Source organism: Vombatus ursinus, unplaced genomic scaffold (assembly GCF_900497805.2).
Source record: "Vombatus ursinus unplaced genomic scaffold, bare-nosed wombat genome assembly UNPS02014880.1, whole genome shotgun sequence".
Taxonomy (NCBI): Eukaryota; Metazoa; Chordata; class Mammalia; order Diprotodontia; family Vombatidae; genus Vombatus; species Vombatus ursinus.
The window spans coordinates 1,208,174-1,280,262 of record NW_020954658.1 but is presented as its reverse complement, the minus strand read 5'-3'; the positions used below and the strand labels follow the sequence as shown (position 1 = coordinate 1,280,262).

Genomic DNA, 72,089 nt, shown 5'->3' with positions numbered 1-72,089 from the left:
AGAGATTTTGGAACTCAAAGTTTTAAAAATGAAAGTTAAATATTGTTTTTACATGTAACTGGGGAAAAATAAAATAATAAAATAAAAAACTATTAAGAAGTGATAAGCAGCATGCTCTCTGAGAAACTTAGAAAGACTAACATGAACTAATGTAAAGTGAAATGAGCAGAACCAGGAGAACACTGTACACAGTAACAGCAATATCATATGATTATCTACTATGAACAGCTGTGCTATTCTCAGCAATACAATGATCCAAGACAGTTCTATAGGCCTTAAGATGAAAAGATGCTGTCCATCTCCAGAGAAAGAACTGGTGGAGCCTGAATGCAGATCAAAGATACTTTTTCTTTACTTTCTTCCTTTCTCTTTCTTTCTTTTTTTGGTTTGTGTTTCCTTTCTCAGAATGATTTACATGGAAATGTGTTTTTTATGACTATACATATATAACCTATGTCAAATTGCTTGCCTTCTCATTGAAGGGAGGAATTGAGGTGGAGGGGGGAGAGTTTAGGACTCAAAAATTTGAAAAAAATGTTAATTTTTTAATGCAATGGAAAAATAAAATATGAAATAAGATTAAAAAAGAAAAGAATGAATAGTCAGGAACTCCTGATTCTTATTGATTCATTCTAAGCAATATCCTTTGCGTCTCTCTCCTCTTTAGGCAGAGCCATCACCCCAATTCAAGCCCCTGTCACCTATTATTTGGACTATTATAAGTACAATCTACCTATTTTTAAGATCTACTCTCTCATTCACCCTTTCCACTATTGCTAAAATAATATTCCTTGCTCAAAAACTTTCAGTGATTCTCTATTGACTGTAGAATAAAGCACAAACTTCTTAAACTTTTGTTTTAGCCCTCCATAGCCTGAATCCCAAGTGTACCCTTCTAGATTTATTTCATGTTAATTGCATCAACATTGTTTGTGAGCATCAAATGATGTAATATATCTAAAGTCCATTGAAAGTTTTAAAGCACTGTAAGTTTTTTATCCTCCATATTATTTACATTTCAGCTAACCTGTATTTGAAGCTATTTTCCAAATTCCTACTTTGTCACATAATTCTTTTTATGCTAAAAACTTGTAGAATAAAATATTATCATTTTTTGTGTCTGTAAGGGAACCTTTGGGACCACCCAGCCAAGAGTTTCTTTAGAACTTTCTTCATATCTTTGTTCCGTAGGCTGTAGATTAGGGGGTTGAAGAATGGAGTTGCCATGGTGTAGAACAAGGTTACAAACTTCTGCATTCCAGACTGGTTCCCAGATCCTGGGCTCACATACATCACCATGACTGAGCCATAGAATAGAGACACCATGGTGAAATGGGAGGCACATGTAGAGAAAGCCTTATTTTTTCCACAGCCTGATGGCACACGCAGTACAGCTCTGAGGACATAGGAATAGGAACCCAGTATATAAAGGAAGGTGATGAAGATGATGAGACAGCTGATAGTACCACAGGCTAAAGTAGTCCTGGGGACTGGGGCACAGGACAGAGCCAACAATGGTCCCAGGTCACACAAAAAGTGGTCAATGATGTTTGGGCCACAGAAAGGTACCTGTGAGATTAGGATCACAGGGGTCAGTAACCAGAGGAAGCCACCCACCCAGCAGAAAAATGACAAGTTAATACAGAGGCTGTGGGTCATGATGGTGGAATAGTGTAGAGTCTGGCAGATGGCAAGGTACCGATCAAATGCCATCACAGAGAGAAACAAGCATTCAGAAGCACATGTTGAGAAGAAGAAATAGAACTGAAGCAAGCATCCAGTAAAAGAGATGGTTTTGGTTTCAGAGAGCATGTTGGCCAACATTTTGGGCACATCAGAGTTAACATAGCAGATTTCTAAGAAGGAGAAATTGGCCAAGAGAGTGTACATGGGAGTATGGAGCTGCTGACTTGACCACACAGCACAGATGATGGATGTATTCCCCATGATGGTGAGGATGTAAATGACAGAGAACAACATAAGGAGAATGATTTGAATCTCTTTTTGACAAGTGAAACTCAAGAGGATAAATTCACTTACCGATCCAGAGTTATTAGTGACCCTTGAGATCTTCATGTCTCTCTACGTGTGAAAGCAAAAGAAAAAGTAAATATCTGAAGACTGCTTTGGCCTTTCACCCTCTCTCATTTTTCCACCTTTCCTCTGCTTCTACTCTAGAATCTGCTTTCTCCCTTCTGTCCGTGGTCTGTTATTCATGATACTGAAGTTGTGCTGTTTGACAAAAATAACAAGAAGAAACTATACACTTTAATGTAGCTTCTACAATTTTTGCATTTTTAGGAATTTTTTCAGTGAATTTTTGTGCCTCTTTTCCCATTTAGCCAATTCTGCTTTTTATGGACTTTTTCTCCCCATTGGCTTTTTGTTCCTCTTTTACCATTTTACCTAGTTTGTTTTTTAAGGTGTTATTTTCTTCAGTATTTTTTATGTCTCCTTTACCAAGCTGTAGACTCATTTTTCATTATTTTCTTGCATCACTTTCATTTCTCTTCCCAATTTTTCCTCTTCCTTTCTTACTTGACTTTCAAAATCCTTTTTGAGCTCTTCCATGGTCTGAGACCAATTCATATTTTTCCTGGAGGCTTTAGATATAGGAGCTCTGACTTTGTTATCTCCTTTTGAGTGTGTGTTTTGATCTTCCTTGTGACCACAGTAACTTTCTATGGTCAGAATTTTTTTATGTTGTTTGCTCATTTTCTCAGCCTATTTCTTGACTTATAACACTCTGTTAAAGTAGAGCTCTGCTTCCAGAATTGAGGGGGCACTGTTCCAAACTTCAGGGGTTTTGTGCAGCTGTTTTCAGAGATACTTCTAGGGACCTGTCAGTGTTCAGTTCTTCCAGGTAGGATGATCTAAGGAGAGGTGTGTTTGTTGCTTTCCTGGCCTGTGCCATGGTGTGTGAGTGACCTTAAGCACTCTTTTCTGCCTGGAACTGTTACAAGGGTCCCCACTCTCCTGTGACCACAAGCTCTAGTGAGTTAGTGCTCCTCCTCACCCTGGGACTGCCACCCAGGACAGTGACCCTGATCAGGGTATGGGCAAAGCAACAGAGTCCTGACTCAGTGCTAGCAAAGAGACCCCTATAGTCTCCTTCTGACTAGTTGTTTGACCCCCTTACCATTGGTGGGCTGAGAATGCCAGAGGCAGCTGTTGCCAGTGCTGATTCAGTGGCTCCCAAGGCATACTTCTGGTTTGTTGGGCTGGGTCTGTGCTGGGAAGGTCTGTGCTGTACTGTGCTTCACTCTCACTCAGCTGAGGCAGACCTTTACTGCTGACCTAAGTTGTCTTTGGATGGAAAATTATTTCACCTCATCCTTTTGTGGTCTACCACTCCAGGAATTGCATTATGGCATTATTTAAAAGTGTTCAGAGGAATTTTGGGGAGAGCTCAGGGCAGTCACTGCTTTTTCTCCACCATCTTGGCTCAGCCCTCTCAAAACATCTTCTTCTCTTATAAAAGGCAACATAGTGTCCCAAGAGAGGAAAACCAAACATTTCATATCCATTTTTGGCAATTTCTTGAGATTTCTAATACTGGCACTGCCGTTATCAAGATTCTGATGTTTAAAGATAATGGAAGCATTTTCCACTTAGGAGGTTTTGAGAAGGTACTTTAAGTGCCCATCTTATCTGTTCTTTATCTTTCTGGTTCTTCTAAGTATAGTCACAACCTCCCAATGTCTTGATAGCTCATATTTATATAGCATTTTAAGGTTTATTATATGGTACATAAATTGTCTTATTTGATTGTCACAGTAACTCTGAAAAGTAAGAGTTACTAATACTCATATTTTATTGATAAAGAAAACCAGGCTCAGAGAGGTTAAATGATTTGCTTAGGGTCATAAACCCAATACTATCTTTATACCATGTTTCCTCTAATTTATGCAAAATAAATAAATGAGCATCAGTGCCACCCAAGGAGCAAATGAATAAGAGATACAAAGGAGATATAGGAAGATAAAGATTCAAAGAAAAAACAACAACAGAAAAGGAAGCCTCTCAATTTCTTGTTCATGGTTAGTCTGATTGCTGTTAATTCTGGACTGTGTCACTTCAGGATGCTGAAGAATCAGTCACAGCATTCACAGGAAAGAACTACTAGAGTTGACTCCCCTAATATCTTAGCTCTATCATACTCCTGTTTTTATCTCCCATTTATCTTCTGGTCAGTACTCTGAAGAATCCCCCTCTTGATTTTTCCCTGGGCATTCTAGATTTTATTAGCTCAGTTTCTCCTCTATTTTTCATCACTGTTTCATTGCCATATTTCTGATTCTTTTCAGAACAATTTAATTTGAATCACACGGAATGAGAACAATTACCTATAAACTTACAAAAGATTAATCTCTCTTCATGCTTGACTGCTTGTCACACAGAGTTCATGGATGACTGGCATCTCATCATCTTTCTAGAAGATAAGAAAACAAGCAAACAAAACAAAGAAATATGTCTTCAGATAATTTTGCCAAATTTTATGTCTTTAAGGATACATTTCTCTTAAGGATACCCTATAGAGAAGAATGGTGTAGAGAAAATGGTAAACTCATTTTTAGTAGTTTCACTAATGATGGCTATAAGAATCTATGTAATCTGAAATAATGATATAATATGGAAATAACTAAGAAAACTTGTGCTACTTTATCATAACAAAGCAAATATTGAGATAACAGTAGAAAAATGTTTTGTCCACACATACATACTCACATACCCTGAAATAGAACATACTGTTTGGCCCCTTTGGCAAAATGCTAATTTTTGACCCTTAATAAAAAGGATGGTTTGGTCTTTTTACTGAAGAAGAAGAGTATCTATCTGGTTAATGATATGTCTCCTACATTATTTATTCGATTTCCAGTCACAGCTCACTGTCTCCAGGGGCTTTCTATCTGAAGCAATGGGGAAAATCATTGTGCATCATGCAGTGGCTGAGGGGAATTTGCTTTTTTTATGGCAATCATTTACTTATTCTTTCAATAAAATTTATTGTGTCTACAATATTAGATGATAAAATACTAAAGTTCTTCTTTTTCTCATCTCACTTTGTTTATTTCAGTCACCAATCATTTATTGAACACATACCTTAGGCACAACCCTATGTTAGATACTGAGTGTACAAAGGCAATAAATAAATAAATTATTTAAAACAAAACAAATAATTCCACAATGGAAGAACTACATTTAACTTATTACCACAGTAATCACCAGCCTCTTTATGTCATGAACTTCTGACAGACATGGGTTGTCTCTTAAAATAAAGACATGATTTCCATATGGTACAGAAGCAGTGTCTTAAAAAGTTATAATGATCTCAAATCCTGGGATCATTCTTACCATTTTGTGTTGTCCAAGGCAGTGGTTATAGGCATGGTTATCTTGAATTCAGAGTTTCTGATCTCCTTACTAACCATAAATTCAAGGTTGCCACAACATTGCTTTATAAAAATGGTGACTAGAATGGGTAACTGCATTATATCATGTCTCAATTCTTGTACTCTTTTCTTCCCAACTCTTTTTCCACCTTTTAACTCTAGCTCTGAGAAAAGCAACTGAATTAACACTATCATTTTTGGAAATTTTGCACCTATTGTGCTGATTAGTACAATAGTTATCATTATCTTTGTGACTTCTTTGTTCTAAAACTCTCTGTCCATTGCTTCCCTATATGTACAGTCTTCTATTAAATGTAAGCTTCCTGAGGTCAGGGGTTATCTTATTTGCTTGTACTTATATCCCCACTGCTTAGTGCAATTGCTGGAATTTAGTAGGTGCTTAATGAAAACATTCATTCATTCATTCATTCATTGCTTTTGACTTTTGCCACAGGCCAATCAGCAAGAGACATACCATTTGTCTTAATTTTAAGGAATTGATCATCTAAAGCTGGTGTTCTTAACTATTTTATCTTTTTGGCATGGATCCCTTTCTTGTCTAGTGAAATCTATGAATTTTTTAAAAAAAACATTATTCTGAGAAATTGACAATTTAATGAAATGCTAAGTTTATGTTGGTGGTTAATGAAGTGGTAATTTTTTTCCCACTAAAGTTCAGAGACCCATTGAAATCTGTCCAGAAACCCCTTGCAGAAGGTCCATGGACCTCATCTTAAGAATCTCTATTCTTCTTTTTTTATTCTTTTTTTAAAAGTTTTTTTTTTTATTTTTAACAAGTGTTTTTAAAACTTTGGATTACAAATTTTCTGCCTCACTCCCTCCCCACCCACCCTCACTGAAAAGGCAAGCATCTTGATACAGGTTATAGATGTATATTCATGCAAAACACTTCCATAGCAGTCCTGTTGTGAAAAACTAAGTATATTTCCCTTCATCCCATTCTATCCCCCATTTATTCTATTCTCTGTTTTGACCCTGTCCCTCCTCAGAAGTGTTTGCTTCTGATTATCCCCTCCCTCAATCTGCCCTCCCCTCTATCAACCCCGTGCTCTCTTGTCCCCTTCCACCCCATCTTCCTGCAGAGTAAGATAGATTTCCATACCCCATTGTGTATGTTATTCCCCCCTTAAGCGAAATTCCATGAGAATAAGATTCACTCATTCCCTCTCACCTTCCCCCATCTCCCCTCCAGTGTAAAAGTACCTTCTTGTCTGTTTCATGTGAGATATTTTACCTCATTCCACTTCTCCCTTTCTCCTTCTCCCAGTATAATCCTCTCCCACTCCTTGAGTCTATTTTCCAGATATCCCTTCATCCTCAATTCATCCCGTTTCCTCTATCTATCTATACAAACATATGATTATTTCCCTCCCACTACCCCAATACTGACAAAGGACTCATGAGTTACAAATATCATCCTTCCCTGCAGGAATGTAAATAGTTCAACCCCAATAAGTCTGTTATGATTTCTCTTTCCTGTTTACCTCTTCCATGTTTCACTTGAGTCTTGTATTTGAAGGTCAAATTTTCTATTCAGCTCTGGTCTTTTCCACAGGAATGCTTGAAAGTCCTCTATTTCATTGAATGACCATTTCTTACCCTGAAGGATTATACTCAGTTTTGCTGGGTAGGTGATTCTAGGTTGTAGAATCACCTTTGCCCTCTGGAATATCATACTCCATGCCCTCCAGAATATCATACTCCATGCCCTCTGGACCTTAATGTAGAAGCTGCTAAATCTTGTGTTATCCTGATTGTGTTTCTATAATACTTGAATTGTTTCCTTCTGGCTGCTTGCAATATTTTCTCCTTGACCTGGGAATTCTGGAATTTGGCTACAACATTCCTAAGAGTTTTCCTTTGGGGATCTCTTTCAGGAGGTGATGGGTGGATTCTCTTAATTTCTATTTTGCTCTTTGGTTCTAAAATATCAGGGCAGTTTTCCCTGATAATTTCTTGAAAGATGATGTCTAGGCTCTTTTTTTGATCATGGCTTTCAGATAGTCCAATAATTTTTAAGTTCTCTCTCCTGGATCTATTTTCCAGGTCAGTTGTTTTTCCAAAGAGATATTTCACATTCTCTTCTGTTTTTTTCATTCCTTTTGATTAGTGTTACAGTGACTTGATTTCTCGAATTGTCCCTCTCTTCCAATTTCTCCATTCTAATTTTTAAGGAAGTATTTTCTTCAGTAAGCTTTTGGACTTCCTTTTCCATCTGGCTAAGTTTGCTTTTAAGGGCATTCTTCTCCTCATTGGCTTTTTGGACCTCTTTTGCCATTTGGGTTAGGCTATTTTTTAAGGTGTTATTTTCTTCAGTATTTTTTTGGGCCTCCTTTAGCATCACTCTCAGTTTTTCCTCTACTTCTCTTACTTGCTTCTCAAAATCCTTTTTGAGTTCTTCTATGGCCTGGGACCAATTAATATTTTTCTTGGAGGGTTTGGATGTAGAAGCTTTGGCTTCGTTGTCTTCTTCTGGTTGTATGTTTTGATCTTCTTTGTCACCAAAGTAAGATAACATAGTCTGACTATTTTTGTGCTGCTTGCTCATGATCCTGGCCAATTATTTGAGTTATAAGCTTTTTGTTAAGGTAGGAATCTGTTTCCAATGTGGAGAACATACTGTCCCAAGGTTCAGGGGTTTTGTGCAGCTGTGTTCAGAAATACTTCTAGGGACCTGTAAATTTTCAGTTCTTCCAAGGTGGTATGATCAAGGGCAAGGTGTTTACTCCTTTCCTGGCCTGTGCTCTGGTCTATGAGCACTCTTTTCTGTCTTGGAACTGTGAGGAGGGTTTCCTCTCCACAGCCACTACAAGTTCCACCAGACCAGGGCTCCTCCTCGCCCTAGGTCCACCACCCAGAACTGTGACCGAGATCCAAGCATGGGCAAAGCAAGAGAATCCTGCACCAGTAGAGTTTCCTGCAATCCCCTTCTGATCATCCACTCAATTCCCCCTCTGTCTGTGGGCAGGAGCTCAGGAGGGCTGCTGCCCTGAGGGCACGCTCGGGACTTGTGGCTGATGCCTAGCTCCTTCTCTCACCGCAGTCAGACTTTTTCCACTGACCTTCTAAGTTGTCTTCAGCGTTCCTGGGTTGAGAAGTCTGGAAACTGCTACAGCTGCCTGTGATTCAGTCCTCTGAGGCCTGCTCCAGGGTCGCTGTGGCCTGCGCACCCACGTCAAACTGGGCTCCTCTCCCAGCCTGGCACGATATACCTTTCTGATCAACCATTCAGGCTGTCTTGGACTGGAAATTTGTTTCATTCTGTCTTTTTGTGGGTTCTGCTGCTTTAGAATTTGTTTAGAGCCAATTTTTATAGGTATTTGGAGGGGTTTGGGGGAGAGCTTAAGCAAGTCACTGCTTTTACTCCGCCATCTTGGCTCCCCTCATTAAGAATCTCTATTCTAAAGAAAGTCTGAGCTGACCAAATGGACAAAACAAACTGAAATGGAGATAAACCCTGGAAGATGCCATTACATACCTCTTTAGAAACTGTCCTATTCTTCATAAATATGATTTAACATTTATGTAAAGAAGGAAAATTATTAATAAATAAATCTGTCAGAAATTCAGTTCTATAACAAAAGAACTCTATTGAAGTTGGAAAAACATTGTGAGAAAGAAGGGTATTAGTGTTACATTAAAATTCTATGCCATAAAATGTCTAGATTAGTGAAATTCTATCATGCAGTTAAACATAAACCTGGGAAAGGCATGCAAAAATATTTCTTATTTTTCAGTCTTCATCAAGTCAACAACAAGCATTGTTGTGTGCCAGGCACTGTTTTAAGTGCTGAGGATGCAAAGAAAAGCCAAAAGAGTCATGCTTTCAAGGAGCTCATGGTTTAATGTTGGATACATCATACAAATGACTATGTGCAAACAAGCTATATACAAGAAAAATTGGAAATGATCAAAGAATGAAAGCACTAGCATTCACTTCTTGCAAAGGTGAGATTTTAGTTGAACCTAGGAAGCTAGGAAAGTCAGAGGGTAAATACCAGGTTAGAGACTATACCACAGTAACATGAACTGTCTCTGTTCCATCTTTGCTTTTGCCTTTGCTCTTCTTTAACTAGTTTACTGCATCTAACTAGCCACTCAACAGACTATGCTTTCCTTCCTATGAAGCCATTCACTCTAGCGCATCTGGCTACTTGTTATCTGCCCTCTAGGTTATTCACTACTCTCTCCCTCTCTCTCTCTTTCTCTCTCTCTCTCCCTCCCTCTCTCTCTGTCTCTGTCTCTCTGTGTCTCTCTCTCTGTCTCTCTCTCTCTGTTTCTGTGTCTCTATCTCTGTGTCTGTCTCTGTGTCTCTATCTCTGTCTCTTTGTATCTCTCTTTATCTGTCTCTGTCTTTCTCTCTGTCTCTGTCTCTGTCTCTATCTCTCTATCTCTCTCATGGCTAGGTGTCCCCTTCCCCCATTTCCAACTCTTCCTCAGGTCTCAGTAATGGGATAAATATTACCACACTGCCATTGTTCCTAGAAAGAGAGGATCAGTTCACTTCCATAGGATCAATTCACCATTCTTTTAATCCCCCAGACACTCCATTCCCTGGCTACTACTCTCAGGTTTATATTGTCTTTATTAGAATGCAAACACTTTAAGGGGAGGGTATGTCTCACTTCTGCAGCACTTTGCAAAGTACTTGCCACTTAGTAAGTACGCACTTTTAATAAATGCTTTTCCATCCACTCCTTTATTCTAACTTCTTTCTATTTATGCTTCTATGTCACTTTCTTTCCCTGAAGAGACAGGGGTCACATGGTCTCCCTGGATGCTGTTGACTAAGCCTAGACTGCATTGCTACAAATAATGAAGACGACTTAATGCTGCTGCACATGACAAGAGTCTCCTAGTCCAAAGTGAGGGTATACAGAGATCAGTCTCCAGGTGTGAGTGTTCTGGTTCTTGTGCTCTCCTTAGGAAGTAATAGAAAACTCATAATAATGACTCACACTTACAAAGTGCTTTAGAGTTTGGGAATGTGTTCCCCACAACAACCTACCCTGTGAGTAAGACAGTGCAGGAATGAGAGGAGAAAACCAAGTTTTAGAGAAGTAAAGAGTTTTTCCCAGGGTCACACTGCTAGTAGATGCTAGAGCCAGGATTTGAGCCAATATCTTATAACTCCAAGGTTAAGACTCTTTCTCCTGCAAAAGATGCCGCAGTTATCAAAATGTGACATGGACTTCTTTAGCTTTATGATTTTTTTTTCCCGAGAAGATGACTGTGAAGAAACAAGTGATCAGGAAAGATGGGAGGAGAATCTTGGGGAGTCTATCCTAGAACATGCATATCACAAAGTTGAACCTTATTTCTCATTCTTGTGTTTGTTTGTTTTTTTGCTTTTCTATGAAGGATAGTAGGAAAAGGAGCTTTTTAGATGGGTATCAAGAAGAGAAATGTGCCTTTTCCTTGGATAGTTTCTTTGTGCCAGTTTTGTGATTCAAATGTAGGCAGTAATAGTAAACTTCACAAATGATGAAAACATCACTCCAAGGGGCAATGAGTATGAAAGGAGCTCCCTAAAATTGCAATGGCCTAATTTATAATCCATTAGGAGCTACAAAAAGTGAATCTCAAAGGAATTTATCTTTCCTTTTAGACATTATATTCACACATAAGCAGTGAAACCTCAGATGTAAGCACGGGTACATGTTTATTTCTTCACTTCACAGTTATTTGAAGTTTGAGTCTTTTCCCCCTTGAGCTCTGAAGTCTGTGCTTGCTCAATTCACTAGAGTACTTTTGAGTTTTACTGATTCTCAATGAAATTTAAGTCTTGCTATTCCCTGAAGCATAGCTCATTTGCAGAGATGGTTTCTCATCTATTCTGCTACCTCCTCAATCTTGAGGGAAATAATTAAAAACAACAAAAGAAATAGTTGCAATCATTATTATAATTAGAAGCTATGGCTTCTAAGGAAGAGCTGATCTTTGACCCACCCAAGTTAAGGACCCAAATGAGTTTATAGGACAAGGAAAATCTGATTCATGGAGAAGAGAAGTGGAAAAAAAATAAAATTTTCTGCAGAAATAGTTCCAAATACAAAACATGAAATTCAATTAAAAATGAAAAAGAATTTTTCAACATTGAATTGAGAAGTAGTAAAAGGGAGACATGAAAACAGAATGCTTCCCTTTCCTCAAGGCTCAAGTCAGATGCTACTTCCTCTATGTTTTCCCTTAGCTTGCCACTTTTTAACTCTACCTCCTCAAATTACCTTGTATTTCACTCATTTGTACATTTTGTGCCTCCCCTTCCCCAACCCATTAAATGTAAGCACCCAGAGGGCTGGGGCCATTTTCAGTTTTTCTCCTTATAGCTACAGCAGCTAGCACATTATTTTATACAGGCTGTCCCAAAAGTCTTAGTGCAGTTTTAAGCTAATTCTGAATATTTATTAAATTATTAAGGCTTAAACCTGAAGTAAAATTTTTGGAACATTCAATATATTGTAGGCACTTGATAAATACTTGCTGAATTGAATCTGTCATTTTCTTTTAACAAATGTATATGATAGGATATATCCATATCCATACATGTATATATATACACACATATGTATATGTGTGTATGTATATGTATATATACATACATATATATGTGTATATATATATTACATATATATATGAGGTCAGAGGATATGAACAAAAAATTCAGAAAGGAAGAGTTGCAAACTCTTAATAGCTACATGCAAGATTGCTCAGTCTGGATCACTAATACTAAAAATTCAATCCAAAATAACCCTGACTTCTTACCCCATACCTAGAAAATTGACAAAGACAAAACAAAAGATAGAAACAGTCAATGGTGGGAGGTTCATGGAAAGATAGGCACACATATATGTTAATTTTGGAGCTACGAATTAATTGAACTTGGAACTATGTCTTTTAAAAAATTGACTAAATTTTTCATGCCCTTTGACTCAGTGATCTCACTATTAAATATATATTATGCAAAGAACAACACGATGAAAAATAGGACTCATTCACCAAATTATTTACAGCAACATTTTTACGGTAGCAAAGAATTAGAAACAAAGTAGATGTCCATTGATTCAAGAATGGCCACTACAAAGACATAAGAAAATGTTATTGTGATATGAGAAGTAACACTTAAATAGAATTTAGACCTTCTTACACTTCATGTATGACTTATATGAATCAGTGTAGAGTCATTTCCCACTAGCAGTACTGCTTAGATTCAATTCTACCATATCTTTCCCCTCCCTACCTCCCCTCTTTCACCTTTCTTTTGTATGTTGTATTCTCCTACTATATGGCTAACTCCTTTTTTTCTTTTTAAATAGTATTTTGTTTTTCCCCACAATTGCATATAAAAATTTTTTAGCATTCATTTTTACAAGATTTTGAGTTTCAAGTTCTTCTCCCTCTTTCTCCTCCTGTCTTCCTAAAATGGCAGGCAGTTTGATATAGTTTGTACATATACAATCATATAAAACGTATTTCCATATTCATCACAGTTGTGGAAAAAGAAACAGAACAAAAGAAAAAAAACATGAGGAAGAATAGAGTAAGTGAAAAAAGTGTGCTTCAATCTGCATTCAGAGTCCATCAGTTCTTTATCTGGATGTGGATAGCATTTTCCTTCATGAGTCCTTTGTACTTGTCTTGGATCATTGTATGTCTGAGAAAAGCTGAGTCGTTCATAGTTGATCATCACGTGATGTTGCTGATACTGTGTACAGTGTTTTCCTGCTTCTGCTCATTTACTTTGCATCAGTTTTTACAAGCCTTTCCAGGTTTTTCTGAAATGTGCGTGTTCCTCATATCTTATTGCACAATAGTATTCCATTATATTCATTACCACAGCTTGCTCAGCCATTCCCCAATTGATTGGCATCCACTCAGTTTCCAATAGTTTGCCACCATGAATAGGGTTGCTACAAAATTTTTGTACATGTAGGTCCTTTTCTCTTTTTTATGATCTCTTTGGGATTCAGACCTGGCATTATTGCATCAAAAGGTATACACAGTTTGATTGCCCATTGGGCATAGTTTCAAATTGCACTTCAGAATGGTTGGATCAGTTTTCAACTCCACCAATGGTGCATTAGTGTCCCTATTCTCTATTCTTCCACATCTTTCCAACACTTATCATGTTCCTGTTTTGTCATATTAGTCAATCTATTGGGAGTGAGGTGGTATTTCAGAGTTGTTTTAATTTACATCTCTCTAATTTAAAGTGATTTAGAGCACTTCTTCTTATGCCTATATATAGCTTTGATTTCTTCATCTGAAAACTGCCTGTCCATATCTTTTAACCATTTATCAATTAGGGAATGCTTTGTAATCCCCTAAGTTTGACTCAGTTCTCTATATATTTGAGAAATGAAGCCTTTATCAGAGACACTTGCTGTAAAGACTGTTTCTCAGCTTTCTGCTTTCCTTCTAATCTTGGTTGCACTGGTTTTGTTTGTACAAAAGATCTTCTAATTTGATTGCTTAGTTGTCTATGGTACCTTTTAGCAAGATATAGTTTCCTTCTTTATCTCTCTTTTTTCCCACTTATCTCTTTTAATAAGTTCTATTTTTGTTTTTACTTTGCCTAAGATCAGGATTGCTAGCCATGCTTTTTTTTTTTTACTTTAGCTGAAGCATAATAGATTCTGCTCCATCCCCTTACCTTTACTCTGTGTGTGTTTCTCTGTTTCAAGTGTGTTTCTTGTAAGCAACATGTTATAGGATTCTGGTTTTTGATCCACTTTGCTGTTCTCTTCCATTTTATGGGAAAGTCCATCCCATTCACATTCACAGTTATGATTACTACTTGTGTATTTCCCTCCATCCTATTCTTCCTCCTGTTTGTCCTCTTTCTCATTTCACCCTTCCCCACATCACTAGTGTTTTACTTCTCTCTACTACCTCCCCTGATCTGCCCTCCCTTCTGTCAGTCCCCACCCCTCTTTACTTAATTTCCTGCCCTTCTACTTTCCTCTTGAATAAGATAGATCTCTAAATTCAACTGATTGTGTATATTATTCCCTCTTTGAGCCAATACTGATGAGAATAAAGTTCAAGCAATCCCCATTGCGATCCACCACTCCCCCCCCCCCATGTTCCCCTCCACTGTAATAGGTCTTTCTCACCTTTTCATGTGAGATAATTTACTCCACTCTACCTCTCCCTTCCTACTGGACCTTTTTTCTCATCAATTAATTTTTTATGTCATTCCTTCAAATTGGCCTTATACCCATGCCCTCTGTCTTTGCATATTCCTTCTATCTATACTGTTACTGAAAAAATTTTTTAAGAGTTACAAGTATCATCTTCTAGTGTAGGGATGTAAACAGTTTAATTCTATTGAGTATCTTATGTTTTCTTCCCCTCATTTAACCTGTTTATGCTTCTCTTGGGTCTTGATATTGAAGGTCAAATTTTTGGTTTAGTTGTGATTTTCTCCTTATGAAGACTTGAAATCCTTTTATTTTGTTGAATGACCATCCCCCCCTCCAACCCCACCTTGATGTATTATACTTGATTTTGCCAGTTATGTCATTCTTGGTTGTAGTCCTGGATCCTTTGCCTTCCAGAATAATATGTTCCATGACCTCTGATCAATCCTTTAATGTTGCAGCTACCAAGTCCTGTGTGATCCTGATTATGACTCCCCAATATTTGAATTGTTTCTTTCTGGCCACCTGTAATATTTTTTCCTTGACCTGATAGTTCTAAAATTTGGTTATGATGTTCCTTGGAATTTTTGTTTTGGGATCTTTTTCCTGAGGTGATAGTGGATTTTTTTTTTTTTCAACCAAAGATGAGGTTTATGAGAACATCCTCCATATTGGCTAGACTCTTAAGGAATCTGAGCAGTGGCTAGATTTTAAGAATCTGAGCACCTTAATGAAGACAAGATGGACCTTATATACAGAAAGATTGTGGGAGAAATCTAGGAGTAGCCAAGTTGTCTGTGGGGACTGTGAGCTAATAGAATGCCAGGGATCTGGACCTCATGGCCAAGGGAGAATGGAGTTTAGCTAGGATTAAGGGTGAGAAGTGACTGGGGGCCATAAGGAGGTAGGACAATGGAGGGTTAGGCTAGGTTAAGGGTAACAGAGAATTGGGAGATTGGATGTAGCCACAATGAAAGGCCAGTTGATGGGATTATAGCCTCAGGCTAGGCCAGAGATTTGGTCATGTGGGAAAGTCCAGGGTTTTTCCTTTTTTAGGGGTCCAGATCCCATCCTCATCATTCCTCCCTCAAACAAATGGGACCCAAATTCTTTTGGGGTAAGAGGTGAAGGTCTTGGCTTCTGAAACTGCTGGCAAGGGGCATAGAGCTGTCCCTGCCTTAAGGGGGTCCCAAGGAGGGGATTGACTGGAACCAAGCACAGGCTGCATCCAGGTGTGAGAGATGATCTCTGAGCATCTCTCAGGAATGAAGCCTCCTCAGGGAGTTAATCACTTCTTGTTCTATTGAAACACTTGCAGCTGGTTGACCTAGTAAAGAAACATGCTTTTCAACACATCTTGCACTTTATCAGATCTCCTCCTCCCTTTCCAAAACTATTTGCTCTAAAAAGAAAAAGAAAACCTCCAGCCTTTCCCTGTCTCCAAGCAAGTTGTGAAAGTGTCTTTTGTTCTTTGTTGCTGGGGTAGATTGTACCCTCAGAACTTGCATTAATGAGCCCTGAGGAGGGGGCTGGGGAGAGGATTGTGGCTAGGACCCATATAAGCTGTTGATCTGAACACACCTCCCCTCTCTTAGTTCGGCACCATTTTTTTTTTGGTGTTCTGAGGGAGCCCTTTCTCAAGAAAGCCAATAAAAGAATTTTTCTTTTTGCTAATATCTCTGAGTCTCTGATTCATTGATAAGGGTTTCTGTACCTCACACACAGGGAATAATGGGGGGGCACATTGGCTGGTACCCACTGTTTGCTACCAACTGTAGGTGAATGGCCTGTAGTCTGGAATACATATATCTGACAGAAAAGACTCTGCAGTCTTTCCTGCAGATATGACAGGATAAAAAATCCTTAACTCTGTTTGGATTCAGATAATTCAGTTTTCCAACCATGCAGTATCAAATCCACCTCATAGCCAGACTGAGGAATAACCAGGTTCCTTTTCAAAGGAACATAATGGGGAAACTGAGGCAGGAAGATCCCATCTTAGATTGAGCCTATAATTGTCCTCTCAGCTTTTCCGGATGCTGACTTTCCACTAGTATCACATTCTCTCTGCATAGCTTGTGGCATTTTTCACAGATGGTGGATTATTAATTATCGATGGATTATGATCCATCAGACAACTCAAAATAAAATCCTATGAGCTTTTACCTCAAACAGCAAGTTTCACTAATCACAGCTTAGGAAAAACTTTTCCAGGTTTTACATCTCAAATTTAAATTTGTTCAGATATAAAAAACCAATCATTAGAGATTATTTCTATATACTTGCAAATTCTTAGCAAGACAAAACCCAAACATGCTTTTTGGCAAGTTTACACATTAAAACAATAACCAACAATAGCTAAATTATTTTAGCAGTAACCAAATTATGAAAAGTTGCTTGACATAACTGACACAAAAAGTTCACTAATTTGAAACTTGAAACAAACCCATTACCAATCAGGTGACTTCAATTTTGTTAAATGCATTTCCAGATTACTTTACACAGAGAATCAGCATCTCATTAACAGTTAAGACTAAGACTTTAAAAGAAGTGTGCTTACCCGAGTTCAGAGGCTAGCTTCTTTACCTTAAGCAGGATGTGCTGAACCTAGGTGATGCTTCCAGGCAAAGGTTGCCCCAGGGCCCAAAGCCATTGCCAGTGGGGCCCATGCTGTAGAGGGTGAATTCAGAGGGGGGGGGGGGGGGGAGGGTGAAACTCTCTTCTCCTATGAGAAGATACTCTCTTGAGTCAAGGGAAGGGAGTGAGAGAAGGAAGTGACCAGGGTTGTAAGGAAGTGTTTCAAAACTCCTTAATGATCAATCACAAAACTTCCAGAATCTGCTAAGATGTTTTTAGCTGTTCTAACTTTTCCCTGTAACCTACATGAAGGAGGATTCAGGGGTGTAGAGGGAAGGAAGGAAGTTAAGCCTCAGGGAACCAAAAAGCACCTATAGTTTTCCCAATTCCCTAGCGCCTAGAGAATTGATAGAATTGGGCATACACTTCCAGATAGGGCGTCCGTCCTTGTCCTCTATGCTATGGAAGGTATACCCAGGTCCATGGCCTCAAACTAACCAGTGGACTGAGAACCTGAGAGCATCAGGCTGAGTGTGAGACAGCCTTGTAACTGTCTGCCTGAAAAGCACCTCCAAGACTTCCTAGGTGCTTGGAGAGCAACCCCAACTGCAGGGCAAGAAAGAAGGGGGAGGAGGCTTACCTACCTTCCAGTCTTGGCTGGAGAAGAACTTGAGGTTAGGCAGTTTCCCCACATGGGGCACCAAAATGTTGAGGTTCAGGGGTTTAAAGGTGCTGGGACCTCAAAATATCGAGAGCAAAAGATGCGGGTCCTGCCCAAAAGAATTTGACCCAAGCCTTCTTTCAACCAAATATAAGGTTTATTAAAACATCCTCCATATTGGCCAGACTCTTAAGGAATCTGAGCAGTGGCTAGATTTTAAGAATCTGAGCCCAGTGGATTCTTTCAACGTCTATTTTGCCCTCTGGTTCCAGAACATCAGGGCAGTTTTCCTTGATAATTTTTTGAAATATGCTAAGTCTTCCTTTTGATTATGGCTTTCTGATAATCCAATGATTCCGATATTTTCTCTCCTGGATCTATTTTCCAGGTCAGTTGTTTTCCTCATGAGAGATTTTACATTTTCTTCCATTTTTTTAATCTTTTGAATTTGATTGATTCATGGTGTCTCATAGATTTATTGGCTTCCACCTGCCCAGTTCTAACTTTTAAGGTGTTGTTTTCCTCAACTAGCTTTTGTACTTTCTTTTCCATTTGGTTGATTATACTCTTCAAAGAGTTATTTTCTCCAGGAGGTTTTTGAATCTCCTTTTCCATTTGACTAATTCTACTTTTTAAGCAGTTTTCCAAGTTATTGAGTCTTTTTTTATCATTCTTTTGTATCACTTTCATTTCTTTTCCCAATTTTTCTTCTACTTCTCTTATATGATTTTAAAGCTCCTTTTTGAGCTGTCTTATGAGTTCTTTCTGGGCTTAAGATCACTTGCCATTTTTCCTTGGGGTTTTGCCCATAGGTGTTTTGACATTGTTGTCCTCTTCTGAGTTTGTGTCTTGGTCTTCCCTGTCACCATAATAACTTTCTATGGTCAGATTTTTTTTGTCTTTTTTTTTTGCCCCTCTTTTTTTTGGGGGGGGGCACTTTTAAAAGTTTTTTTCTTTAAACTTGATCTCTGGTCCCAGGGTGGAAGGGGCTCTGTCTCAGGCTTCTTGTGGCAGTGGTTGCAGGCACTTGGTGCGGCATTGATGTTGCCTGAGGCCCATGGGGGAGCCTCATGTCTGGTGCTATATTAAGTGGGTACAATGGGGGTGGGTGGCTGGTATTGCTGGAGGCTGTAGGGGTCTGGCAGCTTACCTGGCTGATCTGGGGTCCTAATTGTGGTATCTAGCAGGTTCTGAGGCCAGGTGTTTTTTTTTTTTTTTACTTTCCCTGGGGCTACATTGAAGAAGATAGAGGTCTGGCATCTGGAGGATACCTGTTTGTCCTGGGCTATGCTGAAGGGAGGCCTGGCCACTGGAGGATATCTCTCACCCATGGCTATGCCAAAGCACATGGTGGTTCTCAGAGCTGGCGTCTGCTGGTTACCCTGACTGTGCTAAGGCATGTGGGGTGTCCCGGTATTGGTGTTTGCCTGCTCTATCATACTGTGGCTCAGGATCTTTCACTGGTTTGCTGAGGTGGGGCTTGTTGCTGACTTACTGGGACCCTTCCTGTCCTAGACTGTGCTCTCCTTTTACCCAAGTGAGATGTACCTTTTTTGCCGATCCTCCAAGTCTCCTAGGCTAAAAGACCTCTCCACTCCATCTTTCCATTGGCCCCACTATTCCAGGATTTGTTCTGGGGGGTGCTATTTTATGGTTGTTTAGGGGTAAATATGGGGAGCGCTGCAGCAATTTACTGCTTACTCTGCCATCTTGGCTCTTGGAAGTCCATATGGTATGCATCTTGAGGACAGAGCCTGTATTTCCTTTTTCTTATGTGTGTCACTAGTGCTTAGCATTGTGCATGGCACATAGTGGGTGCTCAATAAATATTTATTGTTGCATTATATTAAAAAGTAAGTAGAACTAAGAAAACAAAACACAAACCACCACAATTAAAATGGAAAGAACAATAACATGAAATCAAATACTGGATAATTTTAATAAGCAAGGTTGGTTCCAGAGAAGATTTGAGAAAAACTACCTTTGAGGAGGATTCTGGGAAGATGGCAGAGTAGGTCAGAAACTTTTGGCTCTCCAAATTTACTCCACAAAAAAAAAGACTGAAAAACCCCATTGCTTTGGAGAGAACATAGAGCAGCAGAAATAAACAAGTCAGGGTAAAGCAGTTGTCCTCCTAAGACAACTTGAGAAGACCCAAGGAAAGACCTGACCTTCAGGGGTGGAGGTTAGGCCTGAGTGAAGTTTGAATCCCTCCAGGCTGACTCTACAGAATCAACTGACAACTTTCATCTCATGGACAGTATGGAAGAACAAAAGGTCAAGGATTTCAAAGAAACTAGGGAAAAAAGATATAAGAGAAGCAGACTCAACAGTATCAGACCTTGAACTATATTATAAGGTGAGAGAGCATTGTTGAGGTGTAAAATAGATAATTTTTATTATTTTAAATTAAACTTTTTTTTGCATAAATAAAACCAATGTAGTCAAGAATAGAAGGAATGCAGAAAATTGGGGAAAAACTTTCATAGACAATACCTCAGATAAGATATGATTGGGTTGGAATATTGTGGTGGTATATGAAATGATGACCTGGTTGATTTAGAAAAACATGGAAAGACTTGGACTTACAAAGGAAGAGGCTATCTACCTTTAGAGAAAGAGATGATAAGTGGAAATAAGCACAGTATAGTCATACATACATGTATATTAGTGTTTATGTGTACGTTAATATATATGTGTGTATATATGTATGTGTGTATATATAGATATATAGATATAGATAAATATGTGTATGTTTATAGATATCTATGTAGATATATCCATATCAATGTATTTATAGATATCTATGTGTATATATATATATATAAAATATATATATCTGCATTTAATTGTAGCCTTCTTTAGGGTGGGGGTGGAAGGGGAAAAATAAAGTAAAAAGTATACAGCAGAGAGCAAAAGAAAACCTAAAAGGAAGTGAAGAAAAGCTGGGTAACTTGGAAAAATGTATAGTATTTATTATATAGATTTTCTTGACATGAAAATTTTTTGTTTTATACTGAATTTTCTATTATGTTCTGTTGTGTACATGGCACATTTTTCTTTTCTTGTTTTATATTCAAGTTTAAAATAACTTTTAAAAATCACAAATCTTCCTCCCTTTATGAAGATTTGGGGGAGTAAGGTAGGTGTGAAATATTGTATATAGTTTCTGATTTGGTCTATGTGTTGATTCTTTTTACTGAAGGGTTTCTTTTTTCCCTTTCAAATATTTGTTACAATTGAAGGCTATCTGGGAAGAGAGAAGAAGAGGGAAGTATTTGGAAATGAATATAGTATAAAAATAAAAGTAATGATATAAACTTCAAAAAAACATGTGGGTGCACTATCACAAGTAGTTGGGAAGACCTTTTGTAGTTACGGTCAAGTTCTTGTGGTTCCTGATTCCTTTACCTTCCCACCATCTTTCTTTTTAAACCCATGCCTTAATCATCAATTGTATCTTGTCTTTTTATTCATTTTCTGAACCTTAATCACCTGGCAAATGGGCCAACCATTACAGATTTACTTATATATTTTCATCTGATATTCAAGATGACTTCTATTTCCATGCAAAAGGGGGGCACATCATACATATATAATTACATAAAAGCACTATTCATCTCAGACCTTAACTAAACTTTTAAGTAGAGTCCTGTCGCTATTTCACAGGGACTGATTAATCTTCTATTTCCTTAGTTCATAGTAGTCACATAATTCTCTGTTTTGCAAAAAACTTGCAGAATAAAATATTTTCACTTCTAGTGTCCTTTAGGGAATCTCTGGGATAACCCAGCCAAGAGTTTCTTTAGAACTTTCTTCATATCTTTGTTCCATAGGCTATAGATTAGGGGGTTGAAGAATGGAGTTGCCATGGAGTAGAACAAGGTTACAAACTTCTGCATCCCAGACTGGTTCCCAGATCCTGGGCTCACATACATCACCATGACTGAGCCATAGAATAGAGACACCACGGTGAAATGGGAGGCACATGTAGAGAAAGCCTTATTTCTTCCAGAGCCTGATGGCACACGCAGTACAGCTCTGAGGACATAGGAATAGGAACCCAGTATATAAAGGAAGGTGATGAAGATGATGAGAGAGCTGATAGTACCACAGGCTAAAGTAGTCCTGGGGACTGGGGCACAGGACAGAGCCAACAATGATCCCAGATCACACAAAAAGTGGTCAATGATGTTTGGGCCACAGAAGGGTACCTGTGAGATTAGGATCACAGGGGTCAGTAACCAGAGGAAGCCACCCACCCAGCAGAAAAATGACAACTTAATACAGAAGCTGTGGGTCATGATGGTGGAGTAGTGTAAAGGCTGGCAAATGGCAAGATACCGATCAAATGCCATCACAGACAAAAACAAACCTTCAGAAGCACATGTTGAGAAGAAGAAATAGAACTGAAGCAAGCATCCAGTAAAAGAGATGGTTTTGGTTTCAGAGAGCATGTTGGCCAACATTTTGGGCACATCAGAGTTAACATAGCAGATTTCTAAGAAGGAGAAATTGGCCAAGAGAGTGTACATGGGAGTATGGAGCTGCTGACTTGACCACACAGCACAGATGATGGATGTATTCCCCATGATGGTGAGGATGTAAATGACAGAGAACAACATAAGGAGAATGATTTGAATCTCTTTTTGACAAGTGAAACCCAAGAGGATAAATTCACTTACAGTTCCAGAGATATTAGTGACCCTTGAGATCCTCATGTCTCTCTCATCTGTGAAAGTAAAAGAAACAGTAAATATCTGAAGACTGCTTTGGCCTTTCACCCTCTCTCATTTTTCCACCTTTCCTCTGCCTCTACCCTAGAATCTGATTTCACCCTTCTGTCCCTGCCTCTATCATTATTTATGATACTGAAGTTATACTTTTGACAAAAATAACCAGAAGAAACTGTACACTTTAATATAGCTTCCAGAATATTCTGACCTACTCTAGGGAGCAGCTTGGGGTCTGAGAAAAACTAGCTTGACAAATTACATAGTAGAAAACCCACAGTCTACTTTTGCATATGCTTATTATTTATAGCAAAACTATCACTACAATAAATGTGTAACTGTCTTCTGAAATGCAGGTTAAAACCATTCTCCATCTATACTTGGTTCTTCTCAGGATACCATTTCATTCCATACAGATATACACATATAGGGAGACATAAACCAGTCCAGAGGGTTCCATTTATTTCCTAATTCAGTGTCCCATTTCCACTAGTACCATGAAATCTGAGATTCCAAATAAATTCTGAAATGGACTAGTACTGTGACACTGCAATGTCTAAATTGTTGCATTAAACCATTGGTGCTATTTAGATATTCTCACTAAAGTCTATTGGAGTGATGTCAAGGACTGAAATTCTACTTTTCAAATCATAGTTAGTTTCATGGAAAGAAATATAAGGGTTCTAGGACTCCAAGTTGTACCTCTAACTCTTATCAGCTATCTCCCAACTCCACACTTTTTTTTATAATGGAGACCAGGTGAGTGTGGATGGAGTGCTAGAAACAGAATTCAGAGCTGCTGTACTTCTGATGGCAAATGCCTCAACAGCATTTTTTCTTACATAAAAAAACAACACAGTGTTCTAAGAGAGGAAAACCAGATATTTCCTATCTATTTTTGGCAGTGTTCTGAAATTCCTAGTGCTGGCACTGCCATTATCAAAATTCTGATGTTTAAAGGTAATTGAAGTATTTCCCATTTAGATGGTTTTGAGAAGGTACTTCAAGTACCCATTGTATATGATCTTTATATTTTTGATTCTCTGAAGAATAGTCATAATCTCCCAATGTCTTAATTGCTCACATTTATGTAGCATTTTAAGTTTTTTGAAACATTGCAGGAGAAATTCTGGGATGATGGTGGAGTAGGTCAGAAACATCTAGGCTCTCCATATTTTCCCCACAAAAAAGACAGAACATCACCTCAAAGTGAACATAGAGCAATAGAAATAAATAAAAATCAGGGTAAAACAGTTGTTCTCCTTAGAAAACTTGAGAGAACCTCTGGAAAGACTAGACTTCTAGGGACAGAGGCTTGGTGGTATTGTGGTACAAATAGCTCCAGACAGATTCCATTGAAGCAACAAACAACAAATCCTGGAGATATCTGGGTCAGGAAGCAGCCTCAGCCCCATGAACTTTCTCTTCATAGACAGTGATGGGGTTGGTCTGCTGAGTAGGGGAAGATTAAAGGACTTTCCGCTTTTTGGGATGCCAGGCCCAGCTGTATTGACCAGATGTGGTCCTGGGCTACCACCATAGGTGAGGAGGAGTGGGCACATGCCCTATGAGTGAAGTAGCAGAAGGGAGCGTACCCTGTTGGCTGTGGGAACTTGTAAAAGATTGGAATTCCTGGTTTCCATTACAGAGCAGAGGGAAGAGCTGAAGTTTGCAGCCATGAGAGGGACCACAGGGAGCAAGAGTGTTTGCAGGATTGCATAACTAGAGGCCCTACTTGTGCATTAGTGGTGGAGAGGAGTACTAAACATTGGTCCCCGGACAGAGCTCAGAAAATAACAGTAAGTAAGACATGAGGCCTGGGGCACCATTTCCCATACCTTGGGACTAGAACCTGATTATAATAATATGCTGCTAAAAATAAAATAAAATAAAAATGAGTAAGTAAAGGAGAAAGAACCCAACCATAGACAGCTACTATGGGGACAGAGAAGATGTGGGTTCATATTCAGAGGAAGATAGTGAAGTTAAGAAAGCCACTCCTACTTCTAAGAGACATGTCAAATGAACAAAAGTCCAAAAAGAGTTCTTGGAAGAACTCAAAAAGGACTTGAAAAACCAAATATGAGAGATTGAAAAAAAAATTAGGAGAAAAATGAGAACAATCCAAGAAACTTATGAAAAAAGTCAATTAATTAAAAAAAGATATCCCAAAACTTAAAAAAAATACCACCTTGAAAACTAGAATTAGGGAAGCAGAAACTAGCAACATAATTAGACACCAAGAATTAACAAAACAAAATAAAAATAATGAAAAAAATAGAGAATGTTAAACATCTCATTAGAAAAACAACTGATCTGGAGCACAGATTGAAGACAGATAGTATAAGAATTGTTGGAGTGCCTGAAAGTATTGTTTAAAAAGAGTTGATAAAATATTACAAGAAATTATGAGGGAAAAATGCCCTGAAGTTCTAGAACTAGAAGGTAAAGTAAAAATATATAAGATCCACTGATCACCACCTGAAAGAGATCCCAGGAGGAAAACCTAGAGAAATATCATAGCCAAATTGCAAAGCTCCCAGTTTAAGGAGAAAATATTAACAAGCAACAAGAAAGAAACAATTTAAATACCATAGCAGCTTCTACATTAAAAGACCATAGGTCTTGGAATATAATATTTCAAAGAGCAAAAGAGCTGGGGTTGTGACCAAAAATACTCTTACCCAGCAAAGTTGAGTATAATCTTGAAGGGAAAAAAAGGATATTTAATGAACTGAAAGACTTTCAGTTACTTGTGACAAAAAGACCAAAACTCAATGGAAAATTTGACATATAAGATCCAGGAGAAATATAAAGAAAACTAAACATTAAAGACCAATTTAAGTGACTCAATAAGGTCAAACTGTTTACTTTTTATATGTGAAAATCTTATCAGTATTCTTAAGACTATCATTATTAATTGGGTAGTTTGAAAGAAAGTCTTGGACTGTGCTGAGTATGATAGGTTGATTATAAAAAATAAAAACTATTTAGGGAGAGGTAAAAAGGAGCAATTATCTCATACAAATGAGATGTGGAAGGAAGAATTGATACAGAGGAAATAGGTGGGAGTGGAGGGCTGGTAGTGCTGGAACCTTACTCTCATCAGAACTGGGTTAAAAAAGGAGCAACATATACATCTAGAAAGGTACAAAAGTCTTAAAAATTTATAAAGAAATAAGAGGGTGAGGAGATAGGATAAGGGAGAGACTTTCAGAAGGGTGTGTAGATTAAGAATTTGAAAGTAAGGGGAAAGGATAAGGGAAAGAGTCTTAAAAAGGGTACAGATTAGGAAGGTAGTGGTTAGAAGTAAATTAGAATTGTGAGGAGTAGGGTAAAAAGAGAGGCTGAGAAGGATAATAGTGAGGAAAAATAGTTTGAAAGGAAATACACAAATAGTAATTATAACTTTGAATGTAATAGAATGAACTCACTCATAAAAGGGAAATGGATAACAGAATGGATTAAAAGCCAGAATCCAGCAATATGTTATTTAAAAGAAACACATTAAAAATGAGAGATACATACAGAATTAAAATAAAGGGCTGGAGTGGAATTTATTATGCTCCAAGTGATGTTAAAAAAAAAGCAAAAGTAGCAAACAAAGTTAAAGCTAAAATAGATTTAATTAAAAGAGATAAACAGGGAAACTACATTATGATAAAAGGTACCATAGACAATGAAGCTACATCAATATTAAACCTATATGCATCAAATACTAGAGCATCTAAATTTTTGAAGAAAAAGTCTAATGAATTACAATTGAAGATAGTAATACTATAACAGTGGGGAACTTTAATCTTCCCCTCTCAGAATTAGATAAATCTAACAAAAAATAAATAAATAAAAAAGAGGTCAGGGAAGTGAATAGAAATTTAGATAAGTTGGATATTATAGCTATCTGGAGAGAATTTAATGGGAATAAAAAGGAATACAACTGTTCTCAGTGGTACATGGCACCTTTACAAAGATTGACTGTATATTAAGGCATAAAAATTTTATAGTTAAAAGCAGAAATATTAAAAGTATCCTTTTCAGATCACAGTGGACAAAATGATATTTAATAAGAGACCATGTAAACACAGAATAAAAACTAATTGGAGAGTAAACAACCTAATTTTAAAGAACAAATATGTTAAAGAACAAATTGTAGTAAAGAGAATGACAATAATGAGACAACATATCAAAACCTATGGGATATAACAAAAGCAGTAATCAAAGGAAAATTTATATCTCTAAATACTTATATCAATAAATTAGAGAAAGGACAGACCAATGAATTGGGTATACAATTTGTTGTGTTTGTCCTTCATCCTCAATGAGGATCATGACATCAGGGAGATGATGACATGACTTGCAATTGACTTTGATTTGAGTGAGGGAGGGCTGTGCAAGGTCACCAGCCTCATTTTCTCCTCCAGAGCCATCTGGGTTCAGTGTCCACATATTCATCAGGATGACTGGAGATGGCCCAGGATACAATGGAAGACCCTGGCCCTTTTAAGCTAGGGTCTTTTCAGGTTCTCACTTTGAGTGAGGTTAATACCCATTCAACAAATAGGTAACACAACTTGTGAGTAGTCTGAGCTCCCTGAATAGGGATCCAGCTGGCCAGTTCCAGTTGGGTAACTCAGCTCATTGTTCCCTCTCCCTCTGACTCCCCCTCCTCCTCTCCTTCTCCCCTTTCTCCTCCCCTTCTCTCTTCCCTTCTTCCTCTCCTTCTCCCTCTCCTTTTCCTTCTCTTTCTCTGGGTTTTACTGGCTAGATTTCTTTCTCAAAGACCATGCCTTAAACCCAATTCACTCTGGAGCTCATAGATTGGACAATAGGTCCCTGCCCAAGCACCACTTCATGGTTATTTTTTGGCCCTCCTTGCTCAGAGTGAGTGTAAATAGTAACTGTTTCTCTTTTGGACAGCAACCCTGAGTGTCTTCCTTTCCCAGTTGGATTTATTTATTTATTTATTTAGATTAAAGGGCCATCCCTTGACTCACTTCTTAAAGAGACCTATTCACTGAATGGGTATACAATTTTAAAAAACTTGAAAAAGAGAAAATTAAAAATTTCCAGTTAAACACTAACTTGGAAATCCTAAAAAAAAAAGTGAGATTAATAAAATTGAGTGTAAGAAAACCATTGAATTAATAAATAGAACTAGGAATTGATTTTATGAAAAAATCAATAAGCTAGATAAACTGTTGTTTAATATGATAAAAAACCAAGTCACTAGTATTAAAAATGAAAAGGGTGAATATACCACTAATGAAGATGAAATCAAAGGAATTATAAGGAGTTATTTTGCCCAATTATATTCCAATAAATTTAATAATTTAAGTGAAATGGAAAAATATTGAGAAAAGTATAAACTGTCTAAATTAACAGAAGAGGAAATAGAATATTTAAATAAACATATTTTAGAAAAAGAAATTGAACAGGCCCTATATGAGCTTCCTAAGGAAAAAAAAGCACCAGGACATGGATGTACAAATGAATTCTACCAAACATTTAAAGACCAACTATTTATAATATGAAATAAATTATGTGGAATAATAGGCAAAAAAGAGGTCTTAGCAAATTCTTTTTATGAAACAAATATGATACTGATATCTAAATCAGGAAGAGTAAAAACAGGGAAAGAAAATTATAGATCGATTTCATTAATGAATATAGATACAACAATCCTAAATAAAATACTAACTGTGAGATTGCAACAATATATTGCAAAGATTGTACATTGTGACCAAGTGGAATTTATGCCAGGAAAGCAGGGATGGTTTACCATAAGGAAAACTATTATCATAATTGATTATATCAATAATTAAAGTAACATAAATTATATGATTATATCAATAGATGCAGAAAAAGTTTTTTGATAAAGTACAACACTCATTCTTGAAAGTATAAGTACAGACAAACCTGCTGGGAAAGCTGGAAAAGAGTATGGCAGGAACTAGGCATAGATCAAAATCTCATACCATATACCAAAATAAAGTCAAAATGGGTTCATGATTTAGATATAAAGGTTGATACTGTAAGCAAACTGGGAGAGCAAGGAATAATTTACCTATCAGATTTATGTAGAACAGAATTCATGACCAAACAGGAGATAGAGAACATTATGCAAAGCAAAATGGATAACTTTGATTACATTAAATTGAAAAGTTTTTGCACAAACAAAGCCAATGCAACCAAGATTAGAAAGAAGGTGGAAAATTGGGAAAGAATTTTTATGATCAATCTCTCTGATAAGGGCCTCATTTCTAAAATATATAGAGAATTAAGTCAAATTTATAAGAATACAAGTCATTCCCCAACTGATAAATGGTCAAAGGATATGAACAGGCAGTTCTCAGATGAAGAAATTAAAACCATCTATAGTCATATAAAAAAGCTCTTAATCACTATTGATTAGAGAAATGCAAAATTGTATCCTAGCAATAACAATAAGAGGAACAAAAAGAAATAGAAGGAATAAAAATGGGCAATGAGATAATAAAACTCTCTCTTTTTGCAGATAATATGATGATATACTTGGAAAATCCTAAAGACTCAACTAAAAAGTTAGCTAAAACAATAATTTCAGCAAAGTAGCAGGATACAAAAAAAATTCACATAAATCATCAGCATTCCTAAATATCATTAACAAAACCTTGCAAGAAGAGATAGTAAGAGAAACTCCATTTAAAATAACCATAGACAGTATAAAATAACTGGAAGTATACTTGCCAAAAGAAACTCAGGAACTATATGGACAAAATTATAAAAAAAACTTTTTATACAAATAAAATAAGATTTAAATAATGGGAGAAATATTAATAGTTCTTGGGTCAGCAGGGCCAAGGTAATAAAAATGATAGTTTACCTAAATTAATCTATTTAATGCCATCCCAATTAAATTACCAAAAATATTTTATTGAGTTAGAAAAAAAATAACATTCATTTGGAAGAAAAAAAGGTCAAGAATATCAGGAATGAAATAATGTAAAGGAAGGCAGTTTAGAAGTACCAAATCTTAAATTATGTTATAAGTCAGTAATTATTAAAACTGTCTGGTTCTGGCTAAGAAATAGAAAGGTAGATAAGTGGAACAGAGTAGACATACAATATACAGCAACACTACAACAACTTTATGTTTGACAAGTGTAAAGACTTAAGTTTAGGGGATAAGAATTCATTATTTGGTAAAAATTATTGGGAAAGCCAGAAAGTCTGGCTTGTCAAATACAAGACTCAAGTGGAACATGAAGAGGTAAACAGGAAAGAGAAATCATAAGAGACTTATTAAGGTTGAACCGTTTACATTCCTGCATGGAAAGATGATATTTGTAACTCATGAGACTTTTGTCAATATTAGGATAGTTTGGGGGCAGCTAGGTGGCACAGTGGATAGAGCACCGGACCTGGATTCAGGAGGACCTGAGTTCAAATCCAGCCTCAGACACATAACACTTACTTGCTGTGTGACCCTGGGCAAGTCACTTAACCCCATTGCCTAGCCAAAAAAAACCAACAAAAAATAACAGGATAGTTTGAGGAAAAAAATTATATGCATATATATATATATGTATGTATATATATGTATTATATATATGTAGATAGATAGATAGATAGATAGATAGATAGATAGATAGATAGATAGAGGGCACAGAGTGAGTTGAAAATGAAGGGATCATAGCTGGAGAATAAAATTAAGGAGTGAGAGAGGATTATACTAGGAGAAGGAGAAAGAGAGAGGTAGAATGGGGTAAATTATCTCACAAAAAAAACCAGAAAAGGCTCTTACAGTAGAGGGGAAAAAAGGTGAGAGGGAATGAGTGAATCTTATTCTCATAGGATTTGACTTAAGGAGGGAATAACATACACACTCAATTGGGTATGGAAATCCATCTTACCTTACAGGAAAATAGGTGGAGAAGGGGACAAGAGAGTAGAGGGATAATAGAGAGGACTGAAGATTGGGAAAGGGGGTAATCAGAAACAAATAATTCTGAGGAGAGACAGGTTCAAAAGAAAGAATAGAATAAATGGGGGGCATGATAGGATGAAGGGAAATATACTTAGTTTTTCACAGCATGTCTACTATGGAAGTGTTTTGCATAACTGCACATCTATAACCTATATTGAGTTGCTTGCCTTTTCAATGAAGGTGCGTGGGGAGGAAGGAAGGGAGGAAATTTGGAACCCAAAGTTTTAAAAACACATGTTTAAAAAAATGTTTTCACATTCAACTGGAAATAAGAAATACAGGAAAATGGGGTACAGAAATCTATCCTGCCCTATAGGAAAATAGAAGGGGAAGGGGATAAAAGAAGGGTGGGAGAGATAGAAGGGAAGGCAGACTAGGGGAAGGGATATTCAGAGTGCATGCCATCTTCAGGTGGGGGGAGGGGCGAGATGGGGTGAAAATTTGGAACTCAAAATCTTGTGGAAGTAAATGTTGAAAACTAAAAATAAATAAATTTATTAAAAAAAAGAAATTGGGCATAGGCCAATGTCTTACACCATTTACTAATACAAGGTCAAAATGTATATATCACCTAGATGTAAAGAGATATATCAAAAGAAAAATAGAAGAACATGGAACATATTATCTATCAGACTTATGGACAGCCAAACAATTTATGAATAAAGAAGCATAGAGAGCAGTGTGAGGTATAAAATGAATAATTTAAATTACATTAAATTAAAAAGATTTATACAAATAAAACCAAAGTATCCAAGATTAGAAGGAAAGCAGAAAATTGGGGAGAAATTTTATAGACATTTTCTCAGATAAAGGTCTCATATCTCAAATATAGAAAGAACTTTGTCAAATCTATAAGAATGCAAGTCATTTTCCAGTTGATAAATGGTCAAAGGATAGGAACAGACAGTTTTCTGATGAAGAAATCAAAACAATTTATAGTCATATGAAAACATGTTCTAAATCATTACTGATTAGAGAATTGCAAAATAAATGAACCTTGAGATATCATTTTATGCTTATTAGATTGGCTAAAATGATAGAAAGGAAAGAGATAAATGTTGGGGGGGAGTGGAAAAATTACAACACTAATTGACTGTTGATGGAACTGTGAATTAATCAATTCATTTCGGAGAGTAATCTGGAATTATGACCAAAGAGTTATTAAACTGCCTATATCCTTCAGGCCCAGCAATGCCTGTGTTAGGTCTGTTTCCCAAGATAGTTAGGGAAAAAGGAAAAGAACCTATATGTTTTAAAATATTTATAACAGCTCTCTTTGTAGTGGCAAAGAACTGGAAATTGTGGGCATGCCCATCAATTGTGGAATGGCTAAACAAGTTGTGGTGTATGAGCATGATTAGAAGAAATGATGAGTTTGATGATTTTAGAAAAACATGGATAGAGTGTATGAAATAAAGAAGAGTGAAATAAGGAGAAACCAGAGAACATTGTATACAGCAATAGCCATATTGTTTTAAGAACAACTTTGAGTGATGAAATAATTTTCAATATTATACATACCCAAATTAACTATATGTATACACACACATGCACACATATTTGTGTTTAATGGTAACCATCTTTAAGGTGGGAGGAGAAGGAGGGAAAATATAAAATGTTCACAATAGAGAATAAAAGAAAATTTAGAAGGAAGCAGAGAAAGCAGAGTACCTTTGAAAATGATGTATAAGGGCAGCTAGGTGGCACAGTGGATAGTGCTGGGTCTGGAGTCAGGAGGATCTGAGTTCAAATCCAGCCTCAGACACATACTATCTCTGTGACCCTGGGTAAGTCTCTTAACCCCAATTGCCTTGTGGTCTCCCCACCAAAAAAGAAAATGATGTATAGTACTCATCATATAGTTTTATTTTCAGAAAAAAAAACAGTATGAAATATAAATTCATGGTTTTATGGTGAATCTTCCTTTTATACTATGCTGGGCATGTGGAATTTTTTTTTGTCTTTATGCATTTAAGTTCAAAATCAATAAAAAATTAAAACAAAAAACCACACAAAATTACATTCATTATTTCATTTGATCTTCATAATAACCCTGCAAAGTAGGAGTTACTATCATTGTCTTTTCATTGATAAAGAAAACCAATGCTCACGGAGGTAAAATGATTTTCTGAGGCTCATAAGCCCAACACTCTATTCATTATACCATCCTGCCTCTGATTTATGCAAAATCACTAAATGTGAATCAATGTTACCCAAGGAACAAAAAAATACAGAAAGAGATACAGGAAGATAAAGATTCAGAGAAAAAAAAAACAGAAAAAAGGAAGCCTCTCAACTTCTTGATCATGGTTACTCCGACTGCTTTCAAGCTTGGACTGTGTGACTTCAGAATGATGAAGAATCAGTCACAGCATTCTCAGAAAAATACTACTGTATTTGACTCCCCCAATATCTTAGCTTTACCATGTTCCCTTTTTATCTCCCATTTATCCTCTTCTCAGTTCTCTGAGGAAGCTCCTTCTTGACTTTCCCCTGAGTATTCTAGATTTTATTAGCTCATTTTCCCCTCTATTTTTCATCACATTGCCATATTTCTGATTCTTTTCAGAATAATTTAATTTGAATCACATGGAATGAGGACAATTAACTACAGACTTACAAAACTTAATCTCTCTTTGTACTTGACTGTTTGTCACACAGAGTTCATGGATGACCAACATCTCATTGTCTCTCTAGAAGATAACAAAACAAGCAAACAAAAACAAAGAAATATGTCTTCAGATAATTTTGCCCATTTTATGTCTTCAAGGATGTAGTTCTCTCAACAATACCCTATAGGGCAGAATGGTTTAGAGATAATGATAAACTCATTTTTTAGTTATCTCACCCATGATGGCTATAAGAACATATGTAATCTGAAATATTGATGTAATATGGAAACAACCAGGGAAACTTGGGCTACCTCATCATAACAAAATAAGTATTGAGATAACAGTAGAAAAATGATTTGTCCACACATACATACTTACATTCCTTGAAATAGAACATACCATCTTGCTCCTTTGTAAAATGCTAATTTTTGACCCTTAATCCAAAGGATGGTTTGATCTTTTTACTCAAGAAGAAGAAGAGTATCTATCTGGTTAATTATATATATCCTCCATTATTTATCCAATTTCCAGTCATTGTCCACTGTCTCCAGAGGCTTTCCTTCTGAAGCAATGGGGGAAATCATTGTGTATCATGAAGTACCTGAAGGGAATTTGCTTTGTTTTTTAATGGCAATCATTTATTTATTTTTTCAGTAAAATTTATCAAATGTCTCCAACATAAGATGATGAAACACAACAGTTCTCTTTCTTATCTCACCTTGAGTGATACTGTTTATTTCATTCTATTACCATTTAATAAGCACTTACTGAAGGCATGGCCCTATGATAAATTCTGGGATACAATGGTGACAAACAAACAAATAAATGAATAAATAAATAAAGTAAATAGTCCCTGCCATGAAGGAGCTTACATTTTATTTATGACCACAATAATCACCAGCCTCTTTATGCCATGGTCTTCTGACAGACAAGGGTTATCTCTTAAAACAAAGGCATGATTTTCACATGGTGTAACCCAGTGTCTTAAAAAGTTATAAAGATCTCAAATCCTGAAAGCATTTTCATCATTTTGTGGTATCCAATGTAATGGTTATGGGCATGATTATCTTGAATTCAGAGTTTCTGATCTCCTTGCTAACCATAAATTCAAGGTTGCCCTGGTTTACAATATAAAAATGGTGACTTGAATGGATAACTGCTTTATACTATGCCACAATGCTTGTACCTTTCTCTTCCTAACTCTTCTTCCCCTTTTTAACTCTAGCTCTGAAAAACATAATTGAATTAACACCACCATTTCTGGAAATTTTGTGTTAATTTTGCCTATCAGTAAACTCCTATCACCATCTTTGTGACTTCCTTGCCCAAAAAACTTCCCTCTGGTCATTGCTTCTCTCTATCTTGCTTGCTTATATTTGTATCCCTATTGCTTAGCATAATGGCTGGAACTTAGTAAGTGCTTAATAAACATTTTTCACTCATTCATTTATTCATAGTTTTTAATTTTTTTCTACTGGACAATCAGCAAGAGACATGCTATTCATCTTAAATTTAGGGAATTGATTATCTAAAGCTGGGGTTCTTAACTTTTCTTTGTTATGGATCCCTTTACTTATCTGATAAATCCTATGGACCCCTTCTCAGAATAATGCTTTTTAAAAAATTATAATAGAAGAAAATGCTAAATATAAGTTGGAGGTTAATGAAGTTGTCATTTTTTCCCATTAAAGTTCAGAGACTTCCTGAAATTTGTCCATAAACCCCTTAAGGAGGGTCCAAGAACCTCATCTTAAGAACCTCCGGTCTAAAGAAAGTCTCAGCTAACCAAATGGACAAAACATGCTTCCAGGGGGACAAGACCTGGAGGAAGTCGTTACATACTTCTTTAAAAACTGTTCTATTCAGCATGGTTTAACATGTATATACAGAAGGAAAATTAGTAATAAATAAATCTGTCAGATGTCTAATTCTGTAACAAAAGGATTTGAAAAAATAAAGAGAAGGGTGTTAGTGTGACATTAAAATTCTATGCCACAAAAACTTCAGGTTAGTGAAATTTCATCATGAGGTTAAACACAAAGCTGAGAAAGGCATGAAAAATTACATTCTATATGTGATTTTTTTTCAATCTTCATCAAGTCATCAACAAGCATTGCTGTGTGCCAGGAACTGTGCTAAGTGCTGGAGATGCAAAGAAAGGCCAAAAGGGTCAATGCTTTCAAAGGACTCACAGTCCAATGGTAGATTCATCATACAAGAGACTGTGCAAACAAGCTATATACAAGATAAATTGGAAATAAACAAAGAAGGAAGGCACTAGCATTGAGGGAAAGTTTTCTTGCAGAGGTGATATTCAAGTGGAACCTTGAAGGAAGCCAGGAGTGCTAGGGGGCAGATACCGGAGGGAGAACATTGCAAGTCCTGGGGACAAAGGATCAAAATGCATAGATTCAGGAGAGGGAGTGTCTTGTGCGCAAACCAGCAAGGGGGCAAATGAAATTGGTTTATAGAGTACATGGAGGGGAGTAAGTTGTAAGAAGACTGGGAAAATAGGAAGGGCACAGGTTATGAGGTCTTTGAAAGCAAAGCAGAGTATTTTCTATTTGACCCTGGAGGTAATGAGGAGTTAATGGAATTTATTTAGTAGAGGGCTGACATGATTTCACCTGTGCTTTAGGAAGATCATTTTGGGTTCCTTTTGAACTCCTCTGTTTAGCTTTTAAAGACTGGGAAACACACAGGTTAAGTGATTCACCCAGGATCACATAGTCAGTAAGTGCCAGAGATGTGCCTATTCTGATGGTAGCTATTTGCTATATTATGCTACACCTCAATTAATAATAATATTAACGATAAAAGAAATACTACACATATAGATACTGAAGCTGAGTTTGGGTCTCAGTGATGACATGAAAGGTCTGCTAGCTAACACATATTCTTCCTGACTTTTCTTAGTCATTTGATTATCCAACATTACAATGAAAAAAAAAACTTGAAAAGACCTTTTTTTTTTGGTAACAGGAAGTGATGTTTTAGGGGACAGGTTTATCTTTCCTCACAAGACTATGTCTTAGACATGTCTGACGCAGAAACAAAGCTGAATCTCTCTAACAAAAATGTTAAATAAAGATTAGAAAGGTGTGGGAGATTCCTACAGATTGGCAGATAGAAATTATTTCACTGAATGTTTATATAAACCCTTGAAAAAAAGTCCACCTGATCTCTTTTGGACATATGAGTCATATATTCTAGATGGGCCTTTTATTTTAAAGAAACAACAGCAAGGTCTGTATCACTGTGGAACAACTAGACAAGACTGAAAGATTTGGTCAGTTTAGGTATTTGTTGATAATTGACAATAATGATAAAGTAAGCATTTTTCTGGGTATTTCTATCTTCTTTTCTCCATTTTATTTCTTTAAACCCTTTATTTTCTTTCTATAACCCATTCATCCTGTATTTTTACTCAGTGATAAAAGTATGATCTCTCCAAAGGATTTTTATAGCTGAAAAGATGATGCCTGGGAGGGGTAATACAGAACTCAAAGGGATGTGTTTAATAGTGGAATTCCTAGAATTATTGGGGAGAAAATTTAGAAGGGTTAAAGAGAGGTAATTTCTGGTGCCCTTCAAAGTCATACCTCAGGGATGACACCTAATGGAGAGGTGTTGGAGTCTTCAAGCAGGGCTGGATGACTACTTATAAACTATATTATAATGGGGACTCTTTTCATTATGGGTTAGATAAGACTTCCTCCAAAATCCCTTTCAACTCATAAATTCAGTGATTCCATAATCTATTTATATTCAAGATCTATCCTTGTGATATTGATTGGGATGCTGATGATGCTTTAATGAGTTTACAGCTGATTTGACTGAGAAATGCTGTTCAGAGGAATTCATTCTTTTTGGACTCCATAAATCATGGGAAAAGGAGCAGAGACATCTATGGAAATGAAAGCATAAAGGAGTCAGAGTCAGCTGGGAAAAATTTATAGCCAAAAAGTGTACTGATTTTCAGGTCAGAGTACTTTGTTTCAAATAATTACTTTGCTGATTACCTACCTTTATGACCTTGGGCACTTAACTTCTCTTGGTCTCACTTTCCTCATCTATAAAATATGAGAACACAGGAATAATTTATTGAGCCAGTTAGTTGGGGACTGCATTCTTAGTTGCAGCTTCTGAGCGAAGTGGAAAGTGGGGAGGCAGAGACTCCTTGTCAAGGATGCTCTTTGCCTGAGACATTGTGAATAGAATTTGGACTAACTGGTGCCTAGTCTTTCAGGTTACAGGCTATGTCACAGCAACATAATGTTTCTTTGTTCCATCTTTCCTTTTGCCTTTGCTCTTCTCTGTTAAATAGTTCACTGTATCTACGTGGCCATGCAATAGATCATGTTTCACTTCCTATAGGGCCATTTACTCCCTGGCATCTTGCTCTCTGTCCTGTTGCATCAAGGTTATTCTCTGCTCTCTCTGTCTCTGTCTCTCTCTGTCTCTGTCTCTCTGTGTCTCTCTCTCATACCCCTCTCCCATTTACAATTCTTCCTCTGGTCTCAGTAATGGAATAAACATTAGCATACTACTATTGTTCCTGGAAAAGGTGTGTCAGTTGACTTCTATAGGATCAAATCACCAGTCTCTTAATCCCTCAGACATGCCATTCCCTGGCTACTAATCTCAGGTTTATGTTGTTTTTATTAGAATTAGAGCACCTTAAGGGGAGGGAATGTCTCACTTCTCCAGCACTTTGCACAGTCTCTAGAACATAGTAAGTAAGCACTTGTAATAAATGCTTTTCCATTCACTCTTTCATTCTAATTTCTTCCTCCTTGTGTTTCTATGTCATCTTCTTTCCCTGGAGAGACATGCTATCCCTGGCTTTTGCAGACTAAACCCAGACTGCATTGCTACAAATAGTGAAGATGACCTAATGTTGTTGCTGCACATAATAGGCGTCTCCTGCTTCAAAATGAGGGTGTATGGAGGAAGTTCGTCTGTAGGTGTGTGTTCTGTTCCTTCTACTCTCCTTAGGAAGTGATAGAAAACTCATAATAATGACTCACACTTACATAGTGCTTTAGGGTTTGGCAATGTGTTTCCCACAACAATCTACCCTATGAGCAGGATAGTGCAAGAATGAGAGCAGAAAACTGAGTTTCAGAAAGGTCAAGAAGTCAAGGCCCAGGGTCACACTGCTGGTAAATGTTAGAGCCAGTATTTGAGCCAAAATCTTCTAACCCCAAGGTGAAGATTCTTTCTACTTCACAAGATGCTATAATTATCAACATGTGGCATGGGCTTCTTCAGTTCTATGATGGCTCTTTTCTGAGAAGATGGCTGTGAAGAAACAAGTAAAGAAGGGAGGAAAATCTTGGGGGGATCTGTCCTAGAACATGCATATAGCAAAATAGAACCTTGTTTCTCGTTCTCTCTCTCTCTCTTTTGTTTTTTGTTTTTGCTTTTTTTTTACTTTTCAGTGAGAGAGAGAGAGAGAGAGAGAGAGAGAGAGAGAGGAAAAAGTAGCTTTGAAGATAGGCATTAATAAGGGAAATATGATTTTTCCTTGAATAGTTTCCTTGTGCCAATTTTGTAATTCAAATGTAGGCAATAATAGTAAACTTCACGAATGATGAAACCATCACTCCAAGGGGCAATGAGCATGAAATAAATGTAATGGCCTAATTTATAACCCATTAGGAGTTGTAAATAGTGAGTCTCAAAGGAGTTTCTCTTTTCAGATTTAGACATCATATTCACACATCAGCAGTGAAACCTCAGAGGCAGGCATGGATGTGTGTTTATTTCCTCACTTCATAGTTATTTGAAGTTTGAGTCTTTTCCCCTTGAGTTCTGAAGTCTGTATTAGCTCAATTCACAAGAGTACTTTTGAGTTTTACTGATTCTCAATGAAATCATAAGTCTTGCTATTCCCTAAAGCATAGCTCATTTGCAGAGATGGTTTCTCATCTATTCTGCTATTCTCAATCACGAGGGAAATAATTAAAAATAACAAAAAAAGTAGTTGTAATCATCATAATAATTAGAAGTTATCACTTCTAAGGATGAGCTGATCTTTGACCCACCCAAGTTAAGGACCCAAATGAGTTTAGGATAAGGAGAATCTGATTCTTAGAGAAGGCAAGTGGAAAAAAAAATCAGAATTTTCTGCAGAAATTATGCCAAATACAAAACATGAAATTCAATTAAAAATGAAAAAGAATTTTTCAACATTGAATTAAGAGGTAGTAAAAGGGAAACATGAAAACAAAAGTCTTTCTTTTCCTCAAGGCTCAAGTCAGATACTAATTCCTCCATGAAGTTTTCCCTTAGCTTGCTACTTTCTAACTATACCTCCTCAAATTACCTAGTATTTCACTCATACGCACATTTTGTATCTCCCCCCACTCCCATTAAATGGAAGCACCCAGAGGGCTGGGTCCATTTAAAATTTTTGTCCTTGTAGCTACAGCAGCTACCATATTGTTTTATATAGGATGTCCCAAAACTCTTAGTGCAGTTTTAAGCTATTAATGCTAAATGTTTATTAAACTATGAAAGCTTAAACATGCAGTAAGATTTTTGAGACACCCTGTATATAGTAGGCACTTTATAAACACTTGTTGAATTGAATCCGTAGTTTTCTTTTAAGAAATTAACATTATAGAATACATACACATATATGCATATACACATACATATATACATTTACGTGTGTACACACACACACATATATACATATACATATACAAAGAACAAAAAAGCTGAAATATATTCCAAATTATTTATAGCAGCACTTTTTATGGTAGCAAAGAGTTGGAAACAAATAGATGTTCTTTGATTCAAGAATGGCTGCTACAGAGACATAAGAAAATGTAACTGTGATATGAAAAATGACACTTATAAAGAATTCAGAAACTTTCCTATATATGAATGAAATGGTCAGAGGATATTAGCAAAGAACTCACAAAGGAAGAGTTGCCAACTATTAACAGCTATGTGGAAGATTGCTCAGCCGAGATCACTAAATTCCCATACTTCCTATATGACTTATATGAGCCAATGTAGAGTCATTTCTCATCAGTAGGACTGCTTAGATTAAACTCTACCATATCTTGTCCCTCCCTGTCTCCTGTCTTTCAACTTCTTTTTGTGAGTTGTCTTCCTCTATTACATGGTAAACTTGTTGAGGGCAGGGACAGGTTTTCTTTTTCTTATTCATATCCTCAGTGCTTAGCATTGTGCCTGTTACATAGTAGGTACTTAATAAACATTGATTGTATTATTTTTGTTGTTGTTGTTGAATTGTTTCAGTAATGCCCAACTCTTTATGACCCTATTTGGGGTTTTCGTGGCAAAGATAGTGGAGTACCTTGTCATTTTCTTCTCCAACTCATTTTACAGATGAGGGAATTAAGGCAAATAAGATTATGAGACTTGACCAAGGTCATACAGGAAGTTAGTATTTGAGACCAGATTTGAACTCATGAAGATGAATCTTCCTGATTCCAAGACCAGTGCTCTACCCACTGCACCATTTAGTTGCTCCTTATTGTATTATATAGTAAAATAAGTAGAACCAAGAAAACAAAACTCAGACCACCATAATTTAAATGGAAAGAACAATATAATGAAGTCAAATACTGGATAATTTTAGTGATTAAGCTTGAGTCCAGAGAAGAGTTGAGAAAATTTATTTGACTCTCTTCATGAAGATATGGGGGAGTATAGGTGTGAAATATTACATATACTGTCTGATTTGGTCTATGTATTGATTCTTTTTACTGAAGGGATTTTTACTTCTCTTTTAAAATATTTGTTGCAAGTGAAGGCTTTCTGGGAAGAGGAAAGAGGAAGGAAATATTTGGAAATGAATATAATAAAAAACAAAAGTATTGATATAAACTTCAGAAAAAGAAATGACAAGGGAGTGCTCTCACAAGTGGTTAGGAAGACCATTTGTAATTACAGGTAGGTTCTTGTGGTTCCTTGTCTATTTCTTTGCCTTCCCACCATCTTTCATCTTAAACTCATACCCTAGTCATGAATTTTACTCTATCTTTTTATCCATTTCATGAACTTCAATTGCCTGACATTACAGCTTAACCTACACATTTCATTTGATATTCCTGTCTTCATGCGAAAGGGGTAGACATTATACACATATAATTGTGGAAAAAGATTATTCATCCCAGACCTTAACTTCACTTCTAAGTAGAATCTTGTTATTTCATAGGGACTGACTAATCTTTTATTTCCTTAGTTCAAAATGGTCAAGTAGTCTTGATCTATTTGAAACATATAGTTGCTTATAACTCATGATTCATCTTTTGAAACCTCCTTGGGCTTGAGCTCCACGTCTGCCATTAAGTAGCTTTGTAGCTTGGACCTTCACTTCTGTGAGCCTCATTATCCTCATTTGGTTTGTAGACTAGATGACTAAGATCCCTTCTAATTCTTAAATTGATCATGACAATAAATATTTGTTAATTTTTTTAAACAAGTGAATGAATACATGAATTCCTGTGTATGCAAACCTGTTAGGGCCTGTGGCGGATAGAAATGAAGATAAAAACACAAATCTTGACCCCCAAACTGCTTTTAAAGTGATTGTCAGTTGGCTCACTGTCTCTGCTAAAATTTTTTGTCTATTCCAAGATAGTTTATTTTACTATTTAGAAGAAGTCAGAATCAGTGTAATGTTGGGTATGGTGCTTTAAGTGAGACTGTTCATTTGTATATTCAAGAATATCTGCTTTCTCTGTTTATCATGAAATGAGAACTTCTCATAGATAGTAACCAATTATGCAGTTGTGCATCAATGAGTAAGGTGAAACAAAATATATCTTCAAAAACTGTATTTTAAGAAGGTTAATAGAAATGTTGCTATATTTATGGATAATATTGATATTATGTTTGTTTGTGTAGCTATCCTTGGTAATATTACAAGTAGTGGCTGACATGCAATTACCTTTGAGCTGTTTAAATGGAGGGTTTCACTTTCCCTTTCTGGGCTACAGACTGAAAATGAAGTCCCAGGAAACTATGCTTTAATTTTTTTTTTTTAGTTTGACTGTATTAAAGGAACAAATTTTCTGTTTCTGAGTAGGTCAAAACATTCTTGAGTCTGTGGTCCCCAATGAGTCATCACAATAGGATTGAGTAGGCAGTTTTCTGTTAATTAAAACAGCATAACCCTTTGATGCAAAATCAACTTTTACCTTAGAAGGGAGGGAGAGTACTTCTTCTGAATTTCATATCTGGCAAGGCTTAGGATATAGAAAATATGATGTTGCTGCCATCTTTTCAGCAGGCCTGGATCTGAGCATGTAATGAACATGGATCAGAAGTAGTAGGATGGGTTTAAAGAAAGGTTTTCTAAAGTTACATTGACTCGTTCACTCTCCTTCTAATGGAATATGACAGCAGAGACTTTTGGGCTCTGCTCTCTTTAATCTTTTCTCTAGAAGGAAGGCATAATAGAAAACATCATGTCTTATTACCATTTCTTGTGTGTAGCAGTGGCTGGAAAGCATACAAATGGCCAACAAGCTTTTTATCTCTTCTCCCTGTACCCTCTCTTTGGGGAGACCTTTTTGGACCCAGGAGAGGAGATCAAATTCCATTTCCTTTTAACAAATAATTTAGATTTGTTGTTCAAATTCTATTCACCTATTAGAGTAAATTTTTGTTGATTTCTATTTTTTTTATTGAGTTAGGAATACCACATGCTTGAGAGTTTCATTAAGTATTTCTCTTGAACAAAATTGTGTGTTTATTTCAAGGGATTCAGTCTTCCAAGTACTTTACTGGCCAGTTCCTACAAAGATCCACTGAGTACCTGTCCCTCAACAGAATAAAGTAATTAAAAATTATAGGCAGATATCTGAAAATTGAAACTTATTTCAATTATTAATCATTATATCTCCTGTGCCTTTTACAAATCACTAATTCCATTATGTGCATGCTGTACCATGCCTTATGAGTTTGTCATTATTTTCAGCCACATGCAGGATTTTCAATCTTCTTAATGGACTTGTTTTTCCATGTCAATTTTTATCTAATATAGCTCATTTCAGAGGCATTAGTGATTAAATTTTCTCCAGTTTCTTGCTTTCTTTCTAATATTTTCTGCATCAGTTCTATTTATGCAAAGATTTCTTTAATTTAATGTAATCAAAATTAATCATTTTACTGCTTGTGATCCTCTTTTTCTTGTTTGGTCATAAACTCTTCCCTTATCCATAGATCTGACAGGTAATCCCCCCACCCCAATTCCCTAATTGCTTATGATATCACCCTTATGTCTAAATCATGTACTCATTTTGAGCTTTTATCGGTATATGGTGTGAGATATTAGTCTATGCCTAGTTTCTACCAGATTGCTTTCCAGTTCTCTCAGCAGTTTTTGTCCAGTAGTGAGTTCTAACCTCAAATCTTGAACTTTGGGGTTTATTAAAGACTTGATCACTGTGGTCCTTTACTTTTGTATATTGTGTACTTAATTTATTCCACTGATCAACTACTCCATTTCTTGGCCAATAGCAAAGTGCTTTTATGATTACTGATTTGTAATATAGTTTGAAATCTGGTACTGCTAGGCTGCTGTTTTGTATTGGTTCCCTTGGTGTGTTTGACATTTTTTTCTTCACTAAACCTCTCTGTATTTTATTGGTTATTTCATAAAATTGAGTGCTAGTTTTATTTATTAGTTCAATACTTTTTTTTAACTTCTATTTATTTCTCATTTCATTTTTAGGATTTCTATTTTGTTGTTTAATTCAGGATTTTTTATTTGTTCTTTTTCTAGTTTTTTTTTCTTTTTAGTTACCTGCCCAATTCATTGATCTGCTTTTTCTCTCTTTTATTGATATATGTGTTTAGAGATATAAGTTTTCCTCTAAGTACTGTTTTGACTGCATTCAACAAAATTTGGTATGTTATTTCATTGTTGTCATTTTCTTTAATGAAATTATTAATTGTTTCTATGATTTATTCTTTGACCCACTCACTCTTTAGAATTAATTTCCAAGTAATTTTTAATGTGTTTCCAAGGCCCTTTATTGAATATAATTTTTATTGCATTACAATCCCTAAAGGATAAATTTAATATTTCTGCTGTCCTTTATTTGTTTATGAGGTTTTCATACCCTAACATATGGTAATTTTTTTGTGATGGTGCAATGTACAGTTGAGAAAAAGGTATATTTTCTTTCTATTTCTATTCGATTTTCTCCAAAGATCTATCATGTCTAACTTTTCTAAAATTCTATTCTTCTCATTTACTTATTTCTTATTCATTTTATGTTTAGATTTATCTAGTTATAACAGGGATAAATTGAGGTATCCCACTAGTATACTTTTACTATTTCCTCCTATAATTCATTTAATTTTTCCTGTAAGAACTTGGATGCTATGTTGGTAATACATATGTTTAATATTGATATTACTTCATTGTCTATGGCACATTTAGCAAAATGTAGTTTCCTTGATTATTTTTTAAATTAGGTCTATTTTTGCTTTTGCTTTGTGTGAGATCATTACTGCTACCCCTGCCCCCCCATTTCCTTATTTTTTTAAACTTCAGTGAAAACACAACAGATTCTGATTCAGTCCCTTATTTTAACTGTGTGTCTCTGTTTCAAGTGTGTCTCTTTTAAACAACATATTCTTGGATTCTAGATTCTAATCTATTCTTCTATCAACCTCTTTTATATGGGTGAATTTGTCCAATTCATATTCAGAGTTATTATCACTGACTGTGTATTTTCCTCCATTTTTTGTTTTCTTCTGTTTCTCTCTCTCTCTCTCTCTCTCTCTCTCTCTATTACCCTGTCCCTCCTCAAAAGTTTATTTTGCTTTTGAGTACTCCATTCCTTAACCTATCCTCCCCCTTATCATCTCGATCCTTCCTTTTTGTCTTTTCCTCTCCTAGTTCCCTAAAACAGATTTCTATACTCAGTTGATTATGTGTGTGTGTATTCTTTCCTCTTTGAACCAATAGAGATGAGAGTGAGATTCAAGTGTTGCCTGACCCTGACTCCCCATTTTCCTAATTGTCCTAATGACAATAAAGTTCTTGGGGGTTATATGTATTATTTTACTATTTGAGAACATAAAGTTTGACCTTATTAAGTTCCTCATGATTTCTCACTCATGTTTACCTTTTTATTCCTCCCTTGAGTCTTGTGTTTGAATGTAAAATATTCTTAGCTCTGTTTTTTTCTTTAGAAATTCCTAGAAATACTCTATTTCATTAAATTTCACCCCTCCATCCTTTAGGATTATACTCAGTTTTGCTTGGTAGGTTGTTCTTGGTTATAATACTAGCTCCTTTGCTTTCTAAAATATCATATTCCTAATCTTGTTCTCATTTATCATGGTTGCTTCTAAAACTTTTGCAATCCTGCCTGTGGCTTCACAGTATTTGAATTGTTTCTTTATGGCTGCTTTCAATATTTTCTCTTTGACCCAGGAGCTCTGGAATTTAGTTATGCAATTCCCGGAGTTCTCATTTCATCTCCTCTCTTTAAGGAGGAGATTGGTGAATTCTTTCCATTTCTATTTTTCTTTCTGGTTCTAAGACATCTGGGAAATTTTTCTTTATAATTTCTTGAAATATGATGTTTAGTTTTGTTTATTATGGATTTCAGGTAGTGCAATAATTCTTAAATTATCTTTAGTTGATCTATTTTCTAGGTGATTTGGTTTTCTTATGAGATATTTTACTTTTTTCCCCATTTTTGGACTTTGTTTTATTGTTTCTTGATGTCTCATAGAGTTATTAGCTCCCTCTTTTACCATTTGGCCAATTCTACTTTTTAACGAGTTCTTTTCTTAAGTGTTTTTGTGCCACTTTTACAAAGCAGTTAATTATTATTTTAAAAACAATTTTCTTGTGTTACTTGTATTGTAAATAATTTTCCCCCAGTGTTTCCTCCTCTAATTTTTTAATTTTTTCTTTTTAAAAGATCTCTTGCATTAGTACTTCTAGGAATTCTTGTTGGTCTTGTGTCTAATCAGCATTTTTTCTTTGAAGCTTTATTATAGATGTTTTCTTTCCTTTTCTATTAATATATTTTGATTTATCAATAATCATTTATCAATAATGCTTTTGAGCTTAAAATTTTTCTCCCTTTTCCTCCTCACCAGCTTCCCCAAGATGGTGCACAATCTGATATAGGCTATACATCACATTGGTGATGTTGTAAGTAAAAATTAAAACCAATAGGAGGAACCATCAGAAAGAGGAAACAAAACTCAACAGAAGAGAAAAAAAATAGTAATTCAACTTCCATAGTTCTTTCTTTGGATGTGGATAGCATTTTCCATCACAAGGCCTCTGGAGATGTCTTAGGTCCTAGTATTGTCAGGAAGGGTTAAATTTATCCATATTAGTGATCACACAAAGTGACTGTTATTGTGTACAATGTTCTCTTGGTTCTGCTCACTTCACTCAGTATCAGACCATACAAGTCTTTCCAGGTTTTTCTGAAGTCAGCCTGTTCATCATTTCTTACAGCACAATAGCATTCCATCACATTCATATACCACAACTTGCTCAGCCATTCCCCAATTGATGGGCATCCTCTCAATTTCCAATTCTTTGCCACCACAAAAAGAGCTGCTATGAATATTTTTGTACATGTAGGTCCTTTTCCTGTTTGTGTGATCTCTTGGGATATAGCCCTGTTATAAGATGTTTTCACATTGTTTTCTTCTGAGTTTGTTTCTTGAACTTCTGTATCACTACAGTAGTCTTTTATGATCCAGTTCTCTTCTTGTGGTTTGTTCAATTTTCTAGCTTATTTCTTGAACTTGAATTTATTTTAGACCTTGGGGAAGGGAAGGGCAGCATCTCAAGTTTTAGGGCTTTCTTCCCTACTGTTTTCACAGGTAGTTCTGGGGTCCTGTAAGTTTTTGATGCCTCCAGCATGGTGTGATCTGGAGAGACTTGTGGTCTCTTTTCTCCTGGAGTGCACAGTGGTACTTAGCCAAGTAGGGACCCTGCTCTCTCATGATAACAACTTATCTCTTATCTGGAATCACAACCTGGAAATATGGTCTCTGCTACCTTGTGACAGCAAGCATTCCTCTATGCAATAGAACTGAGACTCTGGAATTTAAGACCCTGTTCCTTACAACCGTAAGTGTTCCTCTTCACCGTGGAAATGTGACCCCAAATAGCACCTAGTCCCGAGTCCAGTGCTAGCACAGGAGACTTTTGGAAACTTTTTTTTTTGATCAGATATTTAGTCCAATTGCTCAATTGCTGGGAACCTCCTTAGTTCTGAGGTCTTTGACATTACAAAAGAGCTTCTAGATTTTTGTATATATGAATCTTGTGCCTTTTCTTTGATTTTTCTCAAATATCACTAGGAATGATTCAGCAATGATACCTGCTAATGTTATTTGAATCCAAGAATACAGTTCTTTTGGGTAAGGGGCCTTGAATTTATTGAGGGCAGCTAAGGACCTCTTTAGTCTCTGCTTAGTTATGTGTGTAACAACACTCTATTAGTAATTTTTTTTGTTGTCAGTTTTGGTGTAAAAGCCCTTTTCTTTGCAGAAAAAAGAGAAACCAAACAATTATTTGTTAACTCAGGTCTCTCTCTGTCTCTCTGTCTCTGTCTCTGTCTCTCTCACTCTCTCTCCTTCCTTTCCTCTCTCTTTTCCTCCCTCCCTCTTTACCCTATCTCTCCTCAAAAGTCTGTTTTTCTTTTGGCCACTACTTCTCTTAAATCTCTGCTAATGTAGTCATCCCAGGGCTGTGCTGTGTTCCAGGGGCTTTCCATCTTCCAGGTGAAACAGACCTTTCCCATCCACTTCTTAAGTTGTCTTGGGCTACATAATTGTTTCACATGAGCTTTCCTTGGTTCTGTCACTCCAGACTAGATCTGAGGCATTATTTTAGAGTTGTTTGGAGAGAAATTTGGGAGAGTGCTGGTCTACTCCTCCATATTGGTTTCACCCCTCTGAATTTTCAATTAATTAAATTTAAGTCCATCTGAATGTAACATATACCTCATGCCATCTGAAGGCAATTCATGCTGAGTGTCTAAGAATCATAAGAGTTTATAATTAGATGTGGAATCTAATTTGTGGATTTCCATGTGGAATGTGTGATAATCTGCTGTTAGACAGTACTTTCTCAATGGTGGAAAAGTGAACTATTTGGAGGAGCTAAGTATTGAGATATTGTTAAGTGTGGGCTGATCATGAAAATATTTTCCTATGTACCACCATTCTAGTTCTTTTTCATACCATCTTACAATAAAAATTTAATGCAGTTTTGCTCTTAGTGACAATTTTCAGGAGTACTCAGTCCATATGAAAATATAATTTTCTTCTTTTTTTTAGCTAATGATTTTATTGGCCATATTAAACTACCCCCATGAAACCTTTTAGAATGCCTAGAAGTTCTTAGAATGATGTAGTAGAAAGTTAATAATAAAATGAATAAATTTAAGGGAAAAATGATTTTTCAAAACATTGAACTCAATACTTACATATATTCTTTTACTTCAGTAAAATTTCATGATATTGATCTGTATCTTCCCTTGTCTTGACATTAATTAATCATGTCACTGGGATGGTAGCATCCTTTTCATTGATTGAATAAGCCACAAAATCACAAAAGAGGCATCTTTAATAAAAATAGTCAACACAGCACATTTTATTAAATTTTGCTAATTTTCCTCCTTTCCCACCACTCTGTTTCCAGTTCCAGTACAGAAAAAAACAAAAAAATAGGGTTAAGATGATCAGAAAATTTCAGGCTTTAGTGTTCTTTAATCTTTTGGGGTATCAGAATAGAAAACAAATTACAAGTGTGCTTCATTTGTGGAACATGAATTTTCCAAACAAGACTGACTGTAAAATGAATAATTTAAAAAAAAAAACCATATTCCATTTTCCCTCTGATTGGAAGGAAAGTTGAAAAGTTTTTTTCCCTTTTTCTCATAAAAATTTTTTGGAATCCAAGATATCGCATATATCACACTTAAACATACAATGCATTTTTTTGAAAAAAAATCACATATTTAGAAGGAAAAGGGATAATATTTTGGTAAAAATTGATAATACTAAAATAAGTCATAAAGTACCAATATAAAAACAAATTATCATACTAAAACATCTTTGACTGGAGTTAGATCCACAGAAAAGAGGGATATATTCTATGAGATGCAAGATCCTTTAAATGTAGTCTATCATTTCAATTACCCTTACTACACATTAAAACACGTATTGTGTTGTCTCTATTTTAAAAATGAATTACAGACTGTAAAAAGATTGCCTAGGGCATATTCATCAGTGAGAAAATATGAAATAGAATCTCACTTTACCTTGATTCTTTAAAAAAACTATATTCACCAGTTTGGGTTTGGTTCCTAAGTTGATACATAGACCTCTAAGCTTGTACAGTTTACTAATGAATTTCACAGAGTTCTCTACTAGGTCCCCTTTCATCTTAATTTCAAATTAGAGAATAGATGGATTTCACAATGGCCTTTCATGTCTTGTGAGAAGCCCTTTTGGTCACCAGAACTTTCTGCAGAGCAGCCTTCATATCCTTGTTTCGGAGGCTGTAGATTAAGGGGTTCAAGAGTGGAGTAATAACTGAATAAAACAGTGTCACGACTTCCTGGAATTCTAATGGCTTCTCTGATCCTGGCTGCACATACATCGTCATAACAGAGACAAAGAATAAGATCACTACAGTCAGATGTGAAGCACATGTGGAGAAGGCTTTACGTTTGCCAGCAGCAGAGGGAATCCGCAGAACAGAAAGAATAACTAAGGCATAGGAGATGAGAATGAAGATAAAAGTACCAACTATAAAGATAATATTGAAAGTAGAGTAAATGATCTTTGTGGTGTGGGCTTTGGAACATGAAAGGGCCATCAATGGGACAGGATCACATATGAAGTGATGAATGATGTTTGAGCCACAATAAGACAACTGTGAGATGAGAGCAACTGGTATTATAAAGAGGATAAAGCCAACTGACCAGCCAAAGGCCACCAATCCAGTACAAAGGTGTGTAGTCATGATCATTGGGTAATGTAGTGGATGACAGATAGCAAGGTACCTATCAAATGCCATGATGCAAAGATAGAAGCCTTCATCACAGCCAAAAGAGAAGAAGAAATAAAATTGTATAAAGCAACCAACAAAGGTGATGGTCTTGGTTTCAGAAAAGAAATTGGCCAACATGTTGGGAACAGTTGTGGTGACATAGCAGATCTCCAGGAAGGAGAAATTCCCCAAGAGTATGTACATGGGAGTATGGAGGTGCTGATCCCAGCGCACAGCACAGACAATCGCTGCATTTCCCATTAATGTTAGCATATAGGTTACTGAGAATACCACAAAGTAGACCATCTGTAGCTCCCAACTAGAGAGAAAGCCCAAGAGGATGAAGTGACTAACAGAATTGACCATGTTTTCTGTATCAGAGATATTTCTTTTTTCAGAAGCCATGAAGATGATGCTAGGTATCAAAAAATAAATTAAATTGAGATTGCTGCTTTTTCCCTGAGAAACGTGAATTGCATTTTCATTTATTTTAATCAAATGGTAAGTGTTCTGATTTTTGCTGGAGAGGCAATGTTATGATGTCCCCTCTCTATTGAGAAGATACAGATGAATTCCTTTACCCTGTAAAGCAACACAATACTACAAAGCAAAAATACTACAGATCACAGTAGTGATCTGGGTTAGATTTTAGTTAACAAAGACAGTTGAACTCAAATTCAAGAATCCTTGTTTCTAGTCCTGGGTTTGCCAATACCTTCCTATTTGACTCTGGGTCTCTTGCCTCAACTGCTTCTATTTCCTTATCTTTAATATGGGTATGAGAGAAAGTGTGACATGATGGATAGGTGGATAAGCTTAGAGTCAAGAAGATCTGGATTTGAGTCCTTAGATTTAACATGTCTCTGGCACATATTGTCTGTGTAATTATGGGTAGGTCACTTAGACTATCAGTATCCTGGGTAATCCTTCAGTCTGCAGGTTGCAGAGCAGTTGCTATGTTGGTGGAGGGTGTGTCCTCACCAATTTCCCTGAACACTTTTTCCAGCATTGGCTGCACATTCTTTCATATCGCCTGACTCATTGGTAATGGTGGGGGAGTAGAAATACTATACTCTCCCCATTGTCACTTCTGCTCTCCCTTTACCATTATCACTCAATAACTACTTTGAGTTTGATTGAATCCACGTTTATCACCCAATCAAAATTCTGGGGTTGTTTGTTGTCTATCAGTCTCTAGGACACTCCTTCCTTGGTTCAGTGCCTGCTTCACAGTCTTTCTCTCCTCATCAATCCCTGCTCTAATACTAGGGACTTCAATTACTGATGCTTCCTCATAAACTCTAACCTCTCAATTCCTCAGCTTACTCATTTCCTATGAAAGATTCCTTCACTCCATATCAGCTGCAAACAAAGATGGTCATACCTTTGATCTTACCATCACCTAAAAGCATTCCACTTCAGTGTCCATAGACTCTGAAATTCTTTTATCTAATTGTTATCTGCTGTCCATCTCTTCCTCCTCCCTGAAACTCCAAATGCTGCTCTTCATCCTCCCTGTGAGCTTCAATCTCTCCACCCCTCAGTTTTTCCCTCTCAAACCCTCCCACCTGCACTGCCTATACTCTCTTTCCTTTAACTCTACAGTGACCTCTTCCACTAAGTCTCTTGACCCCCTTAGCCCATCAAAGATCTTGCCAAACTTTAGCCTCAGATTACTTCTACTATCTGCTGCCCTCAGTCCTCCTCACATGCTATTGAAAGAAGCCAGGGTTCAAAATCCCAAACTATGATGGCTTTATGGACTTGATCCACTATAAATTTATGTTACATAACCTCAACTGAGGCCTCACTGCAGCCAGACAATCCTTTAAAACCTCCTGAATTGATTCACTACCCCACACAGCAGAGTGTCTTTTGCAAACCTTTCCTTAAATCTCTCATAGCTCCTCCTCTTCTCACCCTCCCAGCTGAGTATTTCACTGAAGAAATTGAGGACATTCACCTAAAGCTTCCTCTTTTTTCTTCCTCTTCAACTCATATTTTACTACTAACTTCTTTACCCTTGTCTAACATGAAGGAGAACGTCTCTTTCACCTTGCCAAGCGCACTCTCTACATGTACAGTTGATGCCATTTTGTTTCTTCTCATCAGATTGACCCTGATATCATTTTCAATCTCTCACTTATCTTCAGTTTCATCCTGTCTACTGGTTGCTTCTGTGATGTCTGCTAATATGCCCATGTCTCCCCCATCCTCAAAAACCCTCACTTGTTTCACCAATCCTCACCAACTATCATCCCCTATCTCTCCTCCTTTATGCAGACAAACACCTTGAGAAGTCTATTTAAAATATGTACCTCCACTTCCTTTCTTCTTACTAGATGTTGATTCTCTGCAATATGGCATCTGACTTCATCATTCAACTGAAACTGTTCTCATCAAAGTTACCAATGATTTTGCAATAGCTAAATCTCATAGTCTTTTCTCAATCCTCATCATTTTTTGAACCTTTCTTCTGCCTTTGAAATTGCTCTTCACCCGTCTTGATGATCTTTTCCTTTTATAGTTTTATTTCACTACTCTTTCCTGATTCCTCTCCCACCTGTCTGACTTAGCTGGATCTTCATCCAGGTTATGCCAATTAATTGTAGGTGTTGTCTAGGGCTCTATCTTGAGCCATCTCCTCTTCCCCTCTAAACCATTTTGCTTCTTTATCTCAACAATATCCATAGCTTCAATTAACATGTTTTGTATAAATTATTCTCAGATCTAGCTGTTCAACCCTAACTTCTCTCTTGTCCTCCAGTGTTTCATCTCTAACTGCCTATTGGACATATTAAACTGGGTGTTTTGTAGACATCTTAAATTCCTCATGTCTAAAACTTAATTTATCTCCTCTCCCCCAAAAGTTCCTCTCTTCCTAATTTTCCTATTACTGTCAAAGATACCAGTATCCTCCAAGTTACTTAGGTTTACAACCTAGAAGTCAACACAAATCCTTGCTTTCATCCCCCATATAAAATCACTTGCCAAATCCTGTCATTTCTACCTTGCCCACATCTTTCATATACTCTATCTTCTCTCCTTTGACACTGCTACCACTCTAGTATTTGTCCTTGTCACCTCATGCCAAAACTACAGTTATACCTTCCACAACATGGGGATTAGGAGTGTGCTGCCCCAGAAATCTAGAAAATTGACCTAAAATTTTAGCTCCCCCCTTTGTTCTAGGGAAAAAGTCTGAATTATTATGGTATTAAAAGATAAACTATGTTGATATTATACAATACCATACATATATTTTATGCATTTCCAAGTTTCTAACTTCTTTGTGTTTTCTGCTAGCCTTTGCATGTCGTCTGCAGCTTCTGCAAAACTCCCAAAATATTCCCATTTAATTTTTTATACCAACCTGTGACATATCAAAACATGACTAGGAAAGTCACAATGTGGAAGGGATAACTGTATTATAATAGCCCACTGATTAGTCTCTGCCTCAAGTCTCTGTCAAATTGATTTCTTAAAACACAGATCTGATCATGTCATCCCTCTATTAAAAAAAGGGCTCCAGTGGTTCACTATTATCTCTAGGATCAAAGAGTTTTTAAGGTCGTTCATAACTTGGTCCCCTACTACTTTTCCGGTCTTCTTATACCCTACTCCCTTCTACATACTCTGTGATTCAGTGGCACTGGCCTCCTTTCTGTTCCTTATACATAACATTGCATTTTTCAATTCTAGCCATTTTCATTGGCTGGAATCACCTCCCTTATTGTCTCTCTCTCTTGGTTTCCCTCCAGTCTCGGCTAAAGTTTCACCTGTGGCAAAAAACCTTTTCTAGTCCTCCTTAATCTTCATGCTTTCCCTCTGAGATTTTCTCTAATTTATCTTGTATGTATTATATTTGCATATATCTTATATATATATAGCTGTTTCCATGCTGTCTCTTCCATTAGACTGTGAACTCCTTGAGATCAAGAACTATCAGGCAAAAGCTTTTCTTTGTATCCCTAGTGCTTGGCAGTGTCTGACACATAGTAGGCATTCAGTAAAAGCTCATTGCTTTAATTTTAATTTGACAGACTTCTGATCTGCATTGATAGAGAGGATTTCCTCACCAGGAATTCCTATTCCTAACTGGGAGATTATTAGGAGTTGTTTTTGATCAACCTGTTTTAATAAATCCTTAAAGAGACCACTTCTCCCCAACTTGTATTTGTAAGTCATTTGCTTTATCAGAATACAAAACAGAATTGCCTACAAGTAGTACAGTGAAAAGAGTACTGGGTCTGAAGTGAGAAGTACTGGGTTCAAAACTCATTATTTACACTTATTATGTGACCCTGGTCAAGTCACTTCATGTCAATGGTCCTCACTTTCTTCATTTGTAAAATGAAGGGTTGGACTAGATGGTCCCTGAGGTCCTTTCCAGCTCTGAATCTATGATCCTATGAACTCCCTCAGAATGAAACAGAGACATTTTGGAGGAGATGATATCAAATACGCAGCTCAACTGAAACATCTTCTCCTCAACTAATTGTTCTGCTATCCTAGACCTTGGCCAGGAATCTGAAAATTCTGTTCTTTTTCTTCCTATAATGTATGAAAGAGCTGTACTCCATCCAGGCTTCTGTACATGGATGTACTAACAAATGTTTAACAATAGTCTCTCCAGAGGAAAAAATGTAAGTACAACAAATTTTCAGGTTTTATCTGCCTTATTAACACTTTCTCCACCACTTTTTAAAGTATCAACAAAATCAACAAAACAATAAATCAAGCCCTGTTTTGAAGTGTTTTAGATTTCTGGTCCTGAGCCAGGGGAAGCCAGCTCCAGTCCACCCTAGGTAACCCCCAGGGACTTCTCTCAGGGGGCCTTATAGAGACAACTTTGTATAGTCTATCCACCTGTCTTCCCTTAAGGGATCTTTCTCTAACCCTTGATCATAGGCTAGACTCCTTTTGTTTTTAAATGATTAGCATACTCCAACCCCTTTTAATCCTTTTCTATTCCAATTATTCTGAACTTTAGTCTACCAATGCACAGATTTTTTGCCCTATTACCAACTGATCAATTCCTTGTTACCATCCTTCTCAATGTTCTCCTCATTGTCCTGGTCTAGATCTGCCTGCTCCTTCCAATGTTCCCTATGGAATACGTGTCCTATAATTAACAAACTATTTTTTATGTTAAACCTCTTCCTCTCTTACTCCTTAAATTATTTGCTTCTCACTGATATGGGGTTCTCTGCTGATGACACTACTTCTCTCATTATTCTTTCCAGTGCACATTACACCTTTTTTAATGATCTCTTACTTACTGACTATTGTGGACATGTAAAAATACTCTTTGTTTTTCAAGTCACTTGCAGCCTCTCCCTCTCTAACCATCATTCAGCAATCTTTCCATTGAGGTTCACACTATCTAAATTTATCATGCAATCCAGATCCCAATGACTGTTACCTGCAGCTCCTAGCACATTCATTCCTAAATGAATTCAGTGTCTGGCTCATAGTCTTTCTACCCATGAGAATTCCTGCCTTCACATTAATGGACTCCAATATGCCTATTGATGTTTCCTTAAACCTTAACTCTCAAATTTCTCAAACTACTGATTTCCATGACCTACCCCTATACTCTATCTTGGCTATCCATAGAGATGGTTATACCACTGATCTTGCTATCACTCTGAAGTGTTCCATTTCCATGTTCCTGAACTCTAAAAGTCTTTTATAAATCATCATCTTTTATCATTCTATCTTTCTCTATTCACTATTCCCAACTCTCTCTTCTTCTTCCTCATCATCCCCGTTACTCCATCTACTCTTCAATTCTTTTCTAGGCTATCACCCCCGAACTGACTAAATGTTCCTCTTTTCTTTTTCTCTCAACCTTTGTTAAACCAGTTCCAACTCTAGATTATTTTATACTGTAGAATCCCATAATCCCTACTCCCATTATTTGTCATACCAAATCCTATCCCTGAACTACTTTCTGGAATCTCCCTCTTTTTCTCTTATTCACATGATATTGAATAAAGCTGGAAAAAATCCAAAATACTTTCAATACAAATTTATATTATCTAGTCTACATTGGACCCTCAATGCAGCAATGCAATCATTTTACTCCTCCCTAATTGATTTATGACCCCACTTTCCACAGAAGTTATTTTTTTCCTTAAGCTTTACTCTACCCTCTCAGTTAAGGACCTCAATTTGGAGAGATATTTGTCTAGTTCACAGGACAATAGAAAACCAGCATGGCACACTGGTGGGCAACCTTCAGCCTCAAGGCCACATGTGGCCCTTTAGGTTCTCAAGTGTGGTCCTTTGACTGAATCCACAGTTTGGCCTCGAGGCTGTAGGTTCCTCACCCCTGGATAGGGGAATAGAGTATTAGACTTGGAGTGCAGAAGACCTTAGTTCAAATCTTGTCTCAAATATGCATTAGCAATGGGCAAATTATTTAACTTTCCTCAGCTTCAGTTTCCTCATCTATAAAATAAGGATAATAATATCTCTTGACTTTACCTCACATGATTGCTGTGAGGATTCAAATAAGATATTATCTTCAATGTGCTTTATAAGCTTTAGAGTGCTATATTAATGATAGTTCTCACATTCATGGTTGAGTAGAAAGTAGTGGATAGAAAGGTAATAATCACCTGGGTGATTCTTTAAATGTGACTTGAGACTGATTCTGCTGCTAACTAGCTGTATAACATTGGACAAGTTAATTGACCTTTCTGGGCCTCAGGTTCATGAATAAGAAGAGAAATTTGAGGCTAGATAATCTTCAAGATCTTCCCAACTCTAACATTCTCTGTTTCTAGGAACACTTACACATTTAGAATTAGGAACAAAGTTCCACAGAGTAAAGAAAATAGGGATAGCCTGCTATATACATGGTCTATTAAGTGTCCAGCAATGTAGTAAAGAGATGTCTGAGGTTCTTCAGATAACACATAAGTACTTTTCTGACAGCTTTTTTTCCCAGAAACATTCATAGATTTGGCTGGATTACATAAAAACAAAAAACAAAAAACTGGGATTCAGTTAGTGTGTACTTAACATGATGTGAGGTAATATAATGAGAGCTAAAAACTTCATAGTTCCTTTTAGACTCCAATTAATGGTGTTACTTTTGTGGGCTATATTGTCCCTTTTTCAAGTTTTTCCATTTTGTTTTTGGTTAGGATCTATGATTGCACTGGTATAGGAAATCCCCTCCACCAACATATATCCATAGCTGTTCTCTAAATTGTTTCTTTGGGGGTTGTTTGGAATAAAGAGAAATCAAGTAACTTGGCCTGGGTCACACAACTAACACACATCAGAGGTAGGGCCTGAAATCACATTACAGCATCATTTCAAGTCAATATTACCAAGTATTCATACTTACCCTGGTGGGAGTTTCTTTTCCAATGTGTCCTGTGGTAGTCAGCTGCCCAGAGTAATATCTCTAAGTACAGCTAGAGTATAAATATATACTGAATGTCGTTTAACATTTAAGTATGCACATGAAGCCTGGGACATGGACATTATTCTCCTACATCAACAATCATTGTGGCAATATTTTTCTAATGTTTTGTGAATTTTTACCTGAAATTCTCAAATTGCTTAACAAATAATGCTTAACAGTCCCTTAATAAACAATCCTTATTTGAAGTGATGAATAAGATAGGGGACTAGGAAATGATTCCCTAAGGTTCCTAACAGGTTTCTGGAAATGAGAAGAAAATCCTGCTTATACTGCCTTGCCAATTTTTTTCTTCAGTCTTCGCAGAAGCAAGAAGAGAGCACAGATGGAGCTGACCATTGGACGCATTCTGGCCCCAGACAAAGTTCTTATTGCAAGTGGTTATAGCATGCTTTGGTTTAATTCTTTGGTTCTTTCCTGAAGAGATTAGTCAAAGCAAGGAAGTAAAATATTGCTCTAGGGGGTGATGGGTATGAAAGAAGGATGGGATCAGTAGCTTTGTAACCTGCCATGGGTTATACACCATGAATCTGGAAGGAATCTTACTCCTTAGCTTGAGTGTTCACTGACAGTTGTGAAAGCTCAGATAAAGGCCCAATGGGTATTTATTTTCTCCCTTAGCCTTCTGAGGTTTGGGACTCTCCCCTTGAGCATTATGTGACTTGTTTACTCAACATCCTTAATTTCCCTTATTTAGCATGAAATCTCAAGTCTCGCTATTTCCAGAGGTCTCATTCAATTGCTGGAGCTTTGCCTCTCTCCTTCTCAATCCTCATTCCAGGCTTTTCACAATCTTGCTGGGGAATAATTAAAAATTGATGAAGGTAGTAAAAAAGATTAAAATAATTAAAATCTTTGTTGGTGGATTCCATAGTCTTATTTTTTTCCCTAAGAAATTCAAGGAAATTCAACAATTATTTGTGAAATACCTGCTATATGCTGGATGTTACAAAAGAAAAAAACACAAATCACTAGACCTTAGGGATTATCTAATCCAGTCCCCTCCCCTCCTCTTTTTTTTAACTAAAACTCCAATTTCAATCATATAGAGTACTCCCAGTGAGGAAACTCCCTCTTACAATGTAGATTGGCATTTCTTTTGCAGTTTATGTTCTTACGTGCTGAGGACACTGCTCAGGCTAATTGATTACTAAAATGACTTGGATGATATATGAAGCAACAACTCTCTTTCTTCCAATGAGATGGCGAACCACCAAACCTTATCCTATGCCCTGCCACTGACTCTTAAGGTCTTTGGAGCCTTACTATCTGCAATGACTCTTTGCCTTTTAGTACTCTTACCACTATCATCTAATCTACTTACGTAACTTAAAGATCTTTGGACCTTGACATTCACCCCACTGCAATAACTTTAGGTCTTTCCTAAATACTCTGAGGCTTTCCACATGATCTGTGACTGGATCTTTTTTTTTAATGTGTTGTCTACCCCAATTATAAACTCCTTAAAATCAGGTATTATTTTTCTACGTATATCCCTAGTATTCAGCATACTGCTTACAAATAATGTGTTTAATAAATGCTTTTCATTCATTCATTCAATGGGAGGTTATTTGACTTGTTTAGGATTACTCAAGTAGTGTTCATCAGAAATAGTGCTGGAAGCAGGTCTTCTTGTCTCTGCTTCTATCCTAATTATCCCATTCTGACTTCTTTTTTACAGAAAAGGAAATTAAAGCCCAAATAAGCTCAATGACTTGTCTAATGTCACAAGAGTAGTATATAGCAGTCCACTATGTGAAACTAGGTCATCTGATGCAAAACCAGTGGAGGTTCTACCATATTGTCCCATCTGTTATTCACTCCCACACAATTTTTGTCTCCATTGACATTAAACTCTATGAGGGGTGGGAAGGCTATAGCATGTATGTAAATGAACAAGATGTGAGAAAGAATGTCAGAGGCAAAGGCATTCCAGGCAAGGTGCTATGAGAAATTTGTGGAGATGTCACTTTATCCTGAGAATTCAATAGAATGTGTTAGGAAGGAGAGCATCCAAGATGAGTCTCAAAAGAAAGCAAACACTTCAGTTGAGAGAGATCAGATAAGGTATTCCATTTTCAATAGGAGTGTAGAATTTGTACCTATCAGGAACTGCAGGGATAGGTAAAAATAGAACTTTTCCCATTCAATAACCTTGTCCAAGTAGTAAATATTTTCTTCTAACCAGTTATACCACACAGCAGTTTTTTTTCCAACCAGCCTTTCTGTGCAGCTAAAGGAGAAAGTCTGAATATGAAAGAAGTGTGAGGGGAAGAGAGAGATCCTTTGGAAAGAAGAAAGATAGGAGGGGCAAAGAACTTGGGGATTTGGGGGGATGGCAAGCAGACTTTAATTTTTTCTGGGTGCCAGAGCTACTATTATAATTGGTTGCTGAAAACTACTTTAGAGCATGGTAACAGCAACTCCTCTTTGTGTGAGCTTGGGCAAGTGATATCCTTTCTTTGGGCCTCACTTTACCCATCTATATAATAAGTCAGTAGAACTACATAATTTTTAAGGCCTCATCTATTTTTAATGACTCATATTTCTGTCTACTGAAATATACTATTCTTCTGTGGCCTGAGTTCACTGCTACATGGTTAAGCAACTAATTGGTGTGGGGAAATTGCCTTCACTGCATGGTATAGGGAGGGTATTTTTATACGGGGAAGATTCCTTAAACAACCTATATTGCTGGTGCTGTGGGTCACCAGGAACTATCGAAGGGTTCTTGCAGAATATGCTGCTGAAGCATGGGTTCTTAACCTTTTTGTCTGCCATAGACTCATTTTGCAGTCTGGTGAAGCCTTCTTCAGAAGACTTCTTCTCAGAATAATGTTTGAAAATGCATAAAATAAAAGTACATAGGATTATAAAATAAACCAATCATATTAAAATTCAGTTATTTAAAATGTTTTAAAAATACAATCCTGGGATAAGAACCCCTTTAGTAACTGAAGGGTCCTTCCAAAATTTGCTACTTTTCAGTTGCCTCCTCAGTCAGGGACTCTTTCCCTTTCAGTCAAACAAGCAATCTGTAGTTCTTCATTTTCAGCCCTGGTATTGCTGTAGTTGTTCCCTCTATCAAATCATAGAAAATGCTACTTCACCTGCTTTCCCCAAATAACAGATTAATAGAATAATTATATTATTTATTACTATAGAATTATTATTATTCATCATTCATATTAGTTCAATTATCACAATACATTATAATTAAATAATTAATATGCCTGGAATATAGTAGATGCTTAATAAATGCTTGTTAATTGATTGATTATTGGAGATAACTTCAATTCTATGATATTACAGATTTGTTTGAGTATTGGGATTCCTCTGCTTGTTTTCAGCATCTACAAACTTAGGTTAATTTCTGACATAATCCATATGAAGAATAGGATATGTATTTTCAAAAAAAAGAAAAGAGATATTTAGTGCACTTCAAAACACTTGCAGAGTTCTACAATTGAGTATTAGGGAAAATGCAAATATTTCTCTTATTTAATTCTCTATATATTTTAGAAATGAGGCCCTTATCAGAGAGACTGGTTTTAAAAATTCTTTCCCAATTTTCCACCTTTCTTCTAATCTTAATTGCATTGGTTTTGATTGTACAAAAACTTTTCAATTTAATGTAATCAAAATTATCCATTTTGTTTTTTGTAATGTTCTCTATCTCTTGTTTGGTCATGAATTCTTCTGTTCTCCATAGATCTGATGGGTAAACTATTCCTTGCTCTCCCAGTTTGCTTATAGTATCAACCTTTATATCCAAATCATGAACCCATTTTAACTTTATTTTGGTATATGGTGTGAGATTTTGGTCTATGCCTAGTTTGTGCCATACTCTTTTCCATTTTTCCCAGCAGTTTTTTTTCAAAGAGTGGGTTCTTATCCCAGAAGCTGGAGTCTTTGGGTTTATCAAATAACAGATTACTATGGTCATTGACTACTGTCAATGTATATTTGTATATTTAACCTATTCCACTAATCCACCACTCTATTTCTTAGCCAGTACTAAGTAGTTTTGATGATTGCTGCTTTATTATACAATTTAAAATCTGGAATGGCTAGGCCACCTTCCCCTGCATTTCTTTTCATTAGTTCCCTTGATATTCTGGACCTTTTATTTTTCCAAATGAATCTTGTTATTATTTTTTCTAACTCTATAAAATAATTTTTGGTAGTTTGATTGATATGGCATTGAATAAGTAAATTAGCTTAGGTAGAATTGTCATTTTTATTATATTAGCTCAGTCTACCAGTGAGCAATTGATGTTTTTCCAATTATTTAGATCACACTTTATTTGTGTGAAAAGTGTTTTGTAATTGTGTTCATAGAGTTCCTGGGTTTGTTTTGGGAGGTAGACTCCTAAATATTCTATAATGTTTACAGTAAGTTTAAATGGAATTTATCTTTCTTTCTCTTGCTGTTGGGCTTTGTTGGTAATCTACAGAAATTCCAATGATTTATATGGGTTTATTTTATAGCCTGCAACTTTGCTGAAGTTGTTTATTACTTCAAGTAGTTTTTTTACTTGATTCTCTAGCATTCTCTAAGTATATCATCTTGTCATCTGCAAAGAGTGATAGCTTTGTTTCTTCTTTGCCTATTCTAATACCTTCAATTTCTTTTTCTTCTCTTACTGTTAAATAAAGTTAACATTTCTAGTAGGATATTGAACAACAGTGGTGATAATGGACATCCTTGTTTCATCCCTGATGTTATTGGAAATGCTTCTAGCTTGTCCCCATTACATATTATGCTTGTTGAAGGTTTTAGTTAGATGCTATCTATTATTTTAAGGAAGACTCCATTTATACCTATGCTTTCTAGTGTTTTTAATAGGAATGGGTGTTGTATTTTGTCAAAAGCTTTTTCCGTATCTATTGAGATGATCATGTGGTTTCTGTTAGTTTTGGTGTTGATATGCTGAATTATGCTGATAGCTTTCCTAATACTGAACAAGCCCTTCATTCCTGGTATAAATTCTACTTGGTCACAGTGTATTATTCTTGTGATAAGTTCTTGTAATCTATTTGTTAATATTTTGCTTAAAATTTTTGTGTCTATATACATTAGAGAAATTGTTCTATAATTTTCTTTCTCTGTTTTGACTCTTCCTGGTTTAGGTATCAGCACCATATTTGTATCATAAAAAGAATTTGGTAAGACTCCTTCTTCACCTATTTTCCCAAATGGTCTATATACTATTGGAATTAATTGTTCTTTAAATGTTGGATAGAATTCACAAGTAAATCCATCTGGCCCTGGAGATTTTTTCCTAGGGAGTTCATCAATGGCTTATTCAATTTTTTTTTTCTGAGATGGGGTTATGTAAGTATTTTACTTCCTCTTCTGTTAATATGGGCAATTTATATTTTTGTAAAAATGTATCCATTTTACTAAGATTGTCAAATTTGTTGGCATATAGCTGGGCAAAATAGTTCTTAATTATTGTTTTAATTTCCTCTTCTTTGGTGGTAGCTTCACCCTTTTCATTCTTGATACTATTAATTTGGTTTTCTTCTTTCTTTTTTTAAATTAAATTAACCAAATTTTTATGTATTTTATTGTTTTTTTTTATAAAACCAGCTCTTAGTTTTTTTTATTAGCTCAATAGTTTTCTTAATTTCAATTTTATTAATTTTTCCTTTGGTTTTAAACATGAGCACTTATTAGAGAAGTGCTATCAAAACAGACAACCTCAGAAAACTTTATTCCTCTCCTCAAAGATTACACATGCTAACATTTTAGCTACATAGAGGTTCACTGGTTTATTTCTTGGCAAAATGTTCAAAAGAACTATCAAACTTAAAGATGCATTTATTTTTCTTTTGCAAAAAAGTGTCCCAAATTAACTGACTTTTTCAGTGATGACAAGTAGCTACCAATAATATGCTACCTAGTCGATACTATAAAACAAAAATTTAATCTATGCATTGATAGCAAATGTGACATTAAAAAAATTACTACTATTTTCTATTTTTACTCATTTGCTATTATGTTTCTCCTCCAGAAGCCTGGACTAGAAAAAAGACTAGAAAACTATAAGACTAGAAAGGAAAAAAAAGAGGAGTTCAACAAAAGCAATTAGCATATTAATCAAATCTCAAAGTATATGTAATGTTCCATATTCTTAGTTAACCACCTCTTTAAAGAAAGAAGGAATGCATATTGTTATATCTCTTCTTGAACATCAAGGATTGTTTAATACATTGTTGTTTCAAATTTGTTGTTGCTGTTTTTCCCTTCTATTTTTATTGTTGCACTTATTGTGTATATTGTTTCTGTGGTTGTGCTCACTTCATTTCATAGATATAGTTCTCCAATGTCTTCTCATATTCTTCATGTTCATTGTTTCCTATAGCATAGTATTATTCTATCAAATTCATGTACCACAACTTCTTTAGACAATGTCCCATTATTGGATACCTGCTTTGTTTTCAGTTCTTTGCTACCACAAAAAGTAATAATATAAATGTTTTGATGCATATTGGACCTTCCTTTCTATCTTGACCTTCTTAGGGTATATATCCAGCAGTTAATTTTGTGGTAAAATGATATGGACATTTTTAGGTACTGTCAACATAACTCCAAATTGCCTTCTAGAATGAAGATACTAATCAATAGCTTCACCAATAGAATTAATGTACCTGTATTTCATCAATCCCTCCAACATTAATGGCTGCCACAATTTCTCATTTTTCCATTTCACTGACTGTGAAGTAAAGTCATTTTGAATTTAATTTTTTACATTATTAGTGATTTTGAGTAAATGTTCATATAGCCTTTAAATAGCTTGCAATTCTTTTTTTTAGATACCTGAAGCATAAATCACTTCTATATTGTTTTGGACATTTGGACTTTCATCTTCTCCTTAACCACTTTTAGTAACAGGGGAATTATTATTTCACTGGGCAACCAATTTCAATTTCAATTGTTTGAAAATTGTTACCTATAATAAACTAAAATCTGCATCCTTTTAATTTCTGCTCATTGCTCCTAATTATTTCCTTCTGGACTCACACAGAGGAAATTCTAATTCCTCTTTCCATGATAACTATAAGATATTTCAAAATACTATCACTCCCAACCCTTCTTAGTCTTCTTTATCCAGGCTCCATATCCTCAGTTCCTTCAACAATTTCTGACATAATAGCTATGAGTCCCTTCTAAATCTTTGTTGACCACCTTTGCAAAAGTTCTAGCTTGTCAGTGTTCCATATGAAATTTGGCAGACAGAACTTAATAGAATATGCACCAGATGTGGAGGCCAGTTCAGATTCCAGTAGGATAATACTTTTTTATTTCATTAATATTGGTAACATGAGCAGAAATGGAGGCGCTGGTTTGGGAGATGAAGGTTATAAGTTTGTTTTCTTTCACATATATTGGCCAAGTTTCATACTTCTAAGGACTTTCTTTAGGGCTTTCTTTATTTCTTTATTCCTGAGACTATAGATCAATGGGTTGAAAAGTGGAGTCAGCACAGAGTAGAAGAGAGTTACAATCTTCTGTATCCCAACTGGATTTCCAGATGTTGGACTCACATACATTACCATGATGGATCCATAAAACAGTGACACCACTGCCAAATGGGAGCCACATGTGGAGAATGCCTTATGCCAACCTGCTGCTGAGGGGACCTTCAGCACAGCTTTAAGTACCATTGTATATGAACTAGTAATGAAAAGAAAGGTAGAGAAAATGAGGACTGAGTTAAAGACAGCACACATGATTTCAGTGGCAGGTGCTGGAATACAGGACAGCCCAATAAAGGGTCCTGGGTCACAAATAAAGTGATCAATTGTATTGCCATCACAAAAAGGCAGCTGAGAGATGAGGTAAACTGGGAGGAGGTAACAGAAAAAACCACATGCCCAGCAACAGACAACCATTTTTATGCATTTTTGTAGAGTCACTATGGTGGAGTAGTGTAAGGGTCGGCAGATAGCATGGTACCAATTATAGGCCGTGGCTGACAAGAAAAAGGTTTCTGTAGTACCCATTGAAAAGAAGAAATAGAACTGGAGGAAGCAGCCAGTGAAGGAGATGATTTTATTCTCAGAGAGAAAGTTGACCAACATATTGGGGACTGTGGAGGTGACATACCAGATCTCTAGGAAGGAGAAGTTGGCCAATAGGACGTACATTGGGGTATGGAGCCGTTGGTCCAAATTTATAGCACAGATGATAGACATGTTCCCAAGCAGTGTCAGGATGTATGTCACAGAGAATAAGGAGAAAAGGAAGATCTGGATTTTCCAGGAGCCTGGGAAGCCCAGTAGGATAAATTCACTCACAGAGCCAGAGTGATTATTCCTTTCTGAGTTTTTCATTTTTTTCCAAATCTGAAAAGAGAATACATTTCTGTTTTAGAAATGACCTTACATATCAAGATGTAAGTATGTGCCATGAATTATAATTCAGTATACAATCAGTAGCAAAGTGGCAAGATCAAGGAAGGGATAATATGTAGGAAGTTCTACTTCCTAAAGTAATATAGTAGGAGAAAGCAAAGGATCTGTAATGGTATGTATGCTCCAAAATTGTTCATTATCATCATCATCATCACCACCACCACTATCACCATCACCACCAAGATCACTGTAATCATTATCAATCATCTATTAAACACTTGTTTTGGTGGAGTGTTGTGATGGGTACTATATGACAAGAATAAACAGATATTTCCTTGCCCTCAAGAGGCTTACAATCTAAATCAGATAACATAAACTAGAAGTTGATCTATAAAAAAATCACGCACAGTCAGAACATCAAATGAGTACAATGGTTAAATTATTTGTTCAACAATAGAGTGAGAATATTGTTTAGTACTACTGCTTATACAAATAGCATACATGACCTTTGCCAGAAAGAGAGTAATGAGATAGAAAGTCAAAGTGATCTTAATTAATGAATACATCCCACTGTCTCCAGGTAAGACTAATTTGTAACATATAGTCTTCTATTTTTAAAGTTCTATCATGATAAAATCCCATGGTTTCTCTTGGCAATATATTCCAATATCTAATCATCCATACTACCAACAATCTTTTTCATTTCTAATGTGAGTGCTTTTTTCATAAGTGACCTTAGAGGCTACTTGCTTCAATCCTCTGAGATTATAGATAGGGAAACTGAGCCCCAGGGGGGTTAGGTGACTTATCCAAGGTCACATCAAAGGTGCCATATTAACCCATGTGTTCCGACTGCAGAGGAAATGTTTTTTTCTCTGTACCCTACAGCATAAGTATGTGCATATAATTGTTTGTGCAGTGTATATGTAATATGTTACTTATATCTATTTCTGCAGTGTACATTTATATACTGCTGAAATAAATGTATTATAAATATATCATAGAATATAAAGATTATATATAATTATATTAAACATAGTATTAAGTAATATAGACATGTCCTTTTTTGCAACTTTAAACTAGAAAATCTAGAAAAATAGTTGGATAAATTCTGGAGTTAGGTTATTAATTATATGCAAACAAGTAAAATCTATTATCTTCTAACAGTGACTATAGAGAGTCACAGTACTTTTTAATTACATCTAAAACAACGTAAAGAATTTCTTCTCTGGCTGAACTGGTGTCCATCATTTGATATACAAAATTTTTGATCTTCTGGAAGGAAACTTCTTTGAACAATGTTTAACTCATTCATTTACGTTCTCTTTTCCCTATTAAGGGTTGTGATACTTGTTGTTGTGTTTGTTTTTATGATATAACATTTCAAATAATGGTAAACTGCCAAAACCAATTTTTTTTACAGCTTACAAAAAATTTGATTTTAAACCGCAAGACTTAGGTACACTGGAATAGGCATCTCTAATATTGACCAAAGTGAAGTTAAATAAATCATGCAGTCTTTATGTCACTGGGGAGTTTCAGGTATAACTAGAAATTGATTTGATAACAGCTACTACTTATATAATGCTTCAAGTTTTTCCAAGTGCTTTTAAAATATTAGGTCATTTAAGCCATATAATAACCCTAAGAGGCAGATGCTATTATCATCCTTATTTTACACATGAGGATACTGAGCCAGGCAGGTGAAGTAGCTTGTCCAGGGTCACATAGGTAGTAATTGTCTGAGGTGGGATTTGAATTCAGGTCTTCCTGACTCTGGGTCCAACATTCTATCTACTGAGCCACCTAAGACCTTACATTTTCCATAGCCATTTTGAAAACCTAGAATCACAGAATAATGGTATATAGAGCTGGAAGAGACCCGAAAAATCAAAGCCCTCACCTAAGTTCTTCCTTCAGCTATATATATAGAGAGAACCATAGATTTAAAATTGGATGGCCCATTGAAAGCTATCTCATTCCACTTCACTCTTGTCATTTTATAGATCAAGAAAGTGAAACCCAGAAAGATGGGTCATTTGTCTAAAAGGACTTGAACTCAGTTTCTTTGTGCCCAACAAAAAGGCTCTTTCTACCATGCCTTACTTCCTCTTTAAAAAAGCCTTTTATATTTAATAGAACTTCATTGGACAATAAATTTTTATTTTTAGAATAAACTTTGAAAATAAAAACTATCCCAGTTCAAAAAAGATTAGTCTAATTTAGTTACCTTACAAACATTCAAAAAATAGTAATAACAGATGATAATTTAATTGTTATTCCAACATTTCTAAAACTATGACTTAAGACCCTTCATTTCTGCATTTGATTCATTGTGCATCTGTCCAGATTTACAGCCAGAACAGGTTTTAGAGATCATCTAGTGCAATAATGTCTTGGAACTGAGTCATAAAAGAGGTTAAATGATTTTTTTCTTACTCATGCATCTGTCTTCCTGTGCCTTCCCCTTCTCCCCAGTAATTGAGAGATTGGCATGTTTTTGTCTCTGTTTTCTTTTTTTTGTGTGTGTTTATCTTATTTTTAATTCCAAATTCCTTCCCTCCTTCCAGATCCTTCCTCACCATTGAGAAGGCAAGCAATAAGACACCCATTATACATATGAAATTGTGTGAAACACATTTTCCTATTAAACATGCTGCAAAAAAGGCAAGAAAAAAAGAGAAAGGTAAAAATATTGATTTATCTTATGATTAGTAATTTGGAACATTCTTTCATGTAGCCATTGTGAGTTTGTGATTTTTCCATTGGTAACTGTTCATATCCTTTGTGTTGTGGTTTAGAGGTTTAAGGGTGCTAGGACCCCAAAATCACAACATGTGGGTCCTGCCTGAAAGAATTTGACCTAAGCCTTCTTTCAGTCAAAGAGAAGGTTTATTAGAACATCTGCCATATTGGCCAGACTCTTAAAGAATCTAAGCATCTGTATTGCTAATGCAAGTAGGTCAGATCTGAAGAATTTGAGCCTTTATCTCTGTTTCTGAGGGGCTAGGTGTGTACCTTTACCTTTTTTTTATCAATATGTTTTTTTAGAAATGTAATTCATTCTGTTATTCTATTGTGTCCATTTGATCTATTCATCTTCTTTTATTTCTCATCATTCTACCCCCAATCCATTAGTTTTTCTCTTCATTTCTTTCTCTCATCTCTCTTTAGCTTAAGAAGTCATAATATGAAACTTAAGTATACTAAACTCCTCATTTTCCTAATTGTTCTAATGACAATAAAGTTCTTGGGGCTTATATGTATTATTTTGCCATTTGAGCATATAAACAGTTTAACCTTATTAAGTTCCTCATGATTTCTCACTCATGTTTACTTTTTTATTCCTCTCTCGAGTCTTGTGTTTGAATGTAAAATACTCTAAGCTCTGGTTTTTTCATTAGGAATGCTTATAAATACTCTATTTCATTAAATTACACCTCACCTCCCCCATCCTTGTGGGTTATACTCAGTTTTGCTTGGTAGGTTGTTCTTGGTTATAATACTAGCTCCTTTGCTTTCTAAAATATCATATTCCCAATCTTGTTCTCATTTATCATGGTAGCTTCTAAAATTTATCCAATCCTGACTGTGGCTTCACAGTATTTCAATTGTTTCTTTATGGCTGCTTTCAATATTTTCTCCTTGACCCAGGAGTTCTAGCATTTAGTTATACAATTCCTGGAGTTTTCATTTCAGCACCTCTCTTTAGGGAGGAGATTGGTGAATTCTTTCAATTTCTATTTTTCTTTCTGGTTCTAAGATATTTGGGAAATTTTTCTTCATAATTTCTTGAAATAAGATGTCTAGTTTTGTTTATCATGGGTTTAAGGTATTGCAATAATTCTTAAATTATCCCTCATTGATCTATTTTTTAGGTGATTTGGTTTTCTTATGAGATATTTTACTTTTTCCACTTTTGGACTTTGTTTTATTGTTTCTTGATGTCTCATAGAGTTATTGCCTCCCTCTTTTACCATTTGGCCAATTCTATTTTTTAATGAGTTCTTTTCTTTAAGTATTTTTTGTGCCACTTTTACAAAGTAGTTAATTATTATTTTAAAAATAATTTTCTTGTGTTGCTTTCATTGTAGATAATTTTTCCTCAGTGTTTTCTTCACTAATTTTTAATTTTTTTTTCTTTTTAAAAGATCTCTTGCATTAGTACTTCTAGGAATTCTTGTTGGTCTTGTGTCTAATCAGCATTTTTTCTTTGAGGCTTTGTTATAAATGTTTTCACATTGTTTTCTTCTGAGTTTGTTTCTTGAACTTCTGTATCACTACAGCAGTCTTTTATGATCCGGTTCTCTTTTTGTTGTTTGTTCAATTTTCTAGCCCATTTCTTGAACTTGAACTTTATGTTAGACCTTGGGGAAAGGAAGGGCAGCATCTCAAGTTTTAGGCTTTTTTCCCTGCTGTTTTCACAGGTAGCTCTGGGAGTCTTGTAAGTTTTTGATGCCTCCAGCATGGTGTGATCTGGAGAGACTTGTGGTCTCTTTTCTCCTGGAGTGCACATTGGTACTTAGCCAAGTAGGGCCCCTGCTCTCTCATGATAACAACTTATCTCTTACCTGGAATCACAACCCGGAAATGTGGTCCCTGCTCCCTTGTGACAGCAAGCATTCCTCTGTGCAATAGAACTGAGACTCTGGAATTTAAGACCCTGTTCCTTACAACCATAAGTGTTCCTCTTCACCCTGTAAATGTGACCCAAAACAGCAATTAGTCCTGAGTCCAGCGCTAGCACAGGAGACTATTGGAAACATTTTTTGACCAGATATTTAGTCTCTACTGTCTCTGGGAGGTGAGAGCTCCTGGTACTACTGCTGCTACTGCCACTCCAAAGGTCCACAATTGGTTTCTTTGCCACACCATGTTCCCACCATCTCCCAGTACCACCGACCCCTCCTTTTGACCTCAGTTGTCCTTGGCTGAAAAAGTGTCTCACCCTGATCTTTTGTTGATTATGTTGTTTTAGAATTCTATTTAAGGTATTATTTCAAAATTATTTAGAGGGGAGTATTGGGAAAGTGTAGCCATAATGGTTCCTTTTCTTCACTATCTTGGATTGCTATCCAAATAAATCTATTCTTTAGCCATTTCTCAGAAGGCCCTGCAACAGTCCATTCAATCTTACAAGGTTTCAGGTATAATTTTCCTTTATCTTATTGCAACCATTATACAAATTTGTCTCCTGGTTCTGCTTATTTGAGAATGATATCAATTCATACAACTCTTCCCAGATTTCCCTGAATCCATCTTTTTTTTTTTTTACCATTTCTTACAATTCTGTAATATTTCATTGTATTCATGATTTGTCCAGATATTTCCCAATTGATAGGCATCCACTTTGTTCCTATTATTTGCTTCCACATCTATATCTATACCACTGAGGGGTGCTTCAGAGGAATAAAACATGGTCAACCAAGGTCATGCTGTCAGTGAATGGAAGTTGAAACTAAAATATAGGCTTTCTGAATTCAGATCAAATGTTCTTTCTACTATAACATGCCATCTGTCTTTCCTTAATATTTTTTCTTGTAATGTCAGAGTATTCTAAATGTATGAAAAGTATGTCAATGTATTCAATCTGAAAATAATCATGGAACTTTATGTTGCTTAATTATATCATATATATGTATATATACATATGGAAATTTTAATTGTTTTGAAGATTATTCAATTCAATCCATTTTTCTTCAACAGATATTAACTTACTGCCCTTTATACAAGTCCATCACAGGGCTAGGTACTAGAGTGAAATGCCCTTCCTACATTCAGACACTTACATAAATCTCTGAATAATAGAACAAAAGGTTCACCAGTTTTGAGTCATTAGTGAAATACTATTATTTGTTCCTCATTACAAAGGATGGTTTCACCTTTAAACTTACAAACAACAAGAAAGTCAGAGAACCACACACCTCCTCTCTTACTTACCTTCCTAACTCATGATCTCAAGAGGTTTCATTTTAGCTGCCATGAGAGAATAACTACTTATTCCTGAATGTTTTCTGTTTTCCTTGATGTTTTTGAAGATAGTAAAATCATATTGTGGCACCACCTGCCTCCCAAATGGATGCTGTTACCATGGTATTTTGCATATTGTAGGAGGTGCTTAATAAATGCTCATT

At 36.1% G+C, this 72,089-nt stretch overlaps 4 protein-coding genes across 4 annotated transcripts; all 4 read right to left on the bottom strand.

Moving 5' to 3' along the window:
* Positions 1–1,107: 1,107 nt before the first annotated feature.
* Positions 1,108–2,076, bottom strand: LOC114028394 (olfactory receptor 11G2-like). The gene has a single exon (XM_027842635.1). The coding sequence runs from the start codon at positions 2,074–2,076 to the stop codon at positions 1,108–1,110; it is 969 nt and encodes a 322-aa protein (XP_027698436.1).
* Positions 2,077–21,553: 19,477 nt separating this feature from the next.
* LOC114028393 (olfactory receptor 11H6-like) lies at positions 21,554–22,516 on the bottom strand. The gene has a single exon (XM_027842634.1). The coding sequence runs from the start codon at positions 22,514–22,516 to the stop codon at positions 21,554–21,556; it is 963 nt and encodes a 320-aa protein (XP_027698435.1).
* A 21,494-nt stretch (positions 22,517–44,010) lies between these two features.
* On the bottom strand, positions 44,011–50,531 carry LOC114028407 (olfactory receptor 11G2-like). The gene is made up of 2 exons (XM_027842646.1): positions 49,614–50,531; positions 44,011–44,031 (listed from the first exon to the last, which is right to left on the bottom strand). The coding sequence occupies exons 1-2, from the start codon at positions 50,514–50,516 to the stop codon at positions 44,011–44,013; spliced, it is 924 nt and encodes a 307-aa protein (XP_027698447.1). The 5' UTR covers positions 50,517–50,531.
* A 14,446-nt stretch (positions 50,532–64,977) lies between these two features.
* On the bottom strand, positions 64,978–65,934 carry LOC114028398 (olfactory receptor 11H6-like). The gene has a single exon (XM_027842638.1). The coding sequence runs from the start codon at positions 65,932–65,934 to the stop codon at positions 64,978–64,980; it is 957 nt and encodes a 318-aa protein (XP_027698439.1).
* Between the last annotated feature and the right edge of the window lie 6,155 nt (positions 65,935–72,089).

Bases quoted from the DNA above. Each gene is read 5' to 3' on its own strand.
- LOC114028394 (XM_027842635.1), bottom strand. From the start codon at position 2,076: ATGAAGATCTCAAGGGTCACTAATAACTCTGGATCGGTAAGTGAATTT.
- LOC114028393 (XM_027842634.1), bottom strand. From the start codon at position 22,516: ATGAGGATCTCAAGGGTCACTAATATCTCTGGAACTGTAAGTGAATTT.
- LOC114028407 (XM_027842646.1), bottom strand. From the start codon at position 50,516: ATGGTCAATTCTGTTAGTCACTTCATCCTCTTGGGCTTTCTCTCTAGT. The intron at 44,032-49,613 runs GTGACCAAAAGG...ATTTCATTAAAG, and splicing joins CTGCTCTGCAGAAAGTTCTG to AAAATGACAACAATGAAATA.
- LOC114028398 (XM_027842638.1), bottom strand. From the start codon at position 65,934: ATGAAAAACTCAGAAAGGAATAATCACTCTGGCTCTGTGAGTGAATTT.